This window comes from Scardinius erythrophthalmus (assembly GCF_964197995.2).
Source record: "Scardinius erythrophthalmus genome assembly, chromosome: 7".
Classification (NCBI taxonomy): domain Eukaryota; kingdom Metazoa; phylum Chordata; class Actinopteri; order Cypriniformes; family Leuciscidae; genus Scardinius; species Scardinius erythrophthalmus.
In genome coordinates, this window is record NC_138227.1 from 5,861,457 (window position 1) to 5,933,545 (window position 72,089).

The 72,089-nt window shown below is 39.8% G+C and overlaps 4 long non-coding RNA genes across 4 annotated transcripts; all 4 read left to right on the forward strand.

Annotated features, from left to right (window-relative positions):
• Positions 1-738: 738 nt before the first annotated feature.
• LOC308693411 lies at positions 739-1,415 on the forward strand. Its single transcript, XR_014030450.1, has 2 exons — positions 739-850; positions 1,097-1,415. It is a non-coding gene; the product is annotated as an uncharacterized lncRNA (long non-coding RNA).
• A 6,070-nt stretch (positions 1,416-7,485) lies between these two features.
• LOC308693569 lies at positions 7,486-10,445 on the forward strand. Its single transcript, XR_014030478.1, has 4 exons — positions 7,486-7,691; positions 8,699-8,742; positions 8,921-9,155; positions 9,412-10,445. It is a non-coding gene; the product is annotated as an uncharacterized lncRNA (long non-coding RNA).
• An 8,836-nt stretch (positions 10,446-19,281) lies between these two features.
• LOC308693349 lies at positions 19,282-22,708 on the forward strand. Its single transcript, XR_014030438.1, has 3 exons — positions 19,282-19,820; positions 19,997-20,725; positions 21,898-22,708. It is a non-coding gene; the product is annotated as an uncharacterized lncRNA (long non-coding RNA).
• A 5,710-nt stretch (positions 22,709-28,418) lies between these two features.
• On the forward strand, positions 28,419-29,317 carry LOC308693498. Its single transcript, XR_014030459.1, has 3 exons — positions 28,419-28,550; positions 29,032-29,106; positions 29,197-29,317. It is a non-coding gene; the product is annotated as an uncharacterized lncRNA (long non-coding RNA).
• Positions 29,318-72,089: the final 42,772 nt, after the last annotated feature.

The window sequence follows — 72,089 nt, forward strand, 5'->3', positions numbered from 1 at the left end:
AACAGTCCAGGACAGGCAGCAAAGAATCACGAAGAGAATAAACAGTCCAAGAGTAATCCACGGGAAGACAAAAACACAGGCAGAAACGCTCAGAGATGTTCACCAGTGGCCTATACCATGAAGCCGGTTTAGGTGGCTAGCCAGCAATGTTTCAGTTTAGTTTCCGCCAACCCTGGGTTTTAGGTACTATGAAAGTAGCTTGGCTTTAATCGGTGTTCGTCGCCATGGTATCTTACGCTGCACGGCTAACCTGCTCCGGGGCAGGCTATGTTCTGGATTCAAGATCTCAGACTGAAGTTTGACCGATCAGCTGAGAGCAAAGAAACATATACACTGTAAAAAATTATTCTGTGGCTTAGTAAATATTACAGAAATTTTTAACTTTATTAACTTAATAAAATCTCTGTATATCGTTTACTTGATTGTTTGAGTTAAACATACCAAAATAATTGAGTAAAAATCCAACAGTTAATTTTATCTAAAATTTACAGATATATTTAAGTTTTTTTCAATAAAATAATTTAGTATTTGACTAACCAATTATTTCTTTATAATATACTTAATATATATGTGAAATTTCTATCAAAATATTTGAGAATGTTTAATTAAACTGATCTGTTTCAAGAAACAAAAAAATTACTTAATTCAAATCAACATTATTAATATATTTAACACGCTCTTAAAATTGAGTAAGTTTACTCAATTAAAACAATGCCCCCCTCCCCCACCCTCTGACGTGACGAAAACTCGACGGTTGGAGTGAGCGTGGCTGTTTGAACTCTCCAGTCTCCAGAACAACAGCTCTCTTCTCAGCGTCGCAGATTTGGTGCATTTTCACTGTGAAATTCAGGTTGGTGTATGTTTTATTTTATCTATAAAATCATTACTGTGCTTTAAATCATATTTAATGCAAAACAACATAGCCTACAGAGGCGTAATTCGACACCTAAACGAGACGAGAGCCGCGTTTGTCTTTTTGCGTGATTGAAACGCTTTGCATAAACACATGACTGACTTTCATAATGATAATGAATATAATTATTATCATTTGGATGATAAAATGTCCTCAGAACTATCACTTTTTGTTTATTGGCAGGTTATGTCAGTCGCTCGCAGTATATTTCGGCTGTGCCTCAGACAGTGACTGTGAGTGAAATGCAAGACGGCGGTATGAAGTTCAAAGTTCACCCGCAGAGCGCGAGTCTGTCTCCGGCACGAGGACCAGCGCAGATTCGGTGGATATTGGATAACAGAGTGGTTGATTACACTTGAATTTGGCTACCTGAATGTTTAAATATTTCATTTTTACTTGTTAAATAAGTTTAAATGCAGGCAATATTGTATACATGAAAAAACAGTCTAAAATGTGCTGTATTGCTGTACTCATTGAAAATAAAGGCCAATGTAATGTATAATGGTGGTTGTCTGGAGTACTATTTTTACAAAGGTTTAGAGAAAATAAAAAAGTTAATATTACTCATTAATAAAAACAGTTAATATTACTCATAAATATTGTTTTTTTAATGTTTAAATGTTTAATTATTTCTACTCAATTTTATTTGTTAATGTACCAGATGCAGTTACTCAGATTTACTTAATTTTTTTACTTGCATTTACTCAATTCATACAGTATATTTCATTGATTTCGCAGCTTTAAAATTTACTCAATTTTTTTGAGTGTAAAAATGTTTCACCAATAAAATTGAGTAAATAATAGTTAAACTTTTTACAGTGTAGGTGACGTAACTTATTCAGTGTCTGTTGCAATGACTTCACCTTTTCTTCCAAATCCTGTGACATCTCAGCGCAAATTGTTAGACAAGCACTTCGTAAAGAAAGAGTTTTTGGCATGACAAAATCCCCTTGCCTTTCCTTATAGTTATTTGTATGAAAGATACAGATTTTCCGCGGAAGGAATGTCTTATCTTTGCGAACTTCTTGAGCCGCACATAAAGAATTTAACACGTCGAACTCATGCACTTACTATACCGCAAATATTGCATTGCGTACATTCTTGCACGGTGGGTGACACACAGAAGCTAGGGGAAAACACGGTTTGTCAAACCATTCGCAAGGTGGTCCTCGCTCTGCAGGAGTACATGAATAGTTTCATTAATAGTGTTCCCCGGATATTTATCGACCATGTCCATAAAAGAGGGCTTTTATAAAATTGCCGGTAAGATATATTGATAGGGTGACATCTCATGAACACATTTTTTTTTTCTTTTTCAAAAAGCAAATTTCACAAATGTACTGTACAACACATGTTAATAATTATTTTAAATCTTTTTTATTATTATTCTGTTAATCTTATGATAGGATTCCCTAGAGTCATTGCAACATGTATGCAGTCTATTGCTCCAATCTCCACTGCTCTTGGGGAACATGAGGCAGATTATGTTAATAGGAAGTCCTATCACAGCCTTAATGTTCAGGTAGAGATGATGTGAATATGTGAGATGATTATTTTCTGTGAGATGAATCTTTAAATTAATAGTAACATTAAAGGGGTGGTAAAACACCTTTTTTCGAAGGCTTGATTGTGTTTGTGGGGTGCACTGTAACATGTGTTCATGTTTTAAAAAATTCACATTATTTTTCACATATTTAACCATTATTCTACACTGCTCTGTCCCTCCTTGTAAAAACGGCCGGATGATTTCCGGGTTCTATGAAGCCCCCCCTTCAAAATACGCAATGGGCTCAGATTGGTTAGCTGGCCCAGTGTGTTGTGATTCGCTAACCGCCAAGTGCGCGTTTGGAAACGTCACGCCCCCTTATCTTTACCGGTAGTTTGTGCTTCAGTAAACAACGGCGTCAATATTGCCATACCAGTTTGAGCCCGAATCAGACCCAGAGAATGTCAGTGGAGAGGATCGAGCAGAACCTGTTCAAGAACGGCTGTTAAAGGACGTTTCAGAAAGGTATGTTTTTAAAGTTGGAACTGCTCCATCTTTCAGGACTAGCCGTTGTGCGAATCCTTCATCGGAGGAGGGGTTTATGTAAATATTGGGCTTAGTGATGTCAGCAAGCCCACAGGAATGTCGTGTAGTCCCTACCGGCCGTTTTTTGTAGTTCTTAGAAATTGATTTCTTTAAAAGCAAATATCTCCCTTTGCTTTAAAGCAGCACTAGGTAACTTTTCAACCTTCATAATATATTTCCAAGACTCTTGTGATGGTACATCGACTTACAATAGGTTGAATGACACGTCTGCCATAGCCTGACGGGGTCTGTATCGTTTTTAATCGTACTTTTAAACTTCGGGGTTCGGGTAGTAACCCCAGCATAGAAAGAACTACAAAATTCGACTGCTTTACGGCATAGGCTACCTCACTTCCCCCAACACGTCCTCACATGCTGTTGGACTTGTAAGTATATTGCTTATATTGTATATCACTCAGACAAGCTTTCACTCGTTGGTGTGAGCTAAAAAGCACCTGGCGTTCTTAGACATCTTCAGAGGCTAGCTGTGCTTGTTCGATATCCGACGATTTGTAATGCGTTGTGTTTATTCCCCAATCGAACTCGAACAACTGTCTGTCACACGTTCTACCGTCCACAGCATTACTTGATAGACAAAAATAGGACACGAATGAGCATCAAACAGAAACAATCCGCTTACGGGGTGTTCGAGGCGCACATACAACACAGACTGCCGATAGTTAAACAGGGCGCGCGCAGCTCTTAAAGGGGACACACCTTATTTCCACTCGTTACAGCTTCCATCCGACTGAACAGGGACCGGTATACAGGGGGGAGGGGATCAGGCCGTGAGTGAAGAGACTGCTCTGCGAGAGTGGTATTTACGACAGTAACGTTAAATACAAGTAGTCCACAGCGACTCTAGGGGTCGTTGTTTGACCAAAACGGAATTCCTACCTAGTGTGGCTTTAAACTTTGAAAGTTGTAACTTTGCAGATGTTGTTTATGCTCAAACAGCAACATTACACACTAGCTAAAGTTAATAAAGTGAAATCGTGTTTTACCACCCCTTTAACAGATATAACAATGATCTACTAAACAGTTCATCTGCAGACGACTTGTGGTGGTCATGAACGTATGATCACAAGTTTGTATGCCAAATGGCCTGGCTCCAGTGCTTGACTCACGAATTTTCCATGAGTCTTTGTTGTGTCAGCGCTTTGAGGAAAGCAAGTTAAATTTGGTACAGTACAAAACTTAATTTGAATTGAGAAAAACCTACACAATAATCCCCTATCATGACCCTCAGACAGGGCCACAGCACCGCTTCAGTGTGGCCCTCAGTAAAACCAGAGTGAAGATAGAGATGACCTTTGGCCTCCTAAAGGCAGGTTTCAACTGTGTTCGGCGCTTTAGAGTCACCAGAGCGGACCACCCAGCTGGCCTGGTGCAGATGTAGATGCAATCACCACACAATATTACACTTAATAAAAGCACATCGAAACTGCAGATAGGCCTCAAACTGTTTTATTGGTTTTGTGGGATGGGAGGGAGAAAGAAAGCAAGAGAAAGTTGCATTAATAAATATTCATACTAAAGTGTTACTTGGTTAAATAAGTTCACATACTGGGATCAGTTTTATCCAGCTGTTTGATCTCCAATCTTTTTCTTTTTTTTTTCTTTTTTTGGAGCCTCCTCAGCTCAGTCCAGCTCCTTTAGTGAACAGTCTAATTCAAGTTTCCTTTAGTGAACAGTCTAATTCAAGTCTCCTTTAGTGTGAGGTCTAGTTCAAGTCTCCTTTGGTAAAGGGCCCTGACTGAGTCTGTTTCCACCTGAAACATAATTCCACCACAAACATGATCATTACAAGTTTTCTGGAGGCTCATCAAATCACAAAAAGTTCCTTGACTTCCTACAAACACAGGACTGACTGTAATTTATGTCAAGGGTTTTAAATCCTTACACATTTCTTCTGAAGCCCATTGAGGTAGAGGCCTCAGTTTCTGGGGCAGGTTGTGAAAAATCCTACAATAAAAGAGATGTGTAAGGGCCAGTCCCTTTTTTATGCCACACATTCAAATGTGTGCCATAATAAAAAGCCCAGTGCATTCACATCAGCAACTGTCTGAGAACACACAGATAGAGTGTCTTCATTTCCTCCACCCTAATAAATAAAAATAGGCCAATGTAAAGCATAACTGTTGTAAAGCAGGTTATGTTTGGTGTTCTGTCTGCTGCATACTGACCTCTGTGTGGGAGACTGTGTGTGTGTGCTGGCTTCAACAGGGACACTGTTCCCTCTACTGCAGAACATACAGTCAGCCATATTTAAAACTTAAAAAAGTAGTAATGTATTGCACACGTACCCAGTGTTACTTGCTTAGAGGGGCCAATGGGGGACGTGAGAGCGTGTGAAAAGTGTCAATTGCGTGAGAGTTGGCAGCCCTGTATTAGATTGGTTGGCTTAACGACAGATGCTAAAGCTTTAATTAAATCACAGATTATGCTAAGGTGGCAAGATGAATGGGAGTCAGAGAGTAACGCCAGACTCTACCATAGGAACCAGAACTGTGTTGGAGGGAAAAGAATCACCTCATTATTGGACTTAATAGGCATGAAGAAGGTATTATAACCAGTGTTCGAATTGAGGGGGGGCTGGGGGGGTCCGGGACCCCCCATAAGCATCAAGGGACCCCCCATAAGGCCCCAAAAAATTACCTTGGGGGGTCCCCTGGTTTTTCATTAAAACTACTAGAAACATAATTTATTAGGTAATATATATATATATATATATATATATATATTATCAAAGTATTGCGCTGCCGCTGCATTAGAAAGTAATTCAAATTAGATTTGCGTCTGAAAAGACGCTCAAGTGCGCCACACGCTGTTTTCTGAAGGAATTTACAGACTGTTGAATTTATAAACAGATACATTTTATTTATCGTGCCATTTATACGCCAAAAATAGTTGTTGTTTTTTTTGCGTGTAAATGATACGCACTGCAAACCCCTTGGGTAGGATTAGGGGTGTGGAGTCCGTGTGTATTACACGCCATAAAGTGCGTATCATATGCACGCAAAAACTATTTTTGGAGAATAAATGGTACGAGAAATAAATTTCGTGCTATAAATAAGCACTTTCATGAGAGTCTGGCAGAGTGGATCCTCATTTTCACCTCACGATGACAGTAAGATAATATTAATATTTCTTTCTTTTATGATTGTTTGATAATTTACTGATCTGAATAGAATTTCGACTTTAACGCTTGTCCGGGACACGTGCGTGTGTTTTTTAAGGGACAAGTGAAAGAGAATTGTACTTGCCCAACCGGACAAATGCCCTTATTTAAACAATTTTCAATATAAAAAAAAAATAAAATAAGAAATAACGTACTTGGTTACTAACGTAACCTCAGTTCCCTGAGAGTAAGGAAAGAGTATAGAGAGTAAATATTAGGGAAAGAAATGCCCTTTATAAAGATAAAAAAAAAAAATATTCTGATAAGAGTGTTTTCCAACAGTGATGTAATGAAACATTGACAATTTAAGTTTGAAGGGAGTAAAGCCTCTGTTTAGGCTGGAAATGTAATTTTGACAAAAGAAGAACTTTTATTTTAAATAAATCTTAATTTTAAATCAGCCTACTTCAGTGTGATATTTTATCATATTATCATGCTTAACACTGAGAATTTGAATAATTGAAATGTGATGATCAGATGCAGATATCTAAATCAGAGAATATCATATAGGTTCGGGAGGTTGGCGGGTGGATTATTTATTTTTAACAGCAGGTTCGGGGGACTCAAAGTGCACCAGATTAATGAATTTATCTTTAAAATGTACAAAATTTTCTTACCGGGGGGCATGCCCCCGGACCCCCCTAGAGGTACCGAGCTCAACCCGCAAAAATACTGTGCGAAACACAGTAGGCTATATGATTGTCTACGAAAAATACACATTTAATTATCTTATTAAAATACATGATCGGGATATTAGCACCTACGCCTCGTTTTGAGCCAGGAAAAACCCGGATTATTACATATATTTTGGGTGGAAAAAAGTCTTTGTTCATCAATTATGCACAGAGTTAATGCTCAGCTGAAAAAACATGTTCTGAAACACTAAAAGTTAAGTAAATGAAATTATAGTATTATATGAAATAAATAAATGAAAATATGTATATTATTACGGTTTTTTTTTTTTTGGGGGGGGGGGGGGGGACCCCCCAAGAGCTTTGACACAATTCAAACACTGATTATAACCAGATTGAAGTTGGGCCACACAGGCCTTAATTCCACTTTATCCTTAATATGTAAAAGTAATGGCATTTGCTCTGAATGTAAAGTCTTGGAAGATGTCACCCATGTTTTATTTAGATGTAAGAAATTTGACCAACTCAGACAGAAATGGAAAGACTCTTATGCAGAAAATGACATTCATAATATTTTACAGGAGCAAGGAATGCAAGGACTAAGAAGCATTTTTTTATTTTTTTAAGGGGGGGGGGGTGGTTTTGCTATTGTTTTATGATTTAATATGTCATTTGCCAAGTAGCCAGTAGTCCAGTAGGTGGCGGTATATATCATGAAGATATGATCCGACAATCAGAAGAAGAAGTTCCTCATTGAGAGGTTTTGCCCTGCTGAACATCTCTGAGCGTTTCTGCCTGTGTTTTTGTCTTCCCGTGGATTACTCTTGGACTGTTTATTCTCTTCGTGATTCTTTGCTGCCTGCCCTGGACTGTTTCTATTGTGGACTGATTTATGTAAGTTTGCTGCCTGACCTTATGCCTGTTTTCGCATTACGAGTTGCTTTGTCTCTACTGTTGTGTTTGCTGGAGATTGACCCTGATTGTACGACCAAGATTACTATAAAGCTGCAAATGGATCCTCACTTTGCTGAAGCCTCGTTACAATTAAGTGAAGATTTGAGTTTATATTATGGAAGTGCCATAAAACCGGGATAAGGTTATATATGAGTTTTTCTGCCAACAGTTTGATGTGTTTTTTTTTTACTTTTATTAACGCGCATTTAACAAAGAATCCCCACATATCATTTTGGTGGATTGAGTCTGTGGGTTTAACTTTAATTTTGTTGTTAATGTATGTTTATAGCCATATGTGTGATCTGTGTATTAGATGAATTGCAGTTACTGTTAGGGAGGACGGTAATTAACATGTCTTTCTCATGCATCCTTCAGCTGAAAGACAGTGAATCTGAAGATGTGTGTGTGTGTGTGTGTGTGTGTGTGTGTGTGTGTGTGTGTGTGTGTGTGTGTTTATGTCTGCCCTCTGTCAATAAACTGCAGATGTGGTTCATTTGTGTTGCTGGGTGAAATCTGCTGTATATTTACAAGACTTTTTTCGACAATATTCACTGGTGTGTAATTTTGATTTCAAAGTTCAAAGACAAAACATTTAGCCTATTATCTGAATAACCAGATTCTCCTGTTTAATTCTATAGTTACCTTTTACACAAAACATCATTTTCAACGTTAAATGATGGCTGATTTTATGATTTTTCTTTTATTTTTTTATTAGTTAAAATGCTTAATAGGCTATATTATTTGATGCCAATCATAACAGCAGTTGTTGTTCACATTTTGACTATTAACAAGAGGATTACAAAATTAACCTTTGGTACATCACAAATATAATATTTGATAAACAGATCTCACTTGTTTTCTGTTATTAAATCAGGGTTCACTTGAAAATTCACATGTATCTTCCTTGAGCTCATTCTAACAACTTAATATGTTTTAATATGTTTCAGACCAGATGGAGGTGAAAGAGCAAAGACAAGAACTGAAGTGAAAGGTGATGATGCTGTAGTTTGTTTCAGTCTGTTGACACCAATAAAATGAGCTTAATGTGCCAATTTACAGAAGATCTCAGACATCACCATAATGAATGAGCTGAAAACAGGGAACTTTTGGAGACAAAGAGGTTTTTCAGCAGCAGTTTAACATGATGGCCCTGTACTTTTTAAATGCAGATTGGATAAAAACACAGTGATCACAGTTCACACCTGCAGTGAAGCCCCTCCCACAACAGTTCACCAATAAATACTGGGAATATTCCCATCATCCTACAAGAGAAGGACAAACTCCAGGAGTAGCAGCTGAAATCTGTGTGACTGTTAAAGATGGAGTTTATTAAAGAGGAGATTGAAGACATGAGTGATCCAGAACCATCCAGAATAAAACATGAAGATACTGAGGAACAAATAGGTTGGTGTCCATTCTTGATTCTTCATTGTTGACTGCTTTGGTAGATGTGAATTAATAAACAGTGTATGGATGATAAATAATAGAGAAATACATCCAAATGATCATAACCTTGTATATAGCAATTGTCAAACATATTTTACTATATTATTAACAATGAATGATGGAACAAAAAGTGAAAGATCTGATCTCTGTAGCTTTCTGCTATTAAATAAGGGTTCACTTGAACTGATTCTAACTGTATTTCTGTGTATTTTAGACCAGGTGAGAGTGAAAGAGCAAAGACAAGAACTGAATGAAGAGGAGGAACATCGTAACTTTATAATTCAAAGAACAAAAGCCAAAAAGACGCACACCTGCACTCAGTGTGGAAAGAGTTTCACACGGAAAGGAAACCTTAAGACACACATGAGAATTCACACTGAAGAGAAACCGTATACATGCACTCAGTGTGGAAAGAGTTTTCCTCAAGCATCAGGTCTCCATTATCATCTGCACATTCACTCTGGAGAAAGACCATTTTACTGTGATCAGTGTGGTAAAGATTTTATTTCATCATCAAATCTAAAAACACACCTGATAGTTCATTCAGATGAGAAGCCTTATGTGTGTTCTCTCTGTGGAAAGAGTTTTTCACTGCTTGACAGTTTTAAACAGCACCAGAAAACACACAATGAAGTGAGAGATCATATGTGCTTTGACTGTGGGAAGAGCTTTACTACATCTAATCATCTGAAACGGCACCAAAGAATTCATACTGGAGAAAAACCTTACAAGTGCTTATATTGTGACAAGAGTTTCACTCAGTCTGCACACCTGAAATCACACGAGCGAGTTCATACTGGAGAGAAGCCGTACGACTGTACTCAGTGTGAGAAGAGCTTCACCCGATCAAGTCATCTAGTGAATCATATTAGAAAGCATTGTTCTGTGTCACAGTGAGCAAATGTTTTGTTAGATTCATATAAAGTAAATGTGTAGTTAGTTAATTAATAAACTGTTGCTGTAAAATGCCACAAGATTTGTGTTTCATATAAGAGAACAAGAAAGAAAATTATTGAAAATTATTTTGATTAAATGCTTACTCAAAGAAATACCAAAATTAAAAGAGACTGGAAACAAATGTAGAAAAACAACAACAAATTTGTTAATATATGAAATAATTCCCTGAATTAGATTTTTTTTTTTTACTTTTGTTTTAGTTACATAAAGCCTGTTATTACATAAACAGATGTATATACAATAACGTATATCTGTACAATAACAACAAATAAAATGACAATTTTTACTGACAATGTGTGATTTTGTGAGTTAAATTAACAATCAGCAATCTTTCTCCAACAGTCTTCTCTTGCTTTGGCAGCAGAGACCGTATTGTTTCGAGCTTGAAATACATATTTAAATTCATCGTAATTCTGAATGACTATCTCTTGCTCCTCCGCGGAAAAATATATCGCTCTCGCTCTACCCGCGATTGGTTGTTCAGTGTCGACGTCACTCTTTTATGTGCACGCGCGTGTGGAGTAATCATAGCTTGAGGATCAAAGCCTGAGTTGACAGAGAAAGTTGATGAGCTACATCATGGTACCATTAAAGCCTGATTGCATCGGTTTGGTTTTGTCAGTTCAAAACTAATCCTGTAACCCCGAGTTTGTTCAGCTACCTTCATGGTACAGGCCCCAGGAGAAAACAAAACTTCTCAATGAGGAACAACAACTTCTTCTTCTTGTTTTTTTTTTACGGCGGATCTCAAACAAATATGTGCATTACCGCCACCTATCTCAGAAATGGACCATTGACACTTTCCTATACTTCTTTAAAGGTACCATATGTATTTTTTTGCTTTAAAAATAGCAAAAATCAATATATCTATGTTATATATATTTTTTAGTTGTGTAGGCCTACTTACATTATCCCGACTGTTTCTAACAACTTTCAAACGAGGAGAAATTTGTAATTTAATTCGAAGACACGTACCATTTCTTTATTTCCGTTTTGTCGCCGTCAATGGGGTCATATCCGCGTTCTCCCTGGTTTCCGCTCGTACTGCCATAGTAACCAGAGCTACGAACCAGAGCCCTCTGATAGTAACCAAGGCGACAGACGTGGACAACTGTGCAGTTTGCAGTGTCTATTTGCACGCTGTTGTTGTTTCGTTCAAACATTATGGACCATGGCAAGCAGACTTTGGATAAAATAGGAGAACTAAAACGAGAATCAATATCAGCGCAGTGTTTTCGAGATGCCGAGAGCTCCTATAGACAGTATATAAACGAGAGCTTCACGTCCGAGACTTCGACCGCTCCTACATGTACTTTATTAAACAGGTGAGCACATTTACATAAAACTAATCAATGTTATAAAGTTCAACAATGATAAAATGTAAGAATATGATCTATGTTTGTTCAAAAGGCTCCTCTGTTATTGACCAATCGCACCCTTCAACGTCATCACCGATCACGTGCCAAGAAGGAAAAGCAGGTGCACCGAGCAGATGCAATGAACGTATGCTGTTCCAAGATGACTCCACTTTATCGCAACGTTTGTTGGCAGCATTTGAATATTACTGATGTAATATAGTGTGCGTGAATAGAAAGTAAGTGTATTTTGGTCAGTTTTTCCTCAGAATGCGCCGATCGTTCATGCCGCGATTCAGATGTATCTAGCGCCATTGCGCCATAGGAATCTGTGTTATCTAAGTAATACTGACGTTCTGTTATCCCTTTATCAATATCCATAAGAGCTACTGCAAGTAATACACGCAATTTACAGTAAGAGATGATAATGTGTTGGATTATTTTGTGATTTATCAGTTCATGTAATTATTGATCTAAATGTGTTTAGTCACTATAAATGCGCTAAGGGCGCCATCTAGCGGACTTATACAGAATGGCTGTTCTATTTGTTTTCCTATTACATTATTAAGGGCTCAATGTTATTGTTATTCATACCTGTAATGAGCATTGCCTTATAATCATATCACTTATAAATGTTAAAGTAAATTTATGTAAGTCACTCATTTAAGTTTATTTCTGTATTTCTGTTCCAGAACCACACCTGTTAAATTATCATCAGTAAACACTTTCAAAGAGATTTGGAGTTTGCAGATTGAATTCACTACATTTGATGTCATTACACAGTTCTGACCGACTGTCTGCAGGGGTTCGAAATAACCCGAATTAGCACAAACTTAAACCTCAATTACAATGTTATTCTAATGTTGATCTAGCTTACTGCTAGTCTCATACAGACAAACTAACACATAGAAACATAAATTTCAACACATTTAAATGCAGTTTAGTGTGATAGTGTAATGTTAGACCAAGTGAAACAGCGCTACGTTACCTCACAAGTTTAATTTGTCTAATTAACTGACCAGTGAGTAGTAATTCTCCACGGTAGAATGAAATGTCCATATTCCTTTTATATCCGCGGGACTCGCGTCGCGTGTGGAGCTGATAGCTGTCTCTTAGCAATCCCGAACTGCTTCATATCACAGTCATGATAAAAACATCAATGTATTTACTCATCCATAAATATTATTAGCAGGGCTGCCAACTTTTGAGTTTAGCTTGGAGTGAGATTTATTTTTTTTGACAACAAGATCCATAATTCTTAGCAAATGATGCGTCATCAAACTACGCCTTTGTTATTGTAAGACGTTAGCGACACCTAGTGGCCAAAAATTATATACTGTATGTTTAACCTATCAACCGACATAAATTCCCCTTATTTACCCGCATAGAGGCTTCATAGAATTTCATCCAGCACTGCGTGTTCAGCTCCTCCATCCACTCTCAGCCCCCATGGCAGAAAAAAAAAAAAAAACTAATTTAAATATGTTTATTTAACCCAGTATTTCCCAAATATTCTACCATTAAATTTATTATACTCCTATCTGACTTTAATACATTTTGAATTGTAAACTTAACTCCTATATTATTTAATTCCTCCTTCAACTCTTTCCTTTCAACATTATATCTCCTACAGTGAATTAATATATGTTCAACTGTTTCACTAACTTCACATACCTCACATAAACCTTTTGGATGCTTACTTAAGTGAAATGTACTATTCAATCTTGTATGCCCCAATCTTAATCTTGTAATCATATTATCTTCATACCTACTATTACCTGATATTCTTCCCTTACCCACTGTTGACTGTATTTGATGCATATGTCTACCTTTTATTTCATTATCCTAATATTGCTGCCATAATTTCAGAATATTCTTTTTAATAATTGATTTAATTTCTGACCTACTAAATAAAATCTGTATATCTACTATTTCTCGTTCTATTGCCTTTTTTTGCTAATGCATCAGCCTCCTCATTACCTCTCAAACCAAAATGAGCTGGAACCCACAAAAACTGTACCTTTAAACTAGCTTGTTTGATTGAATATAATCCTTGAATTATCTCTATTACCATATCCTGTCTTTTTTCTGACTTCATCTCCTTCAAACTTATTAGAGCTGAACTACAATCTGAACATATTACTGCCTTGGATATTTTAACATATTTTTACTGAAGATCTCAGACATCACCATAATGAATGAGCTGAAAACAGGGAACTTTTGGAGACAAAGAGGCTTTTCAGCAGCAGTTCAACATGATGGCCCTGTATTTTTTAAATGCAGATTGGATAAAAACAAATAGGTTGGTGTCCATTCTTGATTCTTCATTGTTGACTGCTTTGGTAGATGTGAATAAATAAGCAGTATATGATGATAAATGATGGAGAAATACAGTGCCCTCCACAATTATTGAACCCCCTGGTAAATATGATCAAAATTGGCTGTAAAAAATAAATCTGCATCGATTATCCTAGTGATCTTTCATTCAAAAAATGTGCAAAATTCTAACCTTTCATTGAAGTAAAAGAATTGAAAGTGGGGGGAAAATCACATTATGAAATAAATGTTTTTCTCCAAAACACGTTGGCCACAATTATTGGCACCCTTTTATTAAATACTTTTTGCAATCTCCTTTTGCCAAGATAACAGCTCTGAGTCTTCTCCTATAATGCCTGATGAGTTTGGAGAACACCTGACAAGAGATCAGAAACCATTCCTCCACACAGAATCTCTCCAGATCCTTCAGATTCCCAGATCCATGTTAGTGCTTCTCCTCTTCAGTTCACTCCACTCATCAGGTCAGGGGACTGGGACGGTCATGGCAGAAGCTTCATTTTGTGCTCCACAACAAATTTTTGTTTTGATTTTGATGTTTGTTTTGGATCGTTGTCCTGATGGAAGATCCAACCACGGCATATTATAAGATTTCTAGCAGAAGGCGTCAGGTTTTGATTTTTTATCTGTTGATATTTGATAGAATCCACGATGCCATGTATCTGAACAAGAAGTCCAGGACCTCCAGCAGAAAAATATGCCCACAACATTAAAGATCCAATGGTATATTAAATTGTACACATGGGGTACTTTTTATCCTTGTGTTCACCAAACCCATCTAGTGTGTTTGCTGCCAAAAAGCTCTGTTTTAGTCTCATCTGACCACAGAACCCTGTGTTGTTTGAAGATCCAGTCGTGTCTGCCAATTAAATTTGCCGGAATTTGTTTTTGGATGAGCGAGGAGGGTTTTTTTTAAACCCTCCCAAACAACATGTGGGGATGTAGGGGTTGTTTGATAAATTTTTTTTTAGGCTTTCTGACCCTAAGACTCAACTAATCTCTGCAATTCTCCATCTGTGATCCTTGGAGAGTCTTTGGCCACTCGAACTCTCCTCCTCGACGTGCATTAAGACAATATAGACACACGTCCTCTTCCTGGCAGATTCATAACATCTTTAGTTGGTTATAACTTCTTAATTATTGCCCTGATGGTCAAAATGGGGATTTTCAATTCTTTAGATATTTTCTTACAGCCACTTTCTAGTTTGTGATGGTCAACAATCTTTTGCTACGCATCAGAACTGTATTCTGTGGTTTTACTCATTGTGACGGATGATTAAGGGGATTTGGCCTTTGTGTTTCCTCATATTTAAACTCCTGTGAAACACAAAGTCATGGCTGGACAGTTTCATGTTCCTAGTCACCCTGGTAAAAAAGGTAAATATTAATGGGAATATACTTCAGAGATTTTTTACTCGTAAAAAATTCTAGGGGTTTCAATAATTGTGGCCAACATGTTTTGGAGAAAAACATTTATTTCATAATGTGATTTCCCCCCACTTTCAATTCTTTTACTTCAATGAAAGGTTAGAATTTTGCACATTTTTTGAATGAAAGATCACAAGGATAATCGATGCAGATTTATTTTTTACAGCCAATTTTGATCATATTTAGCAGGGGGCTCAATAATTGTGGAGGGCACTGTACATCCAAATGATCTTAATCTTGTATATAGCAGAACAAAAAGTGAAAGATCTGATCTCTGTTGCTTTCTGCTATTAAATCAGGGTTCACTTGAACTGATTCTAACTGTATTTCTGTGTATTTTAGACCAGGTGAGAGTGAAAGAGCAAAGACAAGAACTGAATGAAGTGAAGGAGGAACATTGTAACTTTACAATTCAGAGAACAAAAGCCAAAAAGACGCACTCCTGCACTCAGTGTGGAAAGAGTTTCACACTGAAAGGAAACCTTAAGACACACATGAGAATTCACTCTGAAGAGAAACCGTATCCATGCACTCAGTGTGGAAAGAGTTTTTCTCATGCATCAGGTCTCCATTATCATCTGCGTGTTCACTCTGGAGAAAGACCATTTAACTGTGATCAGTGTGGTAAAGATTTTATTTCATCATCACAACTAAAAAAACACCTGATAGTTCATTCAGATGAGAGGCCTTATGTGTGTTCTCTCTGTGGAAAGAGTTATTCAAGGTTCGGCAGTTTTAAACTGCACCAGAAAACACACAATGAAGTGAGAGATCATGTGTGCTTTGACTGTGGGAAGAGCTTTACTAGAGCTGAGCATCTGAAACAGCACCAAAGAATTCATACTGGAGAAAAACCTTACAAGTGCTCATATTGTGACAAGAGTTTCACTCAGTCTGAATCTCTGAAATCACACGAGCGAGTTCATACTGGAGAGAAGCCGTACGACTGTACTCAGTGTGAGAAGAGTTTCACCACATCTAGTAATCTAGTGAAGCATATTAGAAAGCATTGTTCTGTGTCACAGTGAGCAAATGTTTTGTTAGATTCATATAAAGTAAATGTGTTGTTAGTTAACTAATAAACTAGTGTTGCTGTAAAATGCCACAAGATTTGTGTTTTATATGTTAGAGAACAAGAAATAAAATTATTGAAAATTATTTTGATTAAACGCTTACTCAAAGAAATACCAAAATTAAAAGAGACTGGAAACAAATGTAGAAAAACAACAACAAATTTGTTAATATATGAAAGAATTCCCTGAATTTGATTTTTTTTTTTTTTTTTTTTACTTTTGTTTTAGTTACATAAAACCTGTTATTACATATATATATATGTATATACAATAATGTATATCTGTACAATAACAACAAATAAAATTACCATTTTTACTGACAATGTGTGATTTTGTGAGTTAAAGGTTTCTACAGATCCAATAATTAATTTAAACTGAGATTCAGATAAAGCAAACGTATAGTGAAATTAACTTTAGATCTGTGACGTTAGTTTTGTGGAAGTTGTTTTTGAGTTGTAACTTTCTGACTTGTCATTTAGCTGTCAGTGTAAGGCAGTTCTTTATGAGGTGCCCCTAGGGACATTATTCAGAATTACATGTACTTTTCCTCTCACATACACATATGAAACCAAATTCATTCACATACTATAATGAAATGCTCACACACATACAAGTGAAATGCTTTTACAAACACAACTGAAAACATTACACTCACACACACAACTGAAATGCTCACACACACACAACTGAAACGCTCTCACACACACAACTGAAATGCTCACACACATACAACGGAAACGCCCTCACACACACAACTGAAATGCTCACACACATACAACTGAAACGCTCTCACTCACACAACTGAAAAGCATTTCAGAATGTTGTATGCAAGCATTTCAGTTGTGTGTGTGAGAGCATTTCAGTTGTGTGTGTGAGAGCATTTCAGTTGTGTGTGTGAGAGCCAGTGTTGGGTAAGTTACTTTACGTAGTAAGTTCTCACAAAAAGTAACTGCGTTAGTAACTGAATTACATCATTACAAAAGTTACTAATTACCAGGGAAAGTAACTATTGCGTTACTTAAAAAAGAAAAAAAAAGTTTAAATATAAGAAATTTCTTGGATACCCCCAATATGAAATGTTAAATGAATTGCATGGACATTAAATAGAACATCTTATTATTATAAAACATTGTACACTAATCTACACTAGTTTAATGTTGCTGTGGGACAATGAGACACCTATTAACTTAAATATTAAAATATTATCACTACTATAATGGAACAACAAAACACAATCAATAGAACGTTTAATATTTATTGCACAGACCACAACTGACCTACAATAAAGTCTAAAAATAAATCATGCTTCTTAAGAAATGTACCAAAAATAAATAAATAGTAATAAAAAATATACACACACTAGTGCATATAATTAAAATGATAAAACTCACACACCTTTACAACTGGTAGACATTCTGTATAGCCTACTTGAAGTATTTTCTTCCTCACAATAGTAAGTTTAACAAAAAGTGCTCTCAATATAATACTGAACAATGTACCAACATAAATAAAAATAATAAAATATAATCTTTTGGGGGTTTATTTTTATAACCTACAGAGAACGTCATCATCAGAGGTTATTTTAGCCAAATTCTAGTCATGTTTGCCGCACGTGTGTTTCAACGTTCGAATTTGTTTGAATGTTTGAACGTTCCCTGCAGGTTATTTTGGAGTTTATGTTATAAACTAATCAAAACATTGCATATGATGTATGCTACAGAGATTATTCTAATGCTGAAATGTGTAATTTATTTATAAATAAAGTATTTATGCTCGGACACATTCGGTCTCTGTCGTGCACTATCTAGCGCGTTCTCGGACACACTTGGTCTCTTTCGCGCACTATCGAGCGCGTTCTCGGACACATTCAGTCTCTCTCGCGCACTGTCGAGTGCGCTCGCGGCATTCGCCTCGCTTATGTCCAGTCCGGCGCATCATAAACACACACACCAGAGAAAAAACTTTGCAGCTCATATGGTTGAGAGAGAGCCTAATCGGATGAAAACCGCTTCAGTGATCTCAATTATAGTAACGCTGCATTTTTATTGACAGTAACGGTAACGGCGTTGTAACGGAGGAAATAGTAATTAGTTTGATTACTCGTTACTGAAAAAAATAACGCCGTTAGTAACGCCTTTTATTTATAACGCCGTTATTCCCATCACTGGTGAGAGCATTTCAGTTGTGTTTGTAAAAGCATTTTTTTTTTCCCAAAATAAGTGTTGTATAACCATCAGGGCATCAGTGATGTGTGAACTGAATTTGATGACACTATAGTGTGTGACAGTGAAGTTATTGACTGTTTTCGTAGTAACGCTTTTCGGGTTTTGCACTTTACAGACGGTCCCTTTCGGATCTGCCTCTCTGCCGCCTTACTCTTCACGTCACATTACTACGATTAAAAAGATGTGTTATTTGTGTAGTAACAACTTAAATAGCACACAAGTTATTGACCCGGGAAGTTCGAATCTGTGAATTTATTGCCAACTTGCGCTAGTTTACTATGCTTTCTTTCAACAGCTTCTAGTTCTTCGTCTTGAGGTGCACTACTGCCACCAACTGGACTGGAGACTTTAACCACCTTCCATTTCAACTGAAATGTGCTTCCGTTGTGTGAGTGAGAGCGTTTCAGTTGTGTTTGTAAAAGCATTTCACTTGTATGTGTGTGAGCATTTCAGTTGTGTGTGTGAGCGTAATATTTTCAGTTGTATGTATGAGAGCATTTCACTTGTATGTGTGTGAGCATTTCAGTTGTGTGTGTGTGAGCGAAATATTTTCAGTTGTATGTATGAGAGCATTTCAGTTGTGTGTGTGTGAGTGTTTCAGTTGTGTGTGTGAGCGTAATATTTTCAGTTGTATGTGTCACAGGGTGACGATTAAGTGGAACTATCCCTCTCTATTCTTGTTCCCGGGAGGGAACGAGTTTAATGTAACACCAGAACGGTTCCGGGTCTTTCCGTGTAAACAGTCTGACGGAGTTTACTAATGAGGGAATGAGCGGCAGCTGGGTGAGGAGCAGAGATTGAGCCATGAGAGATATGGCTTGGTGAGGAGGATTATAAAAGGATCCGGTCGATGTGCAGTTGAGGTGAAGTGATCGGGAGAGGCAATCGTGGGCGAAGAAATCTTGGGCGAACAAACTTTTGGAGTGAATTCTTTTGGGTGGATGCAGACTGGAGGAAATCTTGTGTTGTTGATCTGTTGATCACGTCGGGCAGATCGTTAAAGGACGGGAAAAACTGTATGTAAAGAAGGAAGAGCTGGAGAAAAAGCGGTGTGGTTGAACTGTGTCATCTCATCGAACAGATAAGTGTTATCAGCCACCCCGGCGTTCAGTGAGTACTGTTCTGGAGCTTTCTGATGTCAGTTGTGTTTCCATAGTCAACTACCTACACAGCTTAGATGCACAGTTTGTCAGTTGAGCGGAGAGAGTCGACTGGGAACACGAGAAGAGACCTTATTCACTGTGAGTTGATGTGAGTTGCAGTGCCTAATGTGAATTGAACACGTGTGATCATTTGAAGTGACTGAATTGTGTACTGGTGTGGAAACTGTAACTTTATGTCTGCCTGTTCCCCAGTTGACTACTCGTGGGGTTCGAAAGTCAAACTGAAATTAATTAACTGCTGTGTGTTGAACATATGCTGTGCAGGAATGCAGCTCTATCCTGTCTGAGTTGAAGAGGATTTATGAGAGATCTATGCATCGTTGTTCTGTGAACATAGAGAAACTGTCCTCTGCCATTGGATGCTGTCACTACTGTCCTGTGGAAAGAAAGCCAGCTGTTGACTGTTGAATCCTGTACTCACCACTGTTGTTCTGTGAACACAGAGAAATTGCCCTCTGCCATCGAATCTTGTCATCACTGCTCTGTGGTAAGAAGACACAGTTGTTGATTGTCAAATCTTGTATTCATTACGGTTGTCCTGCGAACATAGAGAAGCTGTCTTCTGCCATTGAATGTTGTCATTGCTGTCCTGTGGAAAAGAGGCCCAGCTGTTGACTGTTGAAATCCGTACTCACCACCGTGGTTCTGTGAACATAGAGAAATCGCCTTCTGCCATCGAGTGCTGCCCTCACTGTTCTGTGGTAAGAAGACACAGTTGCTGATTGTCAAATCCTGTACTCACCACGGTTGTTCTGTGAATGTAGGGAGATTGTCATCTGCTAGTGGAGACGGCCAACATTGTTCCGTGGGGAAGTCACTGCCTGTTGCTGTATTCCAACTGCCGCCGGCTTGTGGAAGGGGAGTGGCCCCCAGTTAAACGGGTGTGGCCCGTGGAGGGAGCGAGAGAGCCCCAGTCTGTCATTTACGTCGGATTGGTACACTGCGACGGATGATCCCCTGCCCTATCTTTTATTAAATCCAGATAAGACAGAGGTAATACTTATCGGTTCAAAAAACCGCCCACAAAACCTCTTACAATACAACTTTAACATAGTAGGGTGTCCTGTTACTTTATCCTCTACAGTAAAAGACCTGGGTGTTATATTAGATTGTAACTTGTCTTTTGAAAATCATATTTCATATGTTACAAAAACAGCCTTTTTTCACCTTAGAAATATTGCTAAGTTACGTAACATGCTATCAGTTTCTGATGCAGAAAAGCTAGTTCATGCATTCATGACCTCGAGATTAGATTACTGTAATGCTTTATTAGCTGGTTGTCCTGCATCCTCAAACAAGCTACAGTTAGTCCAAAATGCCGCCGCTAGAGTTCTTACTAGATCAAGAAAGTTTGACCATATAACACCAATTTTATCATCACTACATTGGTTACCTATAAAGTTCCGTATTAATTACAAGGTATTGCTACTGACTTATAAAGCCCTAAACGGCTTAGCTCCAGTCTATTTAACGGATCTTCTATCGCCCTATAATCCATCGCGCTCTTTAAGATCACTAAATTCGAGGCTTTTGGTCATACCTAGGATATCCAGATCCACCAAAGGAGGGAGAGCATTTTCACATTTAGCTCCAAAACTCTGGAATAGCCTTCCTGATACTGTTCGTTGCTCAGACTCGCTCTCCCAGTTTAAAACTAGATTAAAGACGCATCTCTTCAGCCAGGCATTCATATAATATTTTAATCTTACAGTTAAATCCGGTCTCTACTTCATAAACGCCAGAGGAGAACTGGCCCCCGACTGAGCCTGGGTTCTCCCAAGGTTTTTTTTTCTCCATTAGGTCACCTGATGGAGTTTTAGGACACCATTAGGTCACCTGATGGAGTTTTTCGGTTCCTTGCCACTGTTGCCTTTGGCTTGCTCAGTTGGGGATACTTAATTTGATTAATCGATTCAACAGTGCTATTGATCTGCATTACCAAACGTGGATGTTTTACACCAGAAACAAACACTGATGTACTATTTTATTTAATACTGTGAAGCTGCTTTGATACAATCTGTATTGTGAAAAGCGCTATATAAATAAAGTTGACTTGACTTGACTTGACTATCCTTCCCGCTATCCCAAACAGAGGTGACACTCAAACGATTGATGCTGTCCTGTGTGAAGAGTAACCCCTTCCTTTGTTTTCAACTTCCTACCAGTGCCTGCCACAATACCTACCTCCGGCTGAAGAGGAATTGCTGTGCGAATCCGTACTAAGGCCCGCTCCACTCTCAGGGGTGTCCCACGGAGGGAGCGAGAGAGGCCCCGTCTGCCTTTTACGTCGGATTAGTACACTGCGACGGATGATCCCCTGCCCTATCCTCCCCTCTATCCCAAACAGAGGTGACACTCAAACGATTGATGCTGTCCTGTGTGAAGAGTAACCCCTTCCTTTGTTTTCAACTTCCTACCAGTGCCTGCCACAATACCTACCTTTGGCCGAAGAGGAGTTGCTGTGCGAATCTTTACCTGTGCCTGTTCCATTACTTACCTCTGGTTGAAGAGGAACCGCTGTGCGAATCCTTAGCAGTGTCTGCTCTACTACTTACCTCCGGCCGAAGAGGAGTCACTGTGTGAATCCTTACCTGCGTCTGCTCCACTACTTACCTTTGGCCGAAGAGGAGTTTCTGTGTGAATCCTTGCCGGTGCCTGTCCCACTACCTATGTCTGGATGAAGGGGAACCGCTGTGCGAGTTCTTACCTGCGTCTGCTCCACTACTTACCTTTGGCCGAAGAGGAGTTGCTGTGCGAATCTTTACCTGTGTCTGTTCCATTACTTACTGCCGGCCGAAGAGGAACTGTCGTTTGAATTCCTACCAGTGTCTGCTCCATTGTTCGCTTCTTTCTGTTCGAAGGGGGATCGTTGCACGAACTTCCCACGCAATCTGGTAGAAGAGAGAAGAGGATCCGTCGGTGGATTTTAGCTTGAGTTTGGACTTATTTTAACTAAATAAAATACAAGTTTTTGATAATACTTATCTTGTCTGGTTTGTTGGTGTCTCTGGGAAACTCCTCGAGGTGGTACGTTGTGAAGGGGAGGGAAAAGGCCACCCCGGCCTGTGACATATGTGTGTGAGCATTTCAGTTGTGTGTGTGTGTGAGCGTAATATTTTCAGTTGTATGTATGAGAGCATTTCAGTTGTGTGTGTGTGAGCGTTTCAGTTGTGTGTGTGTGTGAGCGTTTCAGTTGTGTGTGTGAGCGTAATATTTTCAGTTGTATGTATGAGAGCGTTTCAGTTGTTTGTAAAAACATTTCACTTGTAAGTGTGTGAGCATTTCATTGTAGTATGTGAATGAATTGGGTTTCATGTGTATGTGAGAGGAAAAGTGCATGTATATGTATGGTAATTCTGAATAATGTCCATAGGGGCACCTCATATAGAGTGACAATCTGTCAATAAAAATCAGCCAACACTTTTTTGTTCTCCTCCGATCTACATTGATCTCATAAATTGCCTCTGTGAAGTTTGAACACAGAAAACATTTCATCACTGGATAGGTTTTGTTTGTTTATTTAAAGTGTGGTTTATGTCAGCTGAATGTGTGGAACGCTTTTCAGAGAAGATAAGGCAACGTTATTTTAGTACAATTCACACCCAGCGATAACTCTGGAAAAAAAAAAAAATCTCTGAATGCTTCACGTGAAACTTAGGTCTTCCGACCTATTACCATCGTGTCAATTCTCTATTGATTTTGATGGTAATATCAATTTTGATTAACGTTAATATGCGCGAGGGAGGGAGAGCAAGACTGATTGAAGACTGTGAGAGTGCGCGCGCGCGGCCGGAGGGGGGTCTCTCTCTCTCTCTGCTCGTTCTCTCGGTAACATGCGCGGGCGCCTGACACAATTGTAAACAATAAAAACAAAATTTGGAAAACAAAACCCATTGGGCCCTACATAACTCTGACTTGTTTTGAGCAAAGTATCTGAACAAATAGTGTAGCTACTCAATCAGTGACAGGCTACAGCTACTAGCTAACTTTACCTCGGCACACAGACTACGTATACTATCAACACTGCTCAAATTTCAGAGTTAGGACTTCCAGATTTCGGTATTCGGTTACAGTAGGCTATCACCAACAGAATCCTGAGCGAATGCGGATATGTGTAAGCATACAATTACTTACCATTCACCACATTACGCTTCAGCGAGTTTTAGCTGTGGCCACACTCATCTGGCCTTAAACATGTGCACGGAAACTGTGGACCATTTACACGTCATCAAATAGTTTTTTACATTAACAGAACTTAAAATTAAATTAATTTTTGATTAACTGAAAATGTTAAACTCTGACAAGCCATGATAGTATATTTAATCAAAAGGCATAATTTGTGTATCCCAGCTCAATAAAATAACAATTACAAGTAAAAAGTAAAACAGTATCTCAGAACTTGATTTTTTATTTCACAACAATATATATATATTTAAGTAATACGGAAGAGGATTAGGGCCAGGCAATAATAAAAAAAATAAAACCATCTCGAGATTAAAGTCATTATAATGCGAGATTAAACTCGTTAAATTTCGAGAAAAAAAGTCGAAACACAATCTTGAGAATAAACTCATTAAATATTGAGAATAAAGTCGTTGTGTTTCGAGAAAAAACTCGTTAAATTTCGAGAAAAAAAGTCGAAATACAATCTTGAGAATAAACTCATTAAATATTGAGAATAAAGTCGTTGTGTTTCGAGAAAAAACTCGTTAAATTTCCAGAAAAAAGTCGAAATACAATCTTGAGAATAAACTCATTACATTTCGAGAATAAAGTCGTTGTGTTTCGAGAAAAAACTCGTTAAATTTCGAGAAAAAAGTCGAAGAATTGTGAGAATAAACTCGTTAAATGTCGAGAATAAAGTCGTTGTGTTTCGAGAAAAAAAGTCGAAATGAAATGTAACGTTAGAGAATAACGCATTTGATCAGTGTTCATTGCATAACCTGATAGAGGACATGACAGAGTTAGATCACTTAGACAATCTATATTTTTGACTTTCTTTCAGTAACAAAGAATAGAACATTAGGTCTAGGTCGGCTAGGTGTTTTTAGAAGAAAAAATCAGTCCAATTTGCGCGATGTACTCGCTTTTGTCCAACATGAAATTCATGGAGGTTTCGTGGTTTCCCAGGATACCATAAGACGCATTATTAAACTTGTTGATCCTCAAGGTGTGGAATTTCGACGAAGGAGACGCTTGAGAAGACGCCACTTGCGCTGGCCCAAATACACTCTGGCATATGGAAAGCTATGATAAACTAAAACCGTACAGCATTGCCATTAATGGCTGTATAGATGGTTACAGTCGTTACATTCTGTGGATGGAGGCGTACACAAACAACAACGATTAATAATGTGTCTTATGGTATCCTGGGAAACCACGAAACCTTGATGAGGTTGATATCAGTAGGCTATGCAATGAACACTGATCGAATGCGTTATTCTCTACATTTCATTTCGACTTTTTTTCTCGAAACACAACGACTTTATTCTCGAAATTCAATGAGTTTATTCTCAAGATTGTATTTCGACTTTTTTTCTCGAAATTTAACGAGTTTTTTTCTCGCAACACAACGACTTTATTCTCGATGTTTAATGAGTTTATTCTCGAGATTGTATTTCGACTTTTTTTCTCGAAATTTAACGAGTTTTTTCTCGCAACACAACGACTTTATTCTCGATATTTAATGAGTTTATTCTCAAGATTTTATTTCGACTTTTTTTCTCGAAATTTAACGAGTTTAATCTCGCATTATAATTACTTTAATCTCGAGATGGTTTTATTTTTTTATTATTGCCTGGCCCTAATCCTCCTCCGTAAAGTAATGACTAAATGTCCTCTGAATTAGTTTTTAGAGTGTATGACAGTGTAAACAGGAACAAAATGCATGCATTCAGATATTTTGAGATCAGTTTCAGGCCTCATTCATATGTGGAAATAAATCAGATGTAAATCAGATATGTGCCAATGCGACTGTCTTGTAAACAGGCAGATCTGATTTTCTGAAGCATTGCGTTCTGTATGTCATTAAAACTGTGACAAATTGGTTCTTCTACACGGTTTTACTATTCTCATGTGTGGAGGTGGTAAATGAGAACAACTCTGGAAACATGGAGGGCAGTCAGTGCCGCTGCTAGCCATTTTGGTGCCCTAAGCATAATTCCTTTATGATGCCCCCCACCCCGACCCCGAGAAAAAAAAAACGTTTGTTTTTGCCAATTTTACTTTTTATTACCAAACATATAACTCAAATACCAATAACACAATAGCAGCATCACAGTATAAAACTTAAGAACACTAAAAAGAGAAAGTAAAATCTTCACAGCTTTGCTGACTTTGTAAACATATGTAGAATAGCCAACACACACTACACATTTGAAAGTGTTTTCACTTTCTTCAGTAAACAGAATAGCAAGAAAAAAAATATCAAAATAATCCAGACATGTTTTTCACAAATATGTCACTTTGAATAAATTACATTAGACAAAATATTCAAACAAAGAATCTCATACCGGGAAAAAATTATAAACATTTAAAACTGAAAGCATGGCAGCCAAAGAGTTCTCCCCCTTTATTATTTATTTATTAACTATTTGATAAATCTAATCTAATATAATATAAAAGCATAATAGAATGAGGTGCAATAATGCACACAATTATAATTTTATATAATTATAATATAATATTATAATTATAATATAATTCATAATGACATTTTATATTTTTTATATATTTAACAGGAATTGTTAGCCTACCATGTGCACTGCACTGACTGCTAACGTTAACTGTTACTGAGAAAGTATTAACCACCGTCACGTCAAAATAACCCATAAACTACTGCTCAATATCTAAAGAAAGATAGTAAAGAAAGTAACAGCTAGCTGGCGTCAGTTATTTGTAAAATAGGTAATGTTTAACAGTAAAACCTCAATTTAGCTTGCACCGATGTTATAAGTTAAAATAACATAGTTTGCTAACATTAACGTCAACTAGTTCGAGGCCCGTTACGATTAGCAGCAGCACATGCAGCACATTTCGCGTATTTAACAGGGACTTACCTGCAAGTGATGCACGGGCATCATTTCGCAGTTTCTTCTTCTTTCTTTATTCAGATCCTAACTCCTGCTGTCTTTTAGGGGCCATTGCCAAAAAAGTTGCCTACTGTCTCTGTCAAACTTCATTCGCGTTCGTCCTACGCAAAGGCGCCTGCGCGAACAACTGGCACGTACCATCCAACGCGGGGGGTAATGATAATGATACTTTCTAATAGAGCAATTAAATTATCTTGTGCCCCCTTTTTTGTTACATATACACTGTAAAAACTAAAGGAGCCTCAAGTATCCTGTTGGATCCTCAAGGAACTTCAAAATGTAATTTTGGTGCCTCAAAGCTCTTTTTCCTATAGTAGGGTTACTGGAGGAGCATTGACAATCTTTGAGGTTCTTGCTGGAACTTACGGGATCCTTTAAGCACTTTGTATTTACTTCAGAGGTTCTGGAGTCACCTTTTCATTACCATGAGACCTCGAAGTGCTTTGGGGGAAAATAGAGGAACTTAAATGCGATAAAAGGGTTATTGGAAGATCTTTTAACATTTAAGTGGTTCCTGGAAGATCTCTAATGTTAAAGCCAGCATCTGGAGGAACCCAATGGTTCAGTGAGGCCCGAATTAGATTATTATTCTATTATTATTATTATTATCCTATTATTATTATTATTATTATTATTATTATAGGCTACTTAAGTTTGATTCAGTATACATACCCAGGTGAAAAAGACGTACTATTAAATGTATTAAAAATGTACTTGAGTGTGTTTTTAGTAGACCTACAATACAAATATACTTTAATGCATTTTTATTATTATTATTATAGGCAAGTTTGATTCAGTATACATACCCAGGTGAAAAAGATGTACTATTAAATGTATTAAAAATGTACTTCAGTGTGTTTTTAGTAGACCTACAATACAAATATACTTTAATGCATTTTTAATACATTTAACAGTAACCTAGTCTTTTTCACTTGGGTAGCTTACATATATTTAGTATAGGCCTATTTTATTAAGTAATTTAAACCTTAAACAACAACACTAAATAATAATAATATTATATGAAGAAGAAGAAGCAGGAGGAGAAAGGTGTTATTCTGTCACGAAACTGCTGCTATTCCTCTGCTGTCGTCGCTTCAGTGATGCTCGAGTCGCGCGCAACAAAGCTCAGCTGATCGACGTCATCGGTTTGAAAGTAACGGCTCCTCTCATCAAAGCTTCCGCCGTTTATTCGGCTCTCCATTACAAGGTTTGTAAACTCGCCAAATAAATATAAATACAGAGTCTACTCACTATATATTTAAACACACATATAAATAAACTAAATTTATTATACATTACTACGTTTTTACAGTGTTTACCACTCGTTTATTGCACAGTATATCTGGTATGAAGGTTTTAGCCGCGATGCTAACTACGTTGATCTAATGAACAAATGGAAATGATTGACTTATTGTCTTAGATTGATTTAGTCATTCAATTCAACATATTTTGTACAACTGTGTCTTCAAATTGCTGATATAGCCTAACTAATTTAGAAAATTCTCTGATTCTTGGCGTTTGTTATGAATAACAAAAACAGGTTATAGTTTGCTCTGTTTTTGTTTAGCCTAACTTAACTTTACTTACTACAGGTGCCCTCATTCTCTCAAATACCATTTTAAAGCCATTTACTGGTCAATAAATATTATGTTGTGAATAATCAGCTTTGTTCTTTTGTTTCCCCAGAACAAATAATCTGAACATTTCAGTGGCAACATTGAATTACAGTAAGTTACCTGCACCACATGCAGTACTTTATTACTATGAACTTTCTCTGTGTGAAATTATATTGTTTGACTGTGTACTTGTGTTTTTTAAATCAGTTATTCTCTGAAAATCTTTTCTCATGATCTCAAATCTCATTCATGTAAAATATCCCAGGTTTGGTTCACAAATAATGCTATGCATTTTTTCTTATATCTTTATCATTTGCATTTGAATATAAGACATTTTAACTCTGAATTATAACTTCAAGTTTAGTCTTTCGACAAAAAAAAAAAAAGGAAAAAGCTATTAGGCTTCAGAAGACTTACAACACAACCCATAACACATTTGAACTCATTGATTATTTTTAGTATCTTTTCTGGGACATTTTTGGAGCTTAACCATTTTTACATAAATTGTTGCATTGAATTGAACTAGACAAGAGTACATAAAATGGTTTCATGAATGATTTACACATTTGTTTTCTGCTTGTGTTTCATGCAGTGTAAGCGACCGGTGACTGGGGTTGCATTATGACTGAGATCTGCTTTTGGGGTCCACAGACAGAAAGTCAAACAGGTTTGGAACGTCACAAGGCTGAGGAAATTATTTAAGTTTCACAACTATCACTTTAATAACATTACTAACAGTAAATTTTGTACTTTGCAGGGATCTCGGTAAGCTGAAATACAAGTTTGAACAAGAATAAAAATCCTCCTGTAGACCTGAAAATCATTGAAGTGCCTGGACCATCCACCAGAAAAGAGGAAAAACAAACGGAAAACGATGCTGTACCTTTTCACTTTTCTAACTCATTAAGTACCTCACACCAACTTGGTCCCATAGTGACATTTTTTACCACAAACGAAATTGCTGATCGTGAATTCATATTGAAATGACTGAATTCACCAGTGAACATTCACAGAACAACAGATCATTTTACTGCACCTTAATACTGTTTCCAGGTCGAAGCCTCTACTTCCTCTATCTTGTTTCATGAGAATACTCAACAACCATTTATAAACACTGTTGATTCAAGTCACACATTTAAGATTTTCAAAAGCCACAGTGTACATTACAGTCTCCAGTCTAACGGCATCCCAGACTTAAACATTTTATGATTCAAAATAGCTGAATAACTAACCATCTGAGATTTCAGTATAGAGATTAAGGTTACAGCACAATCAGTGTATATTAGCACTGTTGTTTGTTTTTGACATCTGATAGAGCTTTTGGACTTGGTAACAGTGATGTCAGACTAACCATCGTACTGAAACACAAATGTTTTAAAGTTAAGTATGATGGACATTTTTTAATTAGTTCAAATGTAATTTTTTTACATTGATTTATTTCATGGAACATATGTGTTTCCATGCATTTTGTTGAGATGTCTTTTCTTGTTTATCTATTGTATATACATGGTTGATTATGTTGCTTATGTATTATACTATTTTTTTGTGTATTCATTGATATTAAGCTATAGTTAGCTTTTTTCCCCATGTGCATGGAAGTGTATGTATAAAAATGAATATCAAATATGTAATAAACAATTCTTATTTTGTATTTGGTTCAATTTGTTTATTATAATAGAAGTCAAAGGTAACCATAGTAACAACATGAAATTAAATATAAAAAAAAAATGAAATTTGGTTCCTGGAGGCACCCAAAGTGGTTCCACACAGTGCCTAATATCAGAGTTCCTCAGGAAACCTGTGTGGTTCTTCAGAGAACCGCCCCTTTTTAAAGGGTGCCTAGAGGATCTACAGACGGTTCCGCCGGTGTGGCAAAGTGAAGAACCCCAAAAGGTTCCTCCAGGCACCTTTTATTTTTACAGTGTACATGGCTAAAATGTGCCTAATAATATTTCTGTAGGCTAATGAAATAATATCGGCATTATATATATTTTTTCTTTAGGCTATTTTTGGTGCCCCCTCAGCACTTGGTGCCCTACGCACAGCGTGTGATGCGCGTGGTGGGAGCTGCGGCGCTGAGGGCAATGGTTGACGGCTGAAGTTACCTGCCATCTCACCCTGTGGGGAGAAGAGTCAGTTCAAGATAAAATTAAAGGCTTGTACAGAAACAAATCCGTTTTTCGAGGATATGTCGGCTGCAATGGCGAAGCAGGGCTCCAGTGTCAGTGAATAATGAAGTCCCTTAAATCTAAGTGCAAGGAGGTGAAAGATCACGATTATAAAAGTGGTAATGAGCGAATTACATTCCCATTCTACCACCAAATGGATATCATTTTAGGAGACAAGTCCAGCGTCACACCAATAAATGTTCTGGACAGTTCCTGCAAAAGAAGAGTCAGTGGATGGGGAGGACACTGATATTCCTACAGGTAGGAACTTTAATGCTCACATTAAAGGGTTAGTTCACCCAAAAATGTAAATGATGTCATTAATGACTCAACCTCATGTCGTTCCAAGCCCGCAAGACCTCCATCTTCGGAACACAGTTTAAGATATTTTCGATTTTGTCCGAGAGCTTGCTGTACCTCCATTGAAAATGTATGTACGGTATACAGAAAGGCAATAAAGACATCATCAAAGTAGTCCATGTGACTACAGTGGCCCAATCTTAAGTTTACCAAGCGACGAGAATACTTTTTGTGCGCAAAAAACAACAAAAATAACAACTTTATTCCACTATTAATTTCCTTCTCTCTGGGCCTGGAAGGAAATGAATATTGGAATAAAGTCGTTATTTTTGTTGTTTTTTGCGCACTCACAAACACACACACACACACACTAACCCGACCCCGAAATGTATCCAACACACTCACACACATACACTAACCCGACCCCTAAACCTACCCAACACACACACACACACACACACACTAACCCGACCCCTAAACATATCCATCACACACAAATAACCAATCGGAGGAGAGACCTTCTAGCCAATCAGAGGCGAAAAAGGCGGTACCTTCCCCTACCATCATGGGAAAAAAAAATCGCTTCCCTTAGCATCACAGTGCATTTCCCTGTTGAAGGCCAGTGTCCATTGACTTCAGTGGGGCTGCTTCGAACAGTTTTTTTCAGCGCTTCGAAACTAGACGGTAAGTTGGATAAATGCTGCGATTATGTCCCGCCCGCGGACGCTCAGCTTCTCTGGTGAATGAAGAGTGGGCTGGCCTGGACTCCGGGCTTCTGCGTGATGATTGGAAGGTCTGTCGAAAGGCTGCATCTCCTTTTGATTGACAGAGATTTCATACAATAAAAAGTCGCTGATGCTACAGCTATTCGAGCTCTGTCCCATCTAGGATTTTTCAAGACAAACTGCAGCAACCTATTTCTTGGTATTTGCTTGTCGAAATTGCTAGCCAATTTGCATAATACATTTCAAACAATTATACATTCATACCTTTATTATATTATTACTTATTATATTTTTTATATTATTATTAGCAATAATTAAAAAATAATGATTAAAATATTTTTTAAAAAGATGTTATTAGTAATAGTATTATTATACTTTATTGTATTATTATTTATACCTTCATTATATTATTACATTTATATAATTATATTTAACTCTGCTGGCCATTGAGAGGACACTGGTCAAGTCACTGGAAAAGACGCCTAGATGGTACGACAGGGTCACAGAGCATTTTCTTGAAAAGGAACGTAGAATTTACCTATAAATAAATGGACCATTTTTATGATGTAGGCCGAAAATGAGCTTCTCCTCTCTGAAAGACCAGCAGCCGCCACTGGTGTGCAGGGCTGGACTGGCCATCGGGCATACCGGGCATTTTCCTGGTGGGCCGACGTGCTTTTTGGGCCGATACATCTCATACTCATACATAATTTTTATTATTTTTTATTTATTTATTTATTTATTTATTTTAATTTGTACTTCGGCGGCCCATTCGTTTTGTTTTGTTTTGTTTTGCTTAATGGGCGGCGCTGGGTTTGTGCCGGTGTAATGCATTGGTCAAAAAAAGTCAGTGTTAGTTTTTTTTTCTGACAGACCAGCCCATGAAACACGTAGATCAGCGGCCCATTGGTTCTTTTCTTGATTGACACTGGGCTGGCCCAATCACAACTTTAAACGAGTGAGCGAGTGTGCAGCAGTGTCAGTGTGTATCTGTCAAAATAGTCAGAGAGATGGAAAAGAAACACAGGGAATGTGCAGAGAAATAGCGTGAGAAAATAGAACCAGGCCCTTAAAGCAGACACTTTATGTGTCAAAATACAGTATATGTTTTCTGACCTTCATCAGCTCCTGTGGCAGATGATGATAGTGAGGAGGATCAGGAGAGAGATGAGTGAGTGTAGAGCCTGCGGTAAGCAGAACTACTTTCAAAACACTTAGGCCATGTCATGAATCCATAACCCAGTTACAGATTAGTTCCACATCTGCATAGTTGACGATTACCGCAATTCTCTAGAAATTCAATGAGACGCGTTTGTAAACCATGTTTTCCGCCAAAATAAAAGCTTGATGCAGTTTGCGTCAAAATAAAAAGATCATGTGCTTATCTCTTTCAAGTATAGAAATTGGTACAAAACTAATTATGAAATTTTCCTTTATTTTTTAGTGCATTTGTTTTACAAAATATGGCTATTACTGTCATTAATATTATAACTATTATTATGTAGTAGGTGTAATGTAAATAGACACTGTAACTAAAAGAGGTTTGAATTTCTCTTTGTTTAATTTGCACACTGAATATGGGTTGGAACTTTTAATTTTGAACTCTCAAAGTGCACCAGATTTATAAATTTAACATTAAAATGCACAAAATTTTCTCACGGGGGGCCATGCCCCCCAACCCCCCTAGAAGAACGAGGTCCACCCACCAGTTTTACCAAAAATCCTGTGAGAAACACTGGTATTGATATGCCAATGCAGCTTATAGCTTGTTTCAGGATTCATCACTGTGGAGTGTAGTTCAACTGTATTAATAAATGTCGAATTTTTACTTATTTCATCTGTTAACTCTCACTCGTTCCTATACTCACTCATTACATGGCATTAGTGGTTTTAAGGAATAGGAGTTGGTATGCATATAATTAAGGGCGTGCAGAGATGGATGGTGTTTATGATCATATAGTGGGCCAGTCTGGGCCAAAATGCCCGGGCCGATTTTTTGTCCCATTCCAGCCCTGCTGGTGTGTATCATTTCAGACCCAAACACAAATAATGAAATTTTCACTTTTCATTTAAAAAGAAAACGACAACATTTGTCCAGGTCTCCACATTTATATTAATTTAAAAGCAAAGTTTAATTTTACTTGTCAATTAATAGGCTATAATACATGAATATATTACATGAATCAAAAGTAATTATAATTCATACAATTGTCATGGGGAGACACAGGAAAATAAGTAGATCCAAATGCAGTATGGCAGTAGTTGTTTATTAAAGTGTAATCCATATCGTAGTCATCCAGGCAAGGTTCAAAAGCCATGATTGCAGTCCAATAAACAGTACAAAACAAGAAACAGGCAAGAACGCAGATCAGAAGTGTAGTGACGATTAACAATGACTCAGTGACATGAACTGAAACAGACAAGGTATTTATACACAGACACTAACAATGTGATAGGGAACAGCTGAGTGCAATCACGAGTCATGGAAACAGACAAAGGATTATGGGAAATGTGGTTCCAGTGTGAATGGTGACAGGAAGGAAAAGAGACCTCTAGTGGACACCCGAGGAAACACAAACCAGACACTGTCAAGTCAAGTCAAGTCATCTTCATTTATATAGCGCTTTTAACAATGTAGATTGTCTCAAAGCAGCTTTACAGAGATAAGCGTATAATTTAAGGTAACAGAGATTGTTTCGGCTTTAAGCAGAGTTAAGTTATTTCCATCTAAAGTTAGTTTTAATTGATTTGCTTCCGTCGCAATGATCATTTGTTATTAAATTAGGGGCCGCTAAGACGACACCATTCTCTCTACACAGACTTTAAACGCGAACCTGTGAGAAACGCTGATGGCGTTCACATGCGCATTTAGAATGGGTTCTATAGTTATGTGCGTTTAAATATACGCAGGTTTGGAATTCCCTACAAGCCAAGCCTAAACAAAATACTTGTCTTTCCTTATAAATTTTGATAAGGAATTTGATAAGGAATTTTATTTTATTTGTTGCTTTGGGGTAGGACCGCGAGACGAATTTTCCCGACAACGCCTTATCTGTAGAGTGGTAGTGGGATCCTCCATAGGGAGAGACTAGTTGGCACTTCAGCACTGCGTTGTCATCGGTCCAGGCGAAGGTCCTTCGTCAGATCTGGATACGGCCTGGATCCGGCAGGCTGCAGGAAAAACCTCGGGATAAACACAGACACTAAAATTAGCGTAGATGCCATTCTTCTCATGATGTAACGAGTACATCAGGATTTTTGGGAAGTGTTCCCGGTTCCGGCTGACCTAATCTATGCAGCCTAACATTAAATTATAGAAGTCTATAATGTATTATGTGAAAGCTAGGTCAAAAGACTGTTCCAGAGTTTTGGTGCTAAATAGGAAAAGGATCTACCGCCAGCAGTCGATTTTGATATTCTAGGTATTATCAACTGGCCGGAATTTTGAGATCGTAATAGACGTGACGGACTATAATGCGTTAAGAGCTCGCTCAAGTACTGCGGAGCTAAACCATTCAGTGCTTTGTAAGTAATCAGCAATATTTTAAAATTGATGCGATGTTTAATAGGGAGCCAGTGCAGTTTTGACAGAACTGGGCTAATATGGTCATACTTCCTGGTTCTGGTAAGAACTCGAGCTGCTGCGTTTTGAACCAGCTGTAGTTTGTTTATTAAGCGTGCAGGGCAACCACCCAGTAGAGCATTACAATAATCTAGCCTTGAGGTCATGAACGCATGAACCAATTGTTCCGCATTTGTCAATGAGAGCATATGGCGTAATTTAGATATATTTTTAAGATGGAAAAATGCAGTTTTACATATACTGGACACGTGACTTTCAAATGAAAGATTGGTATCAAAGAGCACACCCAGGTTCATGACGACGAAGACTTAAGAGAGCAGCCATCAAGTGTTAGACAGTATTCTAGATTATTACGTGAGGAAGTTTTTTGTCCAATAATTAGAAACTCTGTTTTTTCAGAATTTAGAAGTAGGAAATTACAAGTCATCCAATTTTTTATATCCGCTATGCATTCCGTTAATTTTGTGAATTGATAAGTTTCGTTAGGTTTTGACGAACTATAGAGCTGAGTATCATCGGCATAACAGTGAAAGCTAATGCCATGTTTCCTAATGATATCTCCTAAGGGTAGCATGTACAGAGTGAACAGCAGCGGTCCTAGTACTGAGCCTTGTGGTACGCCATACTGAACTTGTAATAGATTAGACATCTCTTCATTTACTGCTACAAACTGATAACGGTCAGATAAGTATGATTTAAACCAGGGGTCACCAAACTTTTTTCTCTGGGGGCCACATTATCGTTCCCGACTGTGATGGGGGGCCGGGGCCGGGTCAGCTATATAACATAGAATTGTATGACCCAGACCAAAATGACCACCAGCAGGCCTCATTGTGTAGTAGAGATTACTAGCCTGGCACAGCCATCCCCACTACTATATCCACACTACTATATCAACACTTGATTCCTGGCACATATTTGTTTATCTTTACTAGTGGTTTGCAAAAGTTGTAATCGAGTCTTCACACTTTGTTTTATTTAAAGTTATTCTTCACAAATAATCGTTGGTCCACTGTTCTTTGAAAACTCTGCACTCTCTTTTAGGGGTGGAACGGTACACAGAAGTCACGGTTCGGTTCATACCTCGGTTCAGACATCACGGTTGGGTACAATAAAGGGAAAAGCAAAACAAAAATGCAGAAGGCTTGTGCATGTCTCAGGCTGGACCACCAAAAGAAAAATAAATGTCTTAAGCCTTGTATTTTTTTTTAAATAAGTTTTATTAATAAAGTAAAGGCATAGAACCAGTTTATTTGTAGTGCACTCACTGACAATAGTTTTATATAATTAGTTCATTAATTCAATTAATAAAAATACCTTGATATGTTTGGTAATTGTACCTGAATTAATTGAAAATTAATCTGCTACATTTCAGATTAATATATTTGTTTTCCTTAAAAATGTAATTAACAGTAACTTAAACACTTTGCAGTTTGAATGATGTCCTGCATAAACTAAATGACGGAGTATGTTTTTATGTTTCCACTGTTAGATCGCGGCCGCGCCACACACACACACACATATAAGTAAACACTTTACGACTTTTCGATCGCGCCCACACCTCTCTCTCAACATATTCCAGCATTGCAAACTTTACACCGCAGCCTGCTTCAGAGCTTCAGAGCTAAGGCAGAGCTACAGATTAAGTGTCCCTAAGAATCCGCGTATCTAACAGTAGTTCCGCATTACATTAATTAAATTGCACGCAAGTTTTATTTATTTTTATACCGTGTATTCTCCGTGTAAATGTATGCACCAAACTGTGACGCCCGTACCATGACGTACCGTCCATGACGACTTTTGGGGATTGCCTCATAGGGCCGGTTCAAGTAGTGGGGGGCAGAGGGGCTGGGGGGCCAGTCAAAGGGGGGTGGCGGGCCTGAGTCGGCCCGCGGGCCTTAGTTTGGTGACCCCTGATTTAAACCATGCTAGTGCATTTCCCGTAATGCCAACATAATGTTCTAATCTATTTAAAAGAACGCTGTGGTCGATGGTGTCAAATGCAGCACTAAGATCGAGTAACACTAATAGAGAGATACAACCACGATCGGATGATAAGAGCAAATCATTTGTGACTCTAACGAGAGCTGTTTCGGTACTATGGTACGGTCTAAATCCTGACTGGAAATCCTCGCAGATATCATTTCTTTTAAGAAAGGAACACATTTGTGAGGATACTGCCTTTTCTAATATCTTTAACAGAAAAGGTAGATTCGAGATCGGCCTGTAATTGACTAATTCTGAAGGATCAAGTTGCGTTTTTTTAACAAGCGGTTTAATCATAGCCAGCTTAAAGTTTTTTGGTACGTATCCTAGAGACAAAGACGAATTAATGATATTAAGAAGAGGATCTATGACCTCTGGAAGTATTTCTTTCAGTAGCTTAGTCGGTATAGGGTCTAACATACATGTTGTAGATTTAGATGATTCAATGAGTTTAGTAAATTCTTCCTCTCCTATAGCAACGAATGAATCAAATTTTTCCTCAGGGAGGCTACAATGCACTGCCTGATGTGATACTGTAGTAGACGGTTGCATAGTTATAATTTTGTCCCTGATATTATCAATCTTATAAGTGAAGAAGTTCATAAAATCATTACTGCTGTGTTGCTTGGAAACTTCGGTGCTTGAAGCTTTATTTTTCGTTAGTTTAGCCACCGTTTCAAATAAATACCTAGGATTATGTTTATTTTCTTCTAATAGGGTTGAAAAATAAGCAGATCTAGCAGCTTTTAAAGCCTCTCTGTAAGCAATCGAGCTCTCTTTCCATGAAATGTGAAATACCTCTAGTTTTGTTTTCTTCCAGTTGCGCTCCATTTTTCTGGCTGCTCTCTTAAGGGCCCGAGTGTGCTCGTTGTACCACGGCGTTGGACTATTTTCTTTAATCTTCTTTAAGCGCAACGGAGCAACTGTGTCTAAAGTGCTGGAAAAAGAGAGAGATAAACGTTTCTGTTGTAATATCTAGTTCTTCTAAGCTATCTGAGATGCTGAGATGATGAAACTGATTAGGAAGATTATTAATGAAGCAATCTTTAGTAGCAGAAGTGATAGGTCTAACATATTTGTAACACGGAGTCGGCTTTGCAGCCTTGGCTAAATGCAAATTACACAAGACTAGGTAATGATCTGAGATGTCATCGCTCTGCTGCAGAATTTCAACGGCATCCACATCTATTCCGTGTGATAATATTAGATCTAGAGTATGATTACGACGATGAGTAGGTCCTGACACGTGTTGTCTAACTCCAATTGAATTTACAATGTCTTTAAATGCCAATCCCAATGCATCTTTTTCATTATCGATATGTATATTAAAATCACCAACAATTAGTACTTTATCTGCAGTCAATATTAATTCTGATAGAAAGTCCGCAAATTCTTTGATAAAGTCTGTATGGTGCCCTGGTGGCCTGTATACAGTAGCCAGCACAAATCTCAAACGTGATTTATCGTTTACACTATATATTTTTACATTAAGCACCAATGCTTCAAAAGAATTATATTTAAAACTTGATTTCTTAGTGGTTTTGAAACTATAACTATAAATTACAGCAACACCACCCCCTTTGCGTTTCAGACGAGGCTCATGTTTATAACAGTAATCTTGCGGGGTTGATTCATTTAAAGTAATGTAATCGTTTGGTTTTAGCCAAGTTTCTGTCAAACACAGCACATCTAGTGTGATAATACCTAGGTTATTATCTGAAATCATATCGTTAACAACGAGTGCTTTTGAAGTAAGCGATCGAATATTCAGCAACCCAAGCTTTAACATTTGCTCATCTGTATTATAGCTGTTTTTTATTTGTTGAACGTCAATTAAATTTTTAACCTTAGTTGGGTTTAAACGTTTTTTGGATTTCCAAATTCGGGGAACAGACACAGTCTCTATATAATGATAGCTAGGTGAAAGAGGCTCTATGTGATGGGATTTATCTGACCTTGGTGATGCGAGGCCGCTAGCAGACAGTCGGTTAAGCCAGTCTGTCTGCTTCCTGACCTGAGCCCCAGATTGTCATGTTTGAGCTCTAAGACTATGAGCCATATTACTAGAGAGAAGAGCAGCACCATCCCAGGAGGGATGAATACCATCTCTTTTCAACAGGTCAGGTCTGCCCCAAAAACTTTTCCAATTGTCTATGAATTCTATATTATTACAGTTTTTTTCAATCGCTAACAAGCGCTTACCCATACTTAAGATACTTTTTCTAAACTCTTAACACAGACTCACACCTACAAAACACAATTGGCCAAATGGTTAATTGTCTTCTCAAAAACACATTTTGTTAAATATATACTAACTCTTCATTTCAAAACAGAAAACATGTTTCTCTGCGCACACACTAACTTTACCAAAACACTGGAAATCTGACTCAAAATTAAATTTTTCTGTCAAAGAATAACACTTGTTTTCACTTCACAAGGTTCATGCAGTCAATCAAAGTACATCAGGTTTCAAAATCCTGGCTATTGTTGACATTACTAAAACTGCATAGACTTTTATGTTTCAGTTTTACAGGTATTTGCATGCAAAACGTGTAATCCACCATTTTACACTAAATTCTTGGTTGGGAACTGTCCACATGTACAGTACTTTCACATTCATAAGCATTCCAGTAAAAAGCAAATCAGTTTTTATTCCTTTACTGTTTACTACAGGAGGTACAGTAGAAACATGGTTTGATAGAACAGAAAAAGTTTTACAGTTGCTTACAGTGAACAAAATATCCATGAAACACACAAGAGCATTCTGAACAAAAAAACAACAGCAAAAAAAACCCATAAAATTACTGTATCTAATCTCTGCGATCTTCAGGGTTAGGCCACATGTTTTCATCAAGATCACATCTGATATCATCCAAGGCGATGCACCTGGGATAAAACTGCTTGGTATGTCGGATCCACCCTTGGAGCCAGCATCCATGACTTCAAGGAGGGACATCTGCTCATGTGGCTGATGGTCATAAACCTTCCACCTCCACATTACATTTTGTCCAGGTCAACGCCTTTTGGCCAGATTGAATCCTGCCTCATCTATGTATATGAATTCATGAGGGGCCTGTTGGCCTCCAATTCCATAATTCTCAAAACAAAGTTTATGTAAATCATGTCATTTACTGTATACTATACTGTACTGTAACCTATTGTTGTGTAGGTTACCTACTTGCAAAGTGCAAAGCTTATAGAACTGGACATTGAATTGAATATACTACACTATACCTGGACATATTGTCGTTGTAGCTCCTTGACTCTCTCACTGATATATTGTTTTTGAACTGATATCATTGCAGAAGCAGAGGATTTTATAAACTTTCATATTGTGAAATATTACTGTAGTACAATTTGAAATAACTGATTTATGTTTAAAAATATGTATGTCATGTAATAAATTGTGTAAAATGTTATTTATTCCTGTGATGAAAAGCTGAATTTTCAGCAGCATTACTCCAGAAAGAAAAGCTTGTTTCTTCATGACATTGTTCAAAAGCAACACATTTTGCTAGCAATCAAAATCACATTTTGCTAAAATCATGAAATTTACAAAAATGGTAAAAGTTTCATGTAAATGGTAAATAAATAAATGCAGTCCATACTGTATCTAAGGTTTGGAATATTGTTTTTGCTATTGTGGGATGTTGTGTGTTAACATTTGTAAATACTACAAAAACAATCCATCATTTTGTTGAGAGGTATAGCTTGTCTGTTAAGACAATGTAAGCATTGTGGAAATGTGTTCACTGACTGCATATTGTGTGAAAACGACAAGAAATGTGTGAATGGTATGGCCACAAAAGACCGATGCTGTGCTAATTGTGTTTAGAGTTTTGAAAATGTGACAACTGATTGGACAAACGCTTGTTAGCGACTGAAAAAAACTGTAAGCGGACACCACCGAGACAGCCAACCGTTAAGCGAACATAATCTACTAACTATCTCATCACTCCTGCGAACAGGAAGGGGGCCAGAGCAAATTACAGTCCTTGACATCGTACTTGCAAGTTCACACACCTCTTTAATATTAATTTTGGTGATCTCCGACTGGCGGAGTCGAACATCATTAGTGCCGACATGAATAATGATCTTAGAGAATTTACGATTAGCATTAGCCAGCACTTTTAAATTTGCTTTGATGTCAGGCGCTCTGGCTCCCGGCAAACATGTGACTATGGTGGTTGGTGTCTCTATTTTCACGTTCCGTGTGATAGAATCGCCAATAACTAGGGCACAATCATTCTCAGTGGGTGTTTCACTGAGCGGGGCAAATCGATTTGTTATGGTAATCGGAACGGAAGAGTGGTTTTTAGATCCGCGACTAGAGCGATCCCTCACTGTCACCCATTTGCCCGGCTGCACGGGCTCTACTTCAGCCGGAACCACGCCATGTAAAGTGGTCACTATTCTTTGCGCATCCAAAACATCTAAAGCACTAGCACTCTTACTATCCTCAATTAAAGTTTGGATGCGTGTTTCTAATTCTGAAATCTTCTCTTAACCTAACTGTCTCCTTACATTTATCACATATAAATCCTATATTGTCGACAGAGAAGCCTATACTAAACATGTGACATGAAGTGCAAGTGACAATAACAGGACAAGACATTACTCACCGTGTTTGTTGAGGGATTCTTACTCACCTGAGCTTTTTATGAACTCAAAGGCGCGGACGCGCGAGAGAAAAATAAATAAATAAAATAGCTGAGCGCACGGGTGGCGTGTTAACAGGCTAGCGAATTAGCGTTTTGTGCTAGTAGTACTAATAACAAAAGCTAGCGATGTCAGGTTAATCTGAGATGTTGGGTAAAATGTAGTAGTATAAACAACTAGAAATGGTAGTAAAATGATGGTTCAAAACAGAAATATAAGGCTAAGACGGAGCTTACCGCACCGAATCAAACAAACACACTCACAGCAGGCAGCGAGGCAGACAGGAGCAATCGATCAACAGCAGTCAATCGATCAACTGCCTTACTGTGACAACAATATAAAAAAAATAGCAGCAAAAGATGGACAATTTGGTCTCTAAAGTTTGTTTCACACTATAAACTGCTTTGATTTGGAGTGAGAGATACAGGGGGAGTGGCTTTATTGTATCAGATACATGTCACTGCACTGATTGGTCCAGTTTTGGTCTGCGATCTCTAACCCAGAATAAAACCTGCTCCGGAGCAGCTTAGCCGTGTAGCGTAAGTTACCATGATGATGAACACAAATAAAAACCAATCCACTTTCCTGAGCCCTAAAAGCCAGTTTGCTCAAACTAATCTCGAACTTTACCTGTTAGCAAATGAAACCGGCTTTGTGCAACAGGCCACAGGACATTTCTATTGCTTTACTAGAGACAAAGAACTGCCTTACACTGACAGCTAAATGACAAGTCAGAAAGTTACAACTCAAAAACAACTTCCACAAAACAAATGTCACAGAACTAAAGTTTATTTCATTTATACGTTTGCTTTATCTGAATCTCACAGTTTATTTTAACCCTCTGGGGTCTAAGGTGTTTTTGGGGTCCTTGAGATGTTCTGACATGCCCTGACATTTTTGCTTTTTTCAGTTGCTTATAAACATATTAATGGCAAAAAAAAGTACACACTATTTAGCACAAACAGGGCTACCATGAAATGTGAGCAACAAGAATGTACATGTCTGCATTTTTGAGAGAATAATGTTTATGCATGGTTATTGAAAAAACTAAAAACTAAAGTTTCTGAAATAAGGCCATAAAACACATTCTAAATATGTGCCAATAAGACTTTTGTCTAAAATATGTCATTGCCTAGTGTTTTTTCTTCAAAATGAAGTGGAAATCACCCTGCCATATCATTCACATAACACAATACATTGATTTGAATTTTGCAAAGCACTTTCTGTTTGGAAAGGCAATATGCGGAGTGGGCGTCAACGATCATGCATATTTAGTGGTTCACACCTGAGGAGACAATGGGGCCTGCATACTTAATTAGCCATTCATTCAGGTGAGTCACTGAGCCACAAGAATGCAAGAGCAACAGTTGGAAGCATCTCAATTCTTTTTTATTTTTCCACATATTGTGCTTGCAATTTGGCCTATAATATCCAAGGAAAACATGTCTAGTAATTGTGCAGTTAATTCTCATACTGTATTTTCAGTTTTGGAATATTTATCCTCTCCCCAAATTTGTCAATAATAAAACACAATAAAAGTTATTTAAAGAAAAGGCTTATATTTACCTTTTAATAGTTTGTTTACATCTACCTTGTAAATATATTTTTTTATTAAAAAGGTTACAATTACAACAATTCAAGTGTAATCTTTCTTTGTAAAAACTAAAGTATACATTTTATCATACATATTTCAAAGTAAAGGATTTGATTGATTATTTGATAACTTTATTTTTGACAAAACATATTATATTTAACATAAGCAAATATTGGCAAACTTATTTGAAAGCTTATTTGAGGTGGCAGATATTTTACATTAAAAATGTATAATCTATCCAAAACTAATCAACGAAATGTTGTCTTTCATATGTCTGTAACATAGGTCTTTCATTTTTATTATATAAATGTTAATTTGCAGTTTAATACGTTGCTTATACAAATACATTTTATTTCAACATATTTTAGTCGATATTTACTGAGTGTAGCAATACAGTTTGCTAAAACCGAAACATTCATACACAAACAGAAACGCCTGACTGTAACGTTGTTTTTATGAAATATTAGGGCATATAAATGTTAATTTTCAGTTTAAAACGTTGCTTATACAAATAGCCTACATTTTATTTCAACATATTTCTGTCGATTTTTACTCAACTCAGTACGGCAATACAGTTTGCTAAAACATCATCATTCATTCACACAGAGACGCAATTTAAATTTAAACTGTCTTTTTGCGAGCTGTGGTAAACAGCGCGCATCTCTGCCGTTCATTCATTCATAAACAGAAACCCGATTCACGTGAGAAGAAAAAAAAACTTACAGTATTCCTCAGCTCGCTCCTCGATATACCCGCACTTCTGAGGTACTTTTTTCATTATTGTTATTCCTCACAGCGCTACGAGACGGTGTTAAAGTAATGATCTGAATAAACTTGTGTTTCTCGAGCTGATATGGGGGCGTTCACAGGATTGCGTGGATTGCCTCATTCATTTGCGTTTGAATAGCGCGCACTCTCCGTATAGGCGGAGTCACATTACATTTGAATTAGTTGTAATGAGGTCGACTGGAATCGCTCTCTTTTAATACAGATTTCACAAGATGAGAATATTTGTTTTTTATATAAATTACTTCATTTAAGAAAAGAGAATTCAAGCTTCATGCCTGTATGTCTGTTTGCCTGTTTGACTGAGTATTCGTTGAGTTATTGTTCATTTTCGGACGCGTTTCAGAATGGACTACACTGACAGATAGAAGGCAGAACTCGCATCACGTTTATTTTTCTTTATTTGGCAAAAAGCACAACACTTTGTTTTTATTGTGAGTATACACAAAAATAATACACATTTAACAGAATCGATTGATGTATAAAACTTGCTTGTAATATCAAAGTCCACAGAGCAAAATTAATTTCTTTTGAACTGAACTGAAAAAAAGCGAGCTGGTATCGCCGGCGATACCGTCGACCTCAGGGGGTTAATTATTGGATCTGTAGAAACCTTTAACTCACAAAATCACACATTGTCAGTGAAATGGTCATTTTATTTGTTGTTATTGTACAGAGTTATTGTACAGATGTTCGTTATTGTATATACACCTGTTTATGTAATAGGCTTTATGTAACTAAAAGTATTAACAAATAACTGATTGTTGTTTTTCTACATTTGTTTCCAGTCTCTTTTAATTTTGGTATTTCTTTGAGTAAGCGTTCAATCAAAATAATTTTCAATAATTTTCTTTCTTGTTCTCTATAAAACACAAATCTTGTGGCATTTTACAGCAACACTAGTTTATTAGTTAACTAACTACACATTTACTTTATGTGAATCTAACAAAACATTTGCTCACTGTGACACAGAACAATGCTTTCTAATATGATTCACTAGATTACTTGATGTGGTGAAACTCTTCTCACACTGAGTACAGTCGTACGGCTTCTCTCCAGTATGAACTCGCTCGTGTGATTTCAGGTTTCCAGAAAAAGTGAAACTCTTGTCACAATATGAGCAATTGTAAAGTTTTTCTCCAGTATGAATTCTTTGATGACTTTTCAGACTGTCAGCTCTAGTGAATCTCTTCCCACAGTCAAAGCACACATGATCTCTCACTTCATCATGTGTTTTCTGGTGCTTTTTAAAACCGTCCAGTCTTGAAAAACTCTTTCCACAGAGAGAACACACATAAGGCCTCTCATCTGAATGCACTATCAGGTGTAGTTTTAGATTTGATGATGAAATAAAATCTTTACCACACTGATCACAGTTAAATGGTTTTTCTCCAGAGTGAATACGCAGATGATACCTGAGACATGTTGAATCTCTGAAACTCTTTCCACACTGAGTGCATGTATACGGTTTCTCTCCAGTGTGAATTCTCATGTGTTTGTTAAGGTTTCCCTTATGTGAGAAACTCTTTCCACACTGAGTGCAGGAGTGCATCTTTTTGGCTTTTGTTCTTTGAATTGTAAAGTTACGATGTTCCTCCTCCTCTTCATTCAGTTCTTGTCTTTGCTCTTTCACTCTCACCTGGTCTAAAATACACAGAAATACAGTTAGAATCTGTTCAATTGAACCCTGATTTAATAGCAGAAAGCTACAGAGATCAGATCTTTCACTTTTTGTTCCATAATTCACTTTTTAATATAGTAAAATATGTTTGACAACTGCTATACAAGGTTATGATAATTCAGATGCATATCTCCATCGTTATCATCCATATACAGCTTATTAATTCACATCTACCAAAGCAGTCAACAATGAAGAATCAAGAATGGACACCAACCTATTTGTTCCTCAGTATCTTCATGTTTTATTCTGGATGGTTCTGGATCCCTCATGTCTTCAATCTCCTCTTTAATAAACTCCATCTTTAACAGTCACACAGATTTCAGCTGCTACTCCTGGAGTTTGTCCTTCTCTTGTAGGATGATGGGAATATTCCCAGTATTTATTGGTGAATTGTTGTGGGAGGGGCTTCACTGCAGGTGTGAACTGTGATCACTGTGTTTTTATCCAATCTGCATTTAAAAAGTACAGGGCCATCATGTTAAACTGCTGCTGAAAAACCTCTTTGTCTCCAAAAGTTCCCTGTTTTCAGCTCATTCATTATGGTGATGTCTGAGATCTTCTGTAAATTGGCACATTAAGCTCATTTTATTGGTGTCAACAGGCTGAAACAAACTACAGCATCATCACCTTTAACTTCAGTTCTACCAGAAAGATTCAGGAGAATTATTTCAATAAACCGTACATGTATTGACAGCTCAGCAAGCTGATAATATACAAAGTAATTTGGCATAGGCCCCGTCCGTAGTGCATAATCCGAGGGTATCGGATCTGCAATTCCTGCCTGAAGACGAAGGCAGGGGCGCAGCCGACCCCCCCCGGGAGGTATGGACAGGACCATCCTGGTGGTGGAGGGGAGGATGGGGGTAATCGTCGCTTCAGTATCTGCGAACTCAAACATGTGTAAGTATCGAGATTTTATACAGTGAGCATAAAATATGATTGGATAGAAGTGAAGGCAATAGGTGAGGTAGTAATTGAGTCTTCCCGACATAACTTATGCTAAAGCTTTAATTTCTTGCCTCGGCTCTTTCACTTCCACTGGGTCTGAAACATATTAAAACATTAAGTTGTTAGAATGAGTTCTGCGTGAGCCGAATCCCGGACATTCTGGGTGATCCCGAAATCCCAGGCAGACTCGTCACGGAAACTCACTGGTAGCCTAACCTTGTTTTAAACTGCGCTCTCTTACCAGTAGGCGTGGCCTCCTAGGGCAGCGAAGCAAGTGCATTCTGGGAGTTGTTGTCTTTCATCCACATGAGCCAAAAATAAATTTTCTGGCTTTTCTCAGTCTAGAAAGCTCCAAATTAAAAAATTTCTTCACATTTCTTCTACATAAATGACCTATTTTAAATGGTTAAAGGGTTAGTTCACCCAAAAATTTAAAGGATGTCATTAATGACTCACCCTCATGTCGTTCCAAAAATTTAACGAACTTTATTCCACTATTCATTTCCTTCTCTCTGGGCCTCGAGTGAGTTCACGTAGTATAACTGCGCAGCGCTTCTGTGTTGTATGTCACACGCATCACACACATGACCAGCGTCGGCCAATAGTGAGCCTATGTGTGACGTACAACCCAGATGCACTACGCAGTTATACTACGTGAACTAACTCGAGGCCCAGATAGAAGGACATGAATAGTGGAATAAAGTCGTTATTTTTTTTATTTTTTTTTGCGCACAAAAAGTATTCTCGTCGCTTTATAAACTTAAGATTGAGCCACTGTAGTCACATGGCATCCGTTTAGTATGTGAGCAACCGTTTCATTTTCCTGCTGAGTTGGATGTAATATACAATAGGGTTCATGCTTTGATGGATACCATATTGCCAAATTTTATTCGTTGGTAGACACTGTAGTCTTGCTTTAATCATGAATATTAGATTGTCATCTGAGATTGAGGGGTTTGTCAGGACTGAATGAGACACTGAATGGTCGGCAAATTGGAGTAATGCAAGTTTTCCTTGTAATCTGAGATCCGTCCAGTGCTGTCCGTTTTGGGTCTGTCTAAGATGGAGAATTGAGGCTCTTGCGTGTTTAATCTGTAGCTGGTGAGGTGTACTGTCTTTATTGAGGATCGCCAAGGTGGAAACCAGCGGATCGGTGATTATGTAAAACAAAAGTAAAAAAAAAAAACTGTTCAACTTCAGGGAATTGTTTCATATATTAACAAATAATGGATTGTTGTTTTTCTACATTTGTTTCCAGTCTCTTTTAATTTTGGTATTTCTTTGAGTAAGCGTTCAATCAAAATCATTTTCAATAATTGTCTTTCTTGTTCTCTAACATATAAAACACAAATCTTGTGGCATTTCACAGAAACACTAGTTTATTAGTTAACTACACATTTACTTTATGTGAATCTAACAAAACATTTGCTCACTGTGACACAGAACAATGCTTTCTAATATGCTTCACTAGATTACTTGATGTGGTGAAACTCTTCTCACACTGAGTACAGTCGTACGGCTTCTCTCCAGTATGAACTCGCTCGTGTGATTTCAGAGATCCAGACTGAGTGAAACTCTTGTCACAATATGAATAATTGTAAAGTTTTTCTCCAGTGTGAGTTCTTTGATGACTTTTCAGACTGTCAGCTCTAGTGAATCTCTTCCCACAGTCACAACACACATGATCTCTCACTTCATTGTGTGTTTTTTGGTGCAGTTTAAACCTGTCCAGCCTTGAAAAACTCTTTCCACAGAGAGAACACACATAAGGCCTCTCATCTGAATGAAGTTTCAGGTGTGTTTTTAGATTTGATAATGAAATAAAATCTTTACCACACTGATCACAGTTAAATGGTTTTTCTCCAGAGTGAACACGCAGATGATAACTGAGAGTTGATGAATGAGAAAAACTCTTTCCACACTGAGTGCATGTATACGGTTTCTCTCCAGAGTGAATTCTCATGTGTGTCTTAAGGTTCTCTTACGAGAGTCCTCTCGTACTGCGTTTTATCAAAACGCTACGGGAAAAGTCTCTTTTCACGAAACACTGAAGCAAAAAATTATCCTTTAATTTTCATATATGTAAAACGCGTTGCGGCAGCAGCAGACAGCTATGGTGAGACGGCTTGCTCGCTCATTGGCTGCTCTGCGGCAACTGCTTAAGCCTATCGAGCGAGGCCTGAGATGGCATCAGGCCAATGAGGGCGCTTCGCGCCCTCCTCGCCACTTCCCGCCGAAACGGGCGTGGCTTACCTCTATAAAAGGAGCTCGAGAAGGCTGACTCACTTGATTTTAATCTCTTCAGCGAAGCGCACGCATCGCTGGATCACGGAAGCAAGCGTCGTTCGAAGCAAGCACTTCAGCGGGACGAGCCCTCGAAGCCGCTGGCCAACGCCGCCTTCTACAGCCGTACCTGCTGCGCTTTCCGACGCCTATATCCTTTATTGCTATATTGCTCTGTTTTCTGTGTGTGTGTGTGTGTGTGTGTTCGCTGCAACACTCACCCCTAAAAGAGCTGCGTCTTTTTCAAGACGCCTTCTCATGCAGCGCTCGCGCTCGCTGACGGCGAAATGCCCTTACTCCGAGCCAATTGCCTACGGTGACTCTGAGGACTCGCCAGGCATCCTTCCGAGGCTGCCCTTCCTGGAAGCGGACGGCGGGATTAGTTTTTCTTTACGTTACAAGAAAAGCTACCCTGCCTCCGCGCGCGTCATTCACCGGCGAAGGAGAAAAGAGTGTTCTCAGTCCCACCATTGGTCGGTCTCACCTCTTTTCTCTCATATTTCTCAGTTCCCTGTTCGGCGACTGGAAATATTATTGCAGCAAGTGAGTCTGTTATAGCACGCTTGCCTGCCAGCAAACGCCGAAGAATACATGTTGACGCCGCCTTTGCCGCCAATGCTTCACTCTGTCAGTCCCCTGAAGGCGACTGCAGAGATGCATTTTGCAGCCAGCGAGCGCGTGGTACCCGCTTGCCTGCAACCGAACACCGTTTCTACGGTTCCCGTGCGTCACTGGCGAAAGGAGAATGGAGTGTTTTCAGCCCCGCTGAAACTGGGCGATATCCACTCTTCTCACATTCAAAGCCTACATCCCCCTGTGGCTCAGTGGTGGAGTTATAGGTTTTCCGCATGGGAGACCGGAGTTCTAATCCCGGTCTAGCGGCATATATATTTTTATGCCGCCAATGCTTCGCTCTGTCAGTCCCCTGAAGGCGACTTCGGAGATGCATTTTGCAGCCAGCGAGCGCGTAGTACCCGCTTGCCTGCAACCGAACGCCGTTTCTACGGTTCCCGTGCGTCACTGGCGAAGGGGGAATGGAGTGTTTTCAGCCCCGCTGAAACCGGGCGATATCCACTCTTCTCACATTCTGGCATATTTCAGGCGTCTGAAAATGTTAGTATTGCATGTCGTGCTTACTCGCATGCCTGCAAGCAAACGCCAGTGTGGATAATACTCGCGCTGACTTTGTCTATGTATCTTCACTGTGGTCCAGTGGTAGATTATTAGACTCTCGCGCGGGGGACCCGAGTTCGAATCCCGGGTCTGCCGGCAGAAAATATTTTGCCGCCGAATGCAAATCACTCTGTTTGTTCCCCGAGAGGCAACTGCAGAAGTGTTTGTTTTCGCAGCCCACGAGCACGTGGTACATGCCTGCAAGCAAACGCCAGTGTGGATAATACTCGCGCTGACTTTGTCTATGTATCTTCACTGTGGTCCAGTGGTAGATTATTAGGCTCCCGCGCAGAGGATCCGAGTTCGAATCCCGGGTCTGCCGGCAGAAAATATTTATGCCGCCGAATGCAAATCACTCTGTTTGTTCCCCGAGAGGCAACTGCAGAAGTGTTTGTTTTACAGCCCACGAGCGAAGTCCCGGCCATGGCCGATGATGCTATATGTGTACAGAAGATGCCCACTGCTTGTGCCCATCCCTACACATTAGCACAGCCCTTCACACAGGGCCCGCGCTCATATATTCGACTCGGGTCGATCACGCACACAACATAGTGAACGTGCCCACTGCCTAGTGCCCACAAATACTATGTTCTGCATGCCTTGTGGTTTCTGTAAAGACGAAACCTGTGCATTCACACTGCTCAGGCAGACAGTGCACTCATTGCAGTAATTGTGCCCGCTCTCCCGCGCCCACACTTACTAACGGTCATTATATGTCCTACGGGACTCGCCCAGCCCTCCCTTGCTCGGTTAAACACCGCAGCGGGGTCGAGCGCAGGCATTCTGCCCGGCCACGGCCGATGGTGCTATAAATGTAGTCTCGATGCCCACTCCTCAGTGCCCATCACTACACATAAGCACAGCCCTACACTTAGGGCTCGCGCACATAAAATCGACTCAGGTCGATTGTGCTTCCAACATAGTGAGAGTGCCCGCTTCCCAGTGCCCACGAACACTATGTCTAACAGATCACAGGCTCTCTGTAAAAACGAGACCTGTGAGCGCGCGCTCTGCTCAGGCAGACACCGCGCCCAAAGCAGTAAATGTGCCCGCTCCCAGCCCACATCTACTCGCTCACATGAGTCCTATGAGACTTTCTCAGTCCTCCCTCACTCAGCTAAGCACTGTAGTAAGGTCGAGGACGAGCGTTCCGCCCGCTGTATTAAGCGCGCGCCCCGCCTCAAATGCCACAGGCATAATGCCTATGTTTTTATCCCCCGAAGCGCCTCTGTCGCACGGCGAACAGAGCGCGCTCCGTATCCAGCCCTTAGCCAGCCATGCAGAAGCATGGGCAGCGCTTCCAGGGGTTTTGGACTGGGTGCTAGGCATTATAAAGAGAGGCTTCTCGCTACAGTTTTGTCGACGCCCTCCCCGCTTCACAGCGCGCGTCGGAACTACGGTTTCGTTGGAAGTAGCTCACCTACTTCGAGCCGAAATATCAAAACTGATAAGCAAAAGGGCGATAGAGCGCGTTCCCCCAGCTCTAAGCGAAGGGGGACTATACAGCAGATACTTTCTAGTCCCCAAAAAGGACGGCGGTATCAGACCCATACTGGATCTAAGACGGCTGAACAGAGTATTATTGAAACGCAGTTTCAAAATGCTCACAACCAGCAAAATTCTCGCGGATGTTCGCCGAGAAGACTGGTTCATGTCGATAGATCTGAAGGACGCGTATTTTCAAATACAGATAGCGTCACACCACAGGCGATACTTGAGATTCGCCTTCGGGGGTCAGACATACCAGTATACAGTCCTGCCATTCGGCTTGTCCCTAGCACCTCGTACATTTACGAAATGCAGGGACGCAGTGCTCGCTCCTCTCAGACTCAGAGGCATGCGAGTGCTGAACTATTTGGACGACTGGTTGATCCTAGCTCAATCACGATCACAGCTCGTGGAGCACAGAACCATTTTACTCGATCACCTCGAGAATCTTGGTATCACAGTCAACTGGACAAAGAGTTCATTGAACCCCAGTCAAACGATTTTGTTTCTGGGCGTCGTTCTGGACTCACAGTCTATGACAGCGCGGCTGTCACCACAGCGCGTGTTGATCATTCAGCGCGCGGCGAGGTCTTTCCGCCGCGGCGCTGTCACCCCGCTCAGGAAGTTTCAAAAGATGCTGGGTCTCATGGCTTCAGCATCGTCAGTTCTCCGGCTGGGCCTGCTCCGCATGCGCCCGCTGCAGTTCTGGTTGAAAACGCGGGTACCGCGCAGAGCGTGGGCGACCGGTCGATTACGCCTCAAGGTCGATCAGAGCTGTGTTTCAGCCCTGGCGCCTTGGACGGCGGACGACTGGTACCAATCAGGAGTAAGCCTGGGGACTTCCTCGAGAGTGAGGATGGTGTCGACAGACGCATCCACCTCGGGATGGGGAGCTCTGCTCGAGGGCAGACCGTTCTTCGGCCTGTGGTCGGAACGAGAAAAGCTCCAACACATAAACTGCCTAGAAATGCTGGCAGTGCACAACGCGATGACGCGTTTTTGTCCCCACATCAAGGACGAACACGTCATAGTCCGTTCGGACAACATGGCTGTGGTGTCCTACATAAATCGCCAGGGCGGTCTGAAGTCCATATCCCTGTACAGGCTGGCGAAACGCCTCCTATTATGGGCTCAGCACAACTTACGCTCGCTGAGAGCAGTGCATGTACCTGGGCTTCAGAATGTGGGCCCAGACAGACTGTCCAGGAACAATGTTCCCCCGGGCGAATGGTCTCTACACCCACAAACAGTCCGGCTGTTGTGGGAGAGATTAGGCAGAGCGGAGGTGGACCTTTTCGCGTCCCGCGAAAACGCGCACTGCCCCGCGTTCTTTTCAAAGACCGACAGCGCGCTGTCCCGGAGGTGGCCGCGCTGCCCGTTATACGCTTTTCCCCCCGTCTCCCTCCTGCCACAGGTGCTGGAACGGGTCAGGGAAACGAAATGCCCAGTCCTGCTTGTAGCTCCGTTCTGGGAGAACCAGATATGGTTCCCAGTTCTGATGCAGTTGACAGATATCGATCCATGGCCACTGCCGTTGAGGAGAGATCTCCTCTCGCAGGCCGGGGGCTCGATTTGGCACCCACACCCGGAACTGTGGTCCCTTCATGTGTGGGTGCTCAACGGATACCCGTTGGTCTCACAGAGGGAGTCGTGAATACCATCACTCAGGCTAGAGCGCCGTCGACACGGCGGCTTTATGCTTCGAAGTGGTCGGTTTTCTCCGGCTGGTGTACAGCTCGGAGCATTTCACCCCTCGAATGTGAGGTAACGGAGGTTTTCTCCTTCCTACAAGAGCTGTTGGATAAGGGCAGATCCCCTTCCACGCTCAAAGTGTATGTGGCGGCTATTTCAGCGTTCTTTGGTTCAACGCTGGGTCAGTCGCTGGGAAGGAATGATTTAGTCATCCGCTTCCTCAGGGGAGCTAGGAGACTGAATCCGCCCAGACCTCCTTCAGTTCCTTTGTGGGACCTTTCTACGGTCCTGGCGGCCATGAAAGGTGCCCCTTTCGAGCCTATCCAGTCTATTAGCCTCAAACACTTGTCTTTCAAAACAGTGTTTTTGATGGCTCTCGCTTCAGTGAAGCGCATAGGCGACCTGCACGCGCTCTCTGTGAGCCCGGCGTGCTTGGAGTTTGGTCCTAATGACTCTAAAGTCATACTCAAACCTAAGCACGGCTATGTGCCGAAATCCCTCAACACGCCTTTTCGGGCTCAGGTCATTTCCCTGGCTGCCCTGCCGGCATCGAGTGAGGAAGGGGACTCGAGTTTTCTTTGCCCTGTTAGGGCTTTAAGAGCTTATATGTCCCGCTCTGCTGTCTTCAGACAGACAGAGCAGCTCTTTGTCTCGTTCAGTGGACGTTCCAAAGGAATGGCTGTTTCGAAACAAAGTCTATCCAGATGGATAGTTGACGCCATAGCGCTGGCGTATACTGCCAAGGGCATTCCATGCCCGTTGGGAGTCAGAGCGCACTCTACGAGAAGCGTTGCTTCTTCGTGGGCTTGGTCCAGCGGGATTTCCCTACAGGATATATGTACGGCGGCAGGCTGGGCCTCGCCGTCTACATTTATCAGGTTTTATAACCTAGAGGTTCCCGCCTTGCAGGCTAAGCTTTTGTCGGTGTAATCCGTTCAGCCGTCTAGTCAGACCGCTGAAACTCATGCGCTATGCGCTACCGACTATCTTGGGCAGAACTGTGTAAGACCCACATTTTCCACATTAGTTCAGGTTCCCTACCCTGTCTATGTGATGTTATACTTGCGTCTGTGGACATGTCTATTCTACGACGCTACAGTTTAGGGAATTAAGGCTCCCACCCTTATTCCCTGACTCTGTGTGAGTCAATCTGGTGATTATGCACTGTATGCCTGAAATAGCTTCCGGTGATCAGTGTTTTTTATCCCAGCACGCACGGCGTTTTGCAAGGGGTTCCCGTAGCGTTTTGATAAAACGCAGTACGAGAGGACTCTCGTAAGAGAACGTACTCGGTTACTAACGTAACCTCGGTTCTCTCTAGAAGAGGGAACGAGTACTGCGTTCTCTGCCGTGCGTACGGTTCACTCTGGTTCGCTTCGGCGATCAAAATCAAGTGAGTCAGCCTTCTCGAGCTCCTTTTATAGAGGTAAGCCACGCCCGTTTCGGCGGGAAGTGGCGAGGAGGGCGCGAAGCGCCCTCATTGGCCTGATGCCATCTCAGGCCTCGCTCGATAGGCTTAAGCAGTTGCCGCAGAGCAGCCAATGAGCGAGCAAGCCGTCTCGCCATAGCTGTCTGCTGCTGCCGCAACGCGTTTTACATATATGAAAATTAAAGGATAATTTTTTGCTTCAGTGTTTCGTGAAAAGAGACTTTTCCCGTAGCGTTTTGATAAAACGCAGTACTCGTTCCCTCTTCTAGAGAGAACCGAGGTTACGTTAGTAACCGAGTACGTTTCCTTTCAGTGTGAAACTCTTTCCACACTGAGTGCAGGTGTGCGTCTTTTTGGCTTTTGTTCTTTGAATTGTAAAGTTATGATGTTCCTCCTCTTCATTCAGTTCTTGTCTTTGCTCTTTCACTCTCACCTGGTCTAAAAAACACAGAAATACAGTTAGAATCAGTTCAAGTGAACCCTTATTTAATAGCAGAAAGCTACTGAGATCAGATCTTTCACTTTTTGTTCTATCATTCACTTTTTAATATAGTAAAAATATGTTTGACAACTGCTATATACAAGTTTATGATGATTTGGATGTATTTCTATATCATTTATCATCCATATACTGCTTATTAATTCACATCTACCAAAGCAGTCAACAATGAAGAATCAAGAATGGACACCAACCTATTTGTTCCTCAGTATCTTCATGTTTTATTCTGGATGGTTCTGGATCCCTCATGTCTTCAATCTCCTCTTTAATAAACTCCATCTTTAACAGTCACACAGATTTCAGCTGCTACTCCTGGAGTTTGTCCTTCTCTTGTAGGATGATGGGAATATTCCCAGTATTTATTGGTGAATTGTTGTGGGAGGGGCTTCACTGCAGGTGTGAACTGTGATCACTGTGTTTTTATCCAATCTGCATTTAAAAAGTACAGGGCCATCATGTTAAACTGCTGCTGAAAAACCTCTTTGTCTCCAAAAGTTCCCTGTTTTCAGCTCATTCATTATGGTGATGTCTGAGATCTTCTGTAAATTGGCACATTAAGCTCATTTTATTGGTGTCAACAGACTGAAACAAACTACAGCATCATCACCTTTAACTTCAGTTCTTGTCTTTGCTCTTTCACCTCCATCTGGGTCTGAAACATATTAAAACATTAAGTTGTTAGAATGAGTTCAAGGAGGATAAATGTGAATTTTCAAGTGAACCCTGATTTAATAACAGAAAACAAGTGAGATCTGGTTTTTTTTTTTTTTTATGTACCAAAGGTTAATTTTGTAATCCTCTTGTTAATACTCAAAATGTGAATGACAACTGCTGTACAAGATTATGATATAAGTGCATTTATATTTTTGTAGATTATTTGCTTATTTTTCACAGCTCTTATGATTGGTATCAAACAATATATATAAACTAAGCCAAACAGCCAGTGATCATCATGCATTTTAACTAATTGAAACAATTAATAAAATCAGCCATGATTTTATTTTTTATTTTTACATTGTAACGGATGTTTTGTGTAGAAGGTAACTATGTAATTAAACAAGATAATCTACTGATTCAGATAATAGGCTAAATGTTTTGTCTTTGACCTTTCATTATACAAATCAAAATTACACACCAGTGAATATTTGTCAAAAAATGTTTGTCTTTTAAATATATAGCAGATTTCACCTAAATGAACCACATCTGTAGTTTATTGACAGAGGACAGACAATCAACACACACACACCTTCAGATGCACTATCTTTCAGCTGAAGGATGCATGAGAAAAGACAGACATTTTTTTTTTACTCCAGCATACTATCATTAAGAGACAGCAAACTGTTATCAAAACGGTTAAAACCTGGCCGGAGGAAGATCTGGTAATAAAGAACTGTACAGTGCTTCCAGACACAACCTCAAGAGAGGGATAAAATCAGCCAAAGCTGCATACAAGGAAAAGCACTTTACTTTTAGGGACACGACACACATGTGGCAGGGTGTGCATCATATATTATATTAAACTTTATTTCAGACCCAGAGGGATCCATAATACAATACAAAACATATACATAATAATACACACACACACACACACACACACACACAAAAAAGAAAAAAGAAAAAGAAAAAAAGAAACAAGTAAAATAGGCCTTCCACAGTGTTCAGTGTCTAACATACAGACATGTACACCAATGGTTCCACAGTCTGGACGAAAATCTTACAGAACTTCGTCTAGGGTTAGCCAACACAGCAATTAAGTAATTTTTTGACTCAGACACCCTACCCATAAATCTATACATTAAAGGGGGGGTGAAATGCTATTTCATGCATACTGAGTTTTTTACACTGGTAAAGAGTTGGATTCCCATGCTAAACATGGACAAAGTTTCAAAAACTAAGTTGTACGTTTGAAGGAGTATTTTTGTTCCAAAAATACTCCGGTTTGTCACAAGTTTCGGAAAGTTTTTTTCGAGTATGGCTCTGTCTTACGTAAGATAGAGCGGAATTTCCTTATATGGGTCCTAAGGGCACTTCTCCGGTAAGATCGCGGGCGCGCGCACTCGTAGAACAGAGCAAGAGAGTGAAAGCAGTTCGCCATCAAAGCGCCCTGCCCGGCTTTTGGGAAGTCCATGTCACCAAAGAAGTGTGTTTTTGGTTGCCAGGGCAAGACAACCCTGCACAGATTCCCAAAGAACCCGGAGTTAAGGCACCCGTGGATGGAGTTTGTTTTCCTGAGCATAAACGGAGTTGTGTAAGACTGTTGTTGCCTGCATTTCGACGATGATTGTTTTATAAACAAAGCCCAGATCGACGGATTTGCAGATTGTCTAATGCGGATCGAGCAGTCACAATGATAAAGGTTCGCGGTCGTGCGTTGGAGCGGTGAATAAAACTGTTGAACAAATGTCTCTGTGTGTTGTTAGCTAGGCGGGTAAGCACAGCTAAGCTTCGCCCACACGGCCCGCCCCCAGCCGTTCGTTTTTTTCCGGAAAGACTCGGTACAGTCTATCTTTCAATTAAAAATATAATAAAACAAAAGACTTTTTGGAGATATGAAGGATGCAATATTACTCTATAGGTACTCAAGATTAACAGGAGATTGAGTGAAAATGAGCATTTCACCCCCCCTTTAAGTTACGCAAGACTGCAGCACAGGTAGGTACCCCAGCACTAACAAACATATGGCTTGCACTGGAGTCTCTTGGAACTCTTAGCAGCAGCCTCATGCTGTCATTATAAGCCACTGTGAGCTTTCTAATGCTACCTTGCTTATAACGGCACCACAGATAGGCAGTGTACAATGGTGTACAGTATGTTCTAAAGAGAGAGATCTTCACAGGGACAGAGCACATACTAAACTTACGACACAACATGTTCGCTTGCACATACAGCTTACGACGCTGCCTATAAATATCCTTGTCATCGGACAGGTCATTTGCATTAATATGGCCAAGATATGTAATATCTGTGCACACATCATGTACAGTACCAGATAGATAAAAATCAGGAAAATGTGAATGTCTATCTTCTCTACTTCTTATAGTCATAATTTTACTCTTTTTTTGGATTATACTTCATATCAAAATCTGCACCATACTGTGTGCATAGTCTCAAAAGCTGTTGTATACCAGCACTATATGGGCTAAAAATGACCAAGTCATCAGCGTACATAAGGTGATTAATTAGTGAGTCACCAACCCTACAACCTGTACCACAAGCATTTAAAATCATAGACAAATCATTCATATACACATTAAAAAGGAAAGGAGACAAAATTCCACCCTGGCGGACCCCATTGGTCACTTTAAAGGGAGCCGTTGTTACACTCCCCCATTTAACTCTCATTGTCTGATGAGAATACCAATAGACCAAGATTCTAATAAAAAAAACAGGGACCCCACTTTTAATCAATTTTAAAAACAATTTTTGATGATTAACACGGTCAAATTCTTTAGAAGCATCAATGAAGCACAAGAACATTTTGGAATTTTGTTTATTATATCTATCTAAAATTTCCTTTAGTGCAAAAATACATAAATCAGTCTTTTGCGCTCAAGTTCGTTCAAATGTAGGCGTGCGGCAAGTGCACTCATAATTGAAGCGACGCGCAACTTTTCAGAATGCAACAAACGCACCGCAGGTCATATGACAAGAACCAACCAATCGGCTTCACCCTCTCGGTAACAACATTGAAAGCTCAGTCAACATGAAGGATGGGGGTGCACCCAAACACTACAGGTGTTTTTCTCTTCTCCATTAATAAATCTTGTAGCAAAGCTACAGCAAGCGTTTTTCGGTGGTGGAAATCTTTGTCGTTGTGGAGAGCGCAGTGCATGGTTGCATAGTAACGACAGACACCACGGGCAAATCGGACAGAATCTTACTATTAATAATAAAAGATAAGCTAATCATGTGCATTGTAAATGTTAGTAATTTAACTTTTTTGACTCATTCTTTTTTATAAAAAATGATTTAAAGGCTGAAATATGTAAGGTTTATCTTTTTATAAAACCTTTTTTGTCAAAACTTGATTTGAACTTGATGCATGTTAGTAGATAACGTTGCAAGACACTCTTTTAAAATCTGGCTATCATTTTTAATGTTATTATTTTAATGTTTATATAAACAAAAAGTGCATATTGATGTTAATTTTATTTGTTATTTGCTGGTTTTCAACATAAAACTTGGTGAATTGATTTCATTGTGTAGTATTTATACTTTCTGAACAGGATTCTGTGATAACCGTGATCATTTTTGTCAATATAACCATGAAATGAAATGTTCATGCCATTTCATCTCTAGTTATGATCAACTAAAAAATAATCTCTGATTCTGTTCTTTTCTCTGACATTTAAGGGTGACATATTTAGTTCTACAAAAACTCTTTTAGGTCTAAAACAGTTTTGATAATTGTTAATATAAGAGTTATGTGACATTATTTAAGATATTTAAGTATTGTATTACATGAGTAGCTCTCGGCCACTTTCCTTTTTAAAAAGTAGCTCTCAAATGAAAAAGGTTGGAGACCCCTGCTCTAACTGCACAAACAATCCCGGTCTTCCTCGAAGCCATAACGATGAGTTAGTTGTTATGAATACTTGTTTGATTAACCGCTACGGTGAAAAGTGAGAGAGCTCGCCGGTGACCGGAAGTGCCTGACCGGAAATCTCGCACAAAATACCGTCAACTGGCTGTGTCCGTATTTCCGTTAAAAATAAGGTGAATAGCTCGTTCGGATCTTTACCACATATTCACTTTAGTTTGTCAAAATGTCACGCTCTTTCCTGCTTACTAAGTCTTTATATGTTTTATCAGCTTCACTCAAGTGGACATCTGAAGATCTCTTTGAAAAATGTGTAAAAAAATAAAATAAAAATCAATTCTTGTTTTTCATACCCCTAAGAGCAATAAAAACACATAGGAAAAAAAATCCTGACTTAGGTTATCATAATTCATGCATGAAAGGGTTAAAACACAGCCTACACAAAAGGTCACTGTAACAGTTAAAAAAAAAAAAAAAAAAAAAATTCTCTCAACACTACAAATGCATTATATTTGCAGACATTTGAAAACATCTTAAAATCAAGAAAACAACTCTACGTTTCAGTATGTTTAACATTTTACAGCCTTTATTATTTTCTAACTGAAGCAAATGACTCTTGTACAACCACATTACACGTTTACACGTTTTTATCACAGAAAACGACTATTTCTTAAAACTCTGGCCAAATTGGAGATTTCTGAAAACGCTAGTTATGTGTTGCCGTGTCAACTGGGAGAAACTTAGGAAGTTGCTCGTGTTTTTCGTTGTTGTCGATTCTGGGGATTCTGATTGGCTTGCATGGCTTTATCCTTCTCCCTACACTGCCACCCATAGGTTTGGCATACTTATGATGGCGCTCTATGGCGTATTTATGCGGGTTGATGTAAATGACAACGTTTTTGAAACAATGTTATATTTAAAACGGGGATGGGGGGGGGGATATTTGTATCTGAGGGTGCAAAAAAATCTAAACATTGAAAAAAATCGCCTTTAAAGTTGACGTTTGTAGGTTTATGTACTATATCCCAGCCACTGCACTAGTCATTATTATTAATCGATTATTAATCGACGGAGATGTATGTGTGTTTTCCAAGCATTAATGGTAAGGAACGACCCTTATTATACTTGAGAGTGGCACATATGAGGTGTTTCTGGGTATTTCTCCCTCATATCTGCTTCGAGGTCTTGATTGTGGGTTGATTGTTTCCATTGCAGTTTTGCGAAATATTTATTTTTCGAATCGCATGAAAAACCACCTCATGTGAGCGAAAAAACATTTTTGCGATAAATGGGAGCTTCTGTGAAATTGACGTGTTTCCATTGGCCGTATTTTCAATTCGCAATTTCAATTTGCGCAATTAAAATGCAGCCATTGTTTGATTTGTTTTCCCTTACACACACATTTGAAAAAACGTTTTATAAACAACAACAACAAAAAAAAGTCCATCAACACTTGGTTTGTGTATGTGTGTATCATTTCAGACCCAAATACAAATAATGAAATTCACTTTTCATTTAAAAAAGAAAACGACAGTACTGTTAGCAACTGAAACGGCTTTGTGCAACAGGCCACAGGACGTTTTTGTTGTTGTTGTTTTTATTTATTTTTATATAACACTTTCAAATGTACTACTGTACACCCAAAGCACTTTGCAGTCATATCAGGGGATCTCTCCTCATCCACCACCAGTGTGCAGCACCACTTGGATGATGCGACGGCAGGCACAGTACAGCGGCGCCAATGCGCTCACAACACACCAGCTATAGGTGGAGAGGAGAGAGAGTGATAGAGCCAATTCAGTGGATGGGGATTATTAGGAGGCCATGATTGGCAAGGGCCAATGGGTGGAATGGTTACACCCCTACAGGTTATACCCCTACTCTTTACAAAAAGTGCCATGGGATTTTTTATTGACCACAAAGAGTCAAGACATCGGATTAACGTATCATCTGAAGGACAGTGCTTGTTATAGTATAGTGTCCCCGTCACTCTACTGGGGCGTTAGGACCCACACAGACCACAGGGTGAGCGCCCCCTGCTGGCCTCACTCACACCTCTTCCAGCAGCAACCTGGTTCCCTTTCGTAAAGGGAACTCCCGCTGCATCGATACTCGATACTTTGGGGAATGCCTTCGGCATGAAGCGTCTGAAGTCTACTATACAACTATCCCAATCTGGATTGGTGCAACGTCATTATGTCACCCGGGACGTCGCATGTGACGGTGATCCGGAAGCTATAAAACGGTCACAGGAACCAGGAAATGTTAGCTTCTGGTCTTCAGCAAGCGCTCTATGTACAACTTGTCAGTCTTATTTGGTGTTGTTTGTCCCGTGGAAAGAGTTATATATACATATATATATTGTTATGGCCGAGAAACAGTTCAGGCAGTGTGCGTCCCCTTGCCCGCGTTATCTCGCTGAGGGTGACACACACTCGCTGTGTGTAGTTTGTTTGGGAGTGGAGCATGCACAGGCAGCGCTCGAGGGTGCTGTCTGTGCTAACTGTGAAATCATGCCCCTGAGAACGCTCCGCTCCCGGCGAGCTATGTTTAATGAGAGTGGCCAGCCCCGTGATCCCCGTGGATCAGGTCCCGTGTCTGTCGAGGCAGCGCGGCGGCTGCATTCATGGGGATCGCAGCGGGATCTAGTGGATGATGTTGAGACGGCTTCGGACCTTTCTCAGCATTCTGAAGCTAGTTCCCATAGTTCCGCTCAGCCCCAGCAGTGGAACCGATGCTCGAATTATCTGGTTCCCAGGAGCTAGATATTTTGGGCATCGAGGCAGGGGAATGTGAAAGTTCGCCACCCCATTCCCCTGCCTTTGAGGAGCTGCTAGAGGTTGTGACCAGAGCAGTTAAAAAATTAAATATCGACTGGCCATCTGAGACGCAGGAAGCGACTGTATAAAATAAACTCGATGAGCGCTTCCTGCAGTCTCGGTCACAACCTCTACGCCGGAGTCTGCCATTTTTTCCTGATCTCCACACCGAGGTGTCGAGATCGTGGAACAAGCCCTTCTCCTCAAGAATATCTAGCCCCAATGTCCATCTATATTCGAATATAATGGGTGCTAGGGAGGAGGGCTATGGGATGATGCCCAGGGTTGAAGAGTCGTTTGCGTCGCACCTCTCCCCTGACGTTGCGTCATCCCTGCGGGCTCCGGCGCTTCCCACTAAGCCCTGCCGTACAACATCGGCTTTAGTTGGGAAGGCATATATGGCGGCAGGTCGGGCTGGTAGTTGTCTGCATACGATGGGGCTGTTGCAGGCATACCAGGCCGACCTCCTCAAAGAGGTGGACGACGGTGGGGAGGTCGCCTACGACGACATCCGAGAGATGCGTCGTGTGGTCGACTTGTCTCTCCATGCTACCAAGGAGACGGCCCGTGCCATCGGCCGCTCCATGGCAGCACTGGTAGCCACGGAGAGACACTTGTGGCTGAATCTGTCGGGCATCGGGGACAAGGACAGGGCTTGTCTCCTCTATGCCCCGGTTTCGCCTTCTGGCCTTTTCGGCGACGGTGTCAACAATGTCGTCGATAGGTTTCAGGAGGCGAAACGACAGTCAGCCGCATTCAAAGAGCTTATCCCCCGCCGTCGTTCCAGGTCTCGTGGGTCTGCTGCCAGGGGGCAGTCCCACGAGGCCGCCGCCAGCTCCTCACACCTGCTGAGGCAGAAGGAGAGTGTGGCCTCTCGTGCTTCCCCCCAAGGGGCTTGGAGGCAGAGGCAACACCCTCAGTCGAAGCCTTCCAAACCGAAAACAGATCTGAGGACTGTTATTCAGGCAAGGAAGGCTTCGACTAAGAGGCCATGACGGGACATCCAGGCCTCTGAGGGCATCCCCCTCCGCGGAGCCCTCAGGAAATCGATGTTGCTTCCCGCCGTCAAGTGCGCTTCGGGACGCATCGAATTCTAGCGAATGTATCTCACAGAATGTTCCTATGAAATCTATTATTCTGAAACGTTCGCTACCTCTCACGAGGCCTGTAGAAAAAATGATTCGGTTAGTTCCTGCCAGAAGAGTGCTTCAGGTCACCGAAAATATAAATGAGAATAAAGATGAAACTAGAGATGTGAATAGAACACCTGAGGTTAGTTCTGAGAGACTGATTCCCTTAGTAGATTATTTAGACACCTTGGAAGGGTCTTCAAAATATATCTCAGTGGGACCTGAGTACAGTTGAGAAAGGATATAGAATCCAGTTCCAGTTTAGACCACCCAAATTTAGTGGTGTTATTCATACGCTGGTATCTCCTGATCAGGCTCAGGTGATGGAAGATGAAGTTCACACTCTCCTAGCTAATGAGGCCATAGAATATGTGCCCTTAGAGCAGAGGGATTCCGGGTTCTACAGCCGGTACTTCATAGTTCCAAAAAGGATGGTGGGCTGCGTCCCATTATAGATCTTAGGGTATTGAATAAATCTTTGAGGAAATTTAAGTTCAAAATGTTGACGATACCTATGATCATTCAAAAAATCAGATCCGAGGATTGGTTTGTGACGATAGATCTTAAGGATGCATATTTTCATATTTCCATCATCCCACATCATAGGAAGTTTCTTAGATTTGCTTTTGGGGGAAAAGCTTATCAATATAGAGTTCTTCCTTTCGGCCTAGCCTTATCACCTCGCACCTTCACTAAATGTATGGATGCTTCCCTTGCTCCATTGAGACTTCAGGGGATTCGTATCTTGAATTATATAGATGACTGGCTTATTTTAGCTCAGTCAAAAGAGCTGGCGATTCAACATCGAGATGTTGTTTTGAGTCATTTGAGGTGCTTGGGGTTGAGACTCAATGTGAAGAAAAGTTCCTTAACTCCTCTTCAGAGGACTACGTTCCTGGGAGTAGAGTGGGACTCAATCACGATGTGGGCACAATTGTCTCCTGCTCGTATTAATACTATTTTAAACACAATGAAGAGTATTAGGTTAGGCCAGGCTATCACTGTCAAACATTTTCAAAGAGTTTTGGGTCTTATGGCTGCAGCTTCCACGGTAATTCCCTTTGGTCTGCTCCATATGAGGACCTTGCAGTGGTGGCTCAGGAACAAGGGGTTTTCTCCTCTGGGAAACCCTTTTCGCACGATCAGAGTTACGAGCAGATGCCTTCGTTCTCTTGTCATTTGGAAGAAACCATGGTTCCTGTCTCAAGGCCTGGTGTTGGGAGCACCATGTCAGAGAAAGACTTTGACTACGGATGCGTCCCTCACGGGCTGGGGTGCGGTTATGGAGGGCCGTTACACCCGAGGTACTTGGAAGGACCATCATCTCTCATGGCATATTAATCGCTTGGAGATGTTGGCCATATTTTTTGCCCTGAGGCACTTCCTTGTGGACCTCAGAGGCCATCATGTTCTTGTTAGGACAGACAATAAGTCGGTGGTCTCTTATATCAACCGCCAAGGAGGTTTGAGATCTCGCCCTCTTTGTAGACTGGCTCATCAAATTCTTCTTTGGTCCCAGGACAAATTTCTCTCTGTCAGATCTATTTATATTCCTGGGGCTGAAAATATGGGAGCAGACATCCTGTCGAAGAAGGGGCTGAGGCCCGGGGAATGGCGGCTCCACCCTGAAGTTGTTGAGCTTATATGGAGAGAGTTTGGCCGGGCGGAGGTTGACCTGTTCGCTTCTCATGAGAACTCTCATTGCCCGCTCTGGTACTCTCTCTCACATCCAGCTCCTTTGGGCTTGGATGCCATGGTACAGATATGGCCGAGGTCACGTCTGTACGCTTTTCCCCCGATCGCTCTGCTCCCTGGGGTTCTAGAAAGGGTCAGGAGGTACAGAGTGAGACTACTCCTTGTAGCTCCGTACTGGCCGGCCCGAATTTGGTTTTTGGACCTTATTAGTCTCTTGGAGAGTCCTCCATGGAAAATTCCTATTAGGAGAGATCTTCTGTCTCAGGCTGATGGTACATTATTTCATCCCCGACCAGAGTTATGGAGACTATGGGTCTGGCCCCTGAGGGGGTCCCACCCATAATTAGGTTGCCCTTTCCACCGAGGTGGTCAGGACATCCACCCTAGAACCCCACTCTACTAGGAACTAAACAATTAAGTTAGTTTATTACTGCCCACTGGCTTCAGTACTGGTGTTCCATCCCGCTCTCTAACGGGATCTCCTGTTCATGCTTAGGGCCTCTGTGGTGGCCTAAGTGCCCTCCGCAAGCCTTTTAGTGTGTAGGAAGTAGGAAATAGGAAGTTCCCGCTGAAACTCCATGTTCCTGTAGATTGGAGGAGGTATCCTTTTCATCCAGCCTATGGGCATCAGGCTGATGGGTTATCCCTGGCACCCATCATGTCCTGTGGATGACATATATGAATATATACAAGTATATATGAGTATATAGGAGAATCTATGGAGTCTGCTTCATGCTCGTTTTACTCCCTGGAAGAGGGGTGGTGCTGCCCCTCTCACTTACTAGCGTGGGAGCCACTCTACATTATTGTTGCCTCGGTACCGAGGTGCTGGTAGGCGATATCATGATTCTTCAGGTATTCCATCCTCCATCGCATGTGTCGGATGGTCAAGGTTTAGCCTTGGAGGTTTCTATGCTAGGCCTCGGGCTGGGAGGAGTCAATTCATCTAGTAATGTATCAAGGGTTAGGAGCTATTCCCCTCTATCAAGTAGACAGTTGGTTATCTGCAGAAACCACTTATAATTGAAGTACAAGGTGCGCTTTTGCCTTCACCTCTTATCTAATACTTTCTACTGTCTGGGGTTTCCCTTTCCATGAGGTCAGTTGAGCCTCCGGCTCCTCACCTCCCCTTCTTACACCAAATCTTACAACAAGCTAGTTTGGATCTGCCCTCTACTCATTCTATCGTCCTTGAAGGTACCAGATCTTTGTACCAGGGCGTTTTTCTCTCAGTGTGGCGGCGTGGGTATTTGTTCCCCAAAGTATCGAGTATCGATGCAGCGGGAGTTCCCTTTACGAAAGGGAACGTCTCGGGTTACGTGTGTAACCCTCGTTCCCTGAGTAGGGAACGAGACGCTGCATCCCTCGGCCACACTTTTCGTGCCCCTGAGAACGACTTGCTTTGACCAATTAGAAGCTAACATTTCCTGGTTCCTGTGACCGTTTTATAGCTTCCGGATCACCGTCACATGCGACGTCACGGGTGACGTAATGATGTTGCACCAATCCAGATTGGGATAGTTGTATAGTAGACTTCAGACGCTTCATGCCGAAGGCATTCCCCAAAGTATCGAGTATCGATGCAGCGTCTCATTCCCTACTCAGGGAACGAGGGTTACATACGTAACCCGAGACGTTTTCCCAGGAGTCTCATATCTAGGTACTAACCAGGATCAGCCCTGCTTAGCTTCAGTGGGCAACCAGTCTTGGGTTACAGGGTGATATGGCTGTTTTACTAGAGACAATGACAGCTAAATGACAAGTCAGAAAGTTACACTATACGTTTGCTTGAATCTCAGTTTATTTTAATTATTGGATCTGTAGAACCTTTTACTCACACAATCACACATTGTCAGTGAAATGGTAATTTTATGTGTTGTTATTGTACAGAGTTATTTTACATATGTACATTATTGTATATACATCTGTTTATGTAATAACAGGCTTTATGTATCTAAACAAACAAAAACAAAAAAATAAATAAAAAACGGATCAAATTCAGGGAATTGTTTCATATATTAAAGGTATAGTGGAGGATTTTTCCGAATTTTAGAAAAGAACCGCCCTCTCCACTTGCACATGCGCAACACTCTACCTGCTCCCGAGAGGGAACGCCTATTAAACGTGTGTGAGAGAGCATGCACAAGCCCAGTTCTCCTCGTGCACGCTCTGTTTACAATTTTTGCTGATGAGCACGTACGACGGCCTTACGTAAACATATCACCAGAATGATTGACAATTAGGAGGACCAATAGTCTTGATGATCTACCCGGAAAAAGAAAATCCTCCACTATACCTTTAACTAATAACTGATTGTTGTTGTTTTTCTACATTTATTTCCGGTTTCTTTTAATTTTGGGATTTCTTTGTGTAAGCGTTCCATCAAAATAATTTTCTTTCTTGTTCTCCAACATATAAAACACAAATCTTGTGGCATTTTACAGCAAAACCAGTTTATTAGTTAACTAATTACATATTTACTTTATGTGAATCTAACAAAACATTTGATCACTGTGACACAGAACAATGCTTTCTAATATGATTCACTAGATTACTTGATCGGGTGAAACTCTTCTCACACAGAGTACAGTCGTACAGCTTCTCTCTAGTATGAATTCGCTCGTGTGATTTCAGAGTTCCAGACTGAGTGAAACTCTTGTCACAATATGAGCACTTGTAAGGTTTTTCTCCAGTATGAATTCTTTGGTGCCGTTTCAGTTGACTAGCTGTAATAAAGCTCTTCCCACAGTCACAACACATATAATCTCTCACTTCATTGTGTGTTTTCTGGTGCAGTTTAAAACTATCCAGCCTTGAAAAACTCTTTCCACAGAAAGAACACACATAAGGCCTCTCATCTGAATGAACTATAAGGTGTGTTTTTAGTTGTGATGATGAAATAAAATCTTTACCACACTGATCACAGTTAAATGGCTTTTCTCCAGAGTGAATACGCAGATGATACCTGAGACCTGATGCATCTCTGAAACTCTTTCCACACTGAGTGCATGTATACGGTTTCTCTCCAGTGTGAATTCTCATGTGTTTGTCAAGGTCTCCTTTCTGTGTGAAACTCTTTCCACACTGAGTGCAGGTGTGCGTCTTTTTGTCTTTTGTTCTTTGAATTGTAAAGTTACGATGTTCCTCCTCTTCATTCAGTTCTTGTCTTTGCTCTTTCACTCTCACCTGGTCTAAAATACACAGAAATACAGTTAGAATCAGTTCAAGTGAACCCTTATTTAATAGCAGAAAGCAACAGAGATAAGATCTTATATATATATCTGTGTGTATGTGTGTGTGCATAGATGCAGATAACAAAATAATAATAATAACATAAAAATTGTTCATTGAAGGAATGTAAGAATTGGGGTAGGAGTACTTCTTACTATATTAGAAGTTACTTAGAAGTTTTACTTCTTCCTACTCCTTTTCGCACATGAGATAGAAGTATGTTAACACAGGAAAATTGGGTACTTTGTTTGCTGCTGATCTGTTGCTGTTTTTTTTATGTTTTTGAACATTGTTTTATTTTATTTTATTTACTTTTCATCATGTTCGAAATAAAGATTTCAAATCAAATCAAATATATTAAAATATGTTTGACAACTGCTATATACAAGGTTATGATCATTTGGATGTATTTCTCCATCATTTATCATCCATATACTGTTCATTAATTCACATCTACCAAAGCAGTCGACATTGAAGAATCAAGAATGGACACCAACCTATTTGTTCCTCAGTATCTTCATGTTTTATTCTGGATGGTTCTGGATCACTCATGTCTTCAATCTCCTCTTTAATAAACTCCATCTTTAACAGTCACACAGATTTCAGCTGCTACTCCTGGAGTTTGTCCTTCTCTTGTAGGATGATGGGAATATTCCCAGTATTTATTGGTGAATTGTTGTGGGAGGGGCTTCACTGCAGGTGTGAACTGTGATCACTGTGTTTTTATCCAATCTGCATTTAAAAAGTACAGGGCCATCATGTTAAACTGCTGCTGAAAAACCTCTTTGTCTCCAAAAGTTCCCTGTTTTCAGCTCATTCATTATGGTGATGTCTGAGATCTTCTGTAAATTGGCACATTAAGCTCATTTTATTGGTGTCAACAGGCTGAAACAAACTACAGCATCATCACCTTTAACTTCAGTTCTTGTCTTTGCTCTTTCACCTCCATCTGGTCTGAAACATATTAAAACATTAAGTTGTTAGAATGAGTTCAAGGAGGATAAATGTGAATTTTCAAGTGAACCCTGATTTAAAGGAGAACTCGGCAACTCTAGCGAACTCTAGTCACTTCTTCGCTGATTTTCCCTTGTTGTCGCATGTTTTCCCCACGAGCTCCCCCTACAGCTGTGGGGGGGCGTACATTTCACAACACGGTCGTAAAAAACTCACTTGCGGCGGCCTCCTCCCCCTCTCTACCGCTGCTCATGTGCGTTTGTTATGATCGGAGCAAGCCAACTGTATCGTGTGGAGCTATGTCTACCGAGGTGGGTAATCTGGTAATACATCATACATGCGTGTGTGTTTATGTCGAATTGCCGTAAAGCAATTCGTGTTTCGCACTCGTTCTCGTTCTCGCTTCTCACGAGACTTCCAATTTCTATCTTGCCGGAACGGTAGTCCCCAAGTTGCAAGGTTGGTTTTCCGCCTGGGAACGCTGGGGGGAGCGGGGAACGTCACCAATATCACCAGAACAGGTTGTTTAACCATCCAAATGATTTCTAGACAGTTTTATTAAGTTAAAAAAGTTACCAAGTTCTCCTTTAATAACAGAAAACAAATGAGATCTGCTTATCAAAAAGGCTATCACATTTTTGATGTACCAAAGGTTAGTTTTGTAATCCTCTTGTTAATAGTCAAAATGTGAATGACAACTGCTGTACAAGATTATGATATAAGCACATTTATATTCCTAGATTATTTGCTTATTTTTCACAGCTCTTATGATTGGTTTCAGACAATACACTGTTATACTTTTGAAGGGTTTTTTACAGTAACTTACTGGCAACACTGTTGCCAGTAAGTTACTGTAATTAAGAGTTACAGTACCAAACCGTATTTCAGTTTTGTGTAAATACAGTGCATTACTGTAAAAACGAAGCTAATCAGTACAGTGCATTACTGTAAAAACGAAGCTAATCAGTACAGTGCATTACTGTAAAAACGAAGCTAATCAGTACACTACTGTAATTATTTTTATTTGTACTAAATATAAATTAGATTTGATAATCTTGATATATGATTAATTTTATTTTTATCCTACATAAGTACTACTTTCATACAAACCAATTAGACAAAGTTATCACAAAATACCATTTTTTTATTTAAAACATTTCGGATATATCACAAAATAAACATGCCAATGCTGGAAATGATGTGTGAAATTTTTACACATTAATGGGTGAGTTTAGAGACAACGTTTTTTTGTGTTAATTTTAACTCATTCATTGTGTTAATGATTTTAACAAAGTAAATATGTCAGAGAGGTTAGCACAAAGATGTGTAAACGTGTTAAATTAACACATTATGTGCTGTCCTTCACTGCAAACATTTTTGAAAAGATACATAAAACCTTAAACAAAACATTAGCATTTGACTAAATGAATGTAGAGTCATTGGTTGTTTAGCTTATACAAGTATTATAATGAAATATCAACCATTACATTCATAAAACTGCAGAATATAAATACATTTTTAAGCATTCAAAAAGGAAATGTCCAAAACAGGACAAAACACAGTTCTTTTCACAATACAAGACACATAGCCCCACCTTAAAAATAATTTCACTTATTTCCAAAAATGTGTTGGATTCATGTAGCCTGGCAAGCTAGACCTACATCAAGATGTTAGGTCTGGAAACTCACCATAGTCACGGCTCAATCCGAGGGGCGGGATAAACGGCTGTCTTTCAAATTCCCTCTGCACGCAATAGGACAGCGCTTCAACCAACCAGAGCGTTTTCCCAACAGCAGAGCTTAGTTGAAAGATTCAACTTTTGCCATATCTGGCCGGCAAAACGACGAACACATCTTCCTTTTTTTAAGAATGACTTAAGTGCCGTTCTTTGCTCTTTTCTCAAAGAAAAACTTAACTCCAAGTCCTCCAGAGTCGCGGCCAAAGCCGATTCGAAAGACGTTGTTCTCCATCAGCAGCCGCCATTCTTTGTTTTCAAGTAGAAGCAGCCAGGTAACCGTCGCAACTCTGTCGTGTATGTTAAGCCCGCCCCCGCTTACTCTATACACAACGTGATTGGCCTGACCCAATCTGGGTTTTTGCAGCGAGAAGGTTTATTGAGAGTTGCTAGACGTACCTGGCTGCGAAATACATTTTGCTGCCGCTAGGGTGCGTCTAAATTTCTAGGCTAGGATTCATGTACACTGGTGGCCAAAAGAAGTATTTAAGTGTCTTAATGTTTTTGAAAGAAGTCTCTTTGATGCTCAAGAAACATTTCTTATTATTA